A 60,948-nucleotide genomic window follows, 5' to 3' on the forward strand; every position below is an offset into this window, starting at 1 on the left:
ACTGGGAGCAAGGAGTCCTAACCACTGGACCACTAGGGAAGTCCCTCGACAAATATTTCTACTGCTGTTATTGCGAGGGCTCTGATGTCCAGAAACCTAGCTTTCCTCACCCCGCTGGGTCATGAGCAAGAGGCTGGGGCAGAACCTCTTGGAAGGGGAGTCAGGAAGGGGAGGACCGGACCACTGCCAGCAGCCGCCGTGCCCAGGGACGGAGCAGGCACTCGCTCCGAAGCGTCATTTCTGAATGAGACTGTATGTGCGCCTAGATCATGCTGATACACAAACACCCACTAGTAGTAGCACTAGGGTAAGAGTTTGAAGGGGCTTCCCTGGTGGCTCACAGGTAGAGTCCACTTACAAAGCAGGAGTCGCAGGAGACGCTGATTCAGTCCCTGGGTCAGGAAGATCCACCAGAGGAGGGCATGGCAACCCACTCCAGTATTCTTGCCTGGGAGGGCTACAGCTCCACAGGGTCACAAAGAGTCAGACACAAATGAAGCGACTTAGCATGCAAGAGTCTGAAAGCTTTGCCGCAAACTTGCTGCGCACGCCTTAGCAAGCAGCCTGCCTTCTCTGTGCCCTCAGTCTCCTCATCTGAAGAAGAGGATTGGGCCATTAAACAATCTCTTGTAACATTCTGATTCGGTGGTTCTGCTACATTGAAAAACACACAGCTGCCCGCCCTCCCCCTATACATCACAACATGGGTAACCGCTGGGCAGCCAGCACACGCCCCTCCCCACCTCACACACACACACACACACACACACACACACACACACACACACACACAGGTCCAGAGGCCACATGGAGGCACTCTGGAATCAGCCCAGCCCAGCGGCAGACATTGGGCTCTTCTCAAGGCCCCTCCCGCCCCTTCCCTCCACAGGGCCAGGTGAGCTGGGGCACACCCCTTCCCGGGCAGCACAGTCAGGTGTCTGCTGCCCCCTCCTGGCCAAAGAAGGGATGGCTGCCTGGCCTGCGGAGCCAGACCGAGGGCCTGCAGGGGTGGGAGGTGGAGGTCCAGCCGGCACCCTTGTCCTTAGAGTCACCTCCCCTTCAGTTTCTTCCCTTCCAGGATCCAGATGAAAGCTTGAGAAAAAATGAGGCCAAGAAAACCCATTGGCTAACTCGGACCCCTGGGCGAGGAACAGAGATGGTAAACAGAAATACCAGACACACTAATATTTATTATATTAGCAGGCAGATAGATGACACTTCATATGAGCCTGGCAGGGTCTTAAGCGCTTTACACATATTACCCCATCTAGCATGACCTCCCACTTCATAGGTGGGGAACAAGGCAAAGTCACCTCATTACACTGCCAACGGGCTCACGTAGAGGCTGACCCACCCCTCAGAGGAAGGAGCTGAGAAGGACCAAGCAGAGGGAGAGACTCGTGGATGCAGCTACAGAAACGTGGGAGAGGAGGGGCTGGGGAGGGGAAAGGAAAGAGCAGCAGGATGGCCGGGAGAGGGAGGGGTGGAAGGCGGGCTCCCCTTTGACCCCAGGGCCCCAAAGATGCTATCAGGCCAGACCCGCCGGAAAATCCTTCCTGGATCCCTCCACATTCCAGCCTCTGCCGGGCTGGTTTTACAGCCTCTCGGTGCTGCTGGACACTGTTTATGGCAGCCCCATTCTCCAGCCCTTGTCTCCAGGCCCCAAAGGCATCTGGCCAGGCTGAGGGAGGCTTGTGAGGGCAGGGGTCCCCCGCCCAGCCTCCCAACCCCTCCTTTGAACCCTGCTGGGCGCCGGAAGGAGGGGGCTGGGTGGGCGCCACAAGGGCCCCTTCCAGGCCCCTTCCAGTCTCCTTACTGCATGTCTGCGGGGAGGAAGCAGTCTCCTGGGCCTGGGCCACCCCACGAGGACCGAGTCCCAGCTCTGCCAATTCCTTGGACACATGATTTCCCATGATTTAACCTTCCCCAGCCTCAGTTCACCATTATGTAAGATGAAAATAATAGTACCTCACAGTTATTTTGAGAACTTGACATATTATAAAGAAAGCATCTGCTCCAAATGGTAGCCGATATTATTAGCTATTACAGAACTCGTAAATGAGGCTAAGAACTAGAGAGTCCCACTCCATTCAGTGGTCCTAGAAAGTTTCCACTAATTCTATTTTCAAGCCAGTCCCTCTGCTACTAGCTCCCACCTCTCAGCAGGTTGGGCCCCATCCCAGGCCCTTCAGCCTCCACACCCTCTGCCTGGGCTTGGGTGTGTTGCCCTCTGCTGGCAGTGGGCAGAACTGCAGTCTCCTCCCCCACCTGGGGGCCTAGAAACCAGGGGCTTTGGGAGGAAAGAGCCACCAGGAAGGTGGAGAGGTTGTTCCGGGTGCAGCAAGTACTGGACAACCTCTATGGAACCCAGAAAAAGACCAAGGGCAATAGGACCCAGAGAGGGCTCTGAGCAGGAGTCAAGGACTGGAACGTCTGTATTCTAGGGGAAAGTTTGGGGGGATGAAGCTGAATGGAAGAGGAGGGAGGAAGGAAGGCTTTCTAGAAGGGCTTCCCAGTGATGCAGGGAGAGTTGAGGGGAAGGGAGCGAGGGAAAGTGTAAGACAGCTCCTTTCCAGAGACGTGCCCACCAGACAAAGACAGGGAGGGCTAGGGGACCACATACCTCCAGAGACACACGGAAACGGGGGCATTAGGGATGGGACAAGGACGCCCTCTCGCACACTCCAAGGATGGGAAGAGGTTAATTGAGTCTGTCTGCAGGCAAGATAAAGACTCCGGCGGAGCTGGAGCTGGTTCCCTGGAGTGTCTTCCAGATAACTCTCACAACCTGGCTGAAGATGAACAACTCCCAGGGAGATCGGGAGGGGAGAGCCAGGAACCCAGCCTCCTCCACTCTCCCGCCCTCCTGTCCACTCCCCCAGTCCCTTACAGAAGTCGGGCCAGAGGAAGAACTTGCAACCACGGCTAAGGATGCACAGCATTACCCTTCCTGGCCCCCAGGCACTGAACATTTATGGATCCCCCCTCCTCTGGCTCCCTGGCCCCTGCCCACCACCTCAGAAGGGAACTCAACCTCCAGGGACTCTGGATACTAGACCTTTCCTCAAAGTCATCGGCAACGAGTCCTTGAGCAATGTCAAGGCCTGCGGGGCTAAAGTCCCCCTTTTCTGAGTCTCCAGACACACCAGGAGGTCTGCTCTCCCCTCTTTCAATTCCTTTCCCACCGACTACCCCCTCCCTACCTCACCACCAACCCAACTGTCAAGAATTCCAAACAAGAGGCTGGGTTCCAGGCCCCGTGTTTGTGTTTATCTCATGACAGGCTCTGTCTTGTCAGAAGCTGCCCCTGTGCCTGACCCCCTGCCCACCCCCAGAGCTCTGCTGGGAGGATACATTGAGCAGGGGTGCCCACAGGCCAGGGCCTCGGGAGTATGGGTCCCATATCCTCAGAACAGCCTGAGCCCCAGACAGGTGGAGCTGAGCCTGTGAGGGCCCCCTCCCCATTCCTTTCAGAGAAGAGTCTTGAGGAAGGGCCTGCAAAGAGGATGTCAAGAGCAGGAATAAACACAGGGCATGGGAGAGAAACTGGAGCTACAGAACTGAAACTGACCCTAAGCAGGTCATAAACAAAGCAGGACTACAGTAAATAAAGAGTGAAACCCACCATAAACAGAAAGTGAAATGGACTATGACAGAGGGACCTGGGGTCGTTAAAAACATGATCACTGACCCCTTCCCAAGTGAGCCATGAAGGGAAGGGGCCCTGGGAACACCTGGCCCAAGGAGAAGGAGGCCTGGGGAAGGGACAGCATGAGGGACAAGAGCTGACTGCTCATTGATGGGGCACCACCATGGATGTGAGTTGATGTAGCAAGAAAGATGGAAGTGAAACTTACAAAATGACTTCCTGGTGTCAAGGGCAAGTGTCATCTGCCACCACTTTGCCTTTTCTGTTGATCCTCACATCTCCCCTCTCTCCAGCCCCACAGGGCAGTGGGCAGAGTCCCGGGAAATAGCCAAGGGGGAAGATTCAGAAGCTGAGGCCCACTCCAAACCTCAGGAGAGAGAAGCACCTGAGTAGGGTGGGTGGTATGGAAAAGAAGGCACAGAAGGAATCGTCAGATACCCCAGCAAGAAAAAAATATGAAATACTGGAGTCAGCGGGGCTCCAAGTTCAAAGGTAAAGAGCCAGCCCTCTGCACCCTCCCTTCCTTCCTCCCCCATTCTCCTTGCTGTCTCACCTTCCCTTTCTCCTTCTTCTGGTCTCTACCTCCTCTACTGCTCCTCCTCTCCGGTGGCATCCACCCCATTCCAGCGCATCATTCCAAAACTCTGAGTCAATCCCAGCATCACTCTTCTGTATCAGCTGACCCAACAGACAAGGACTGTAGGGACCTCCAGCACATTAAGGACTTGTCTCTGTCTTTCTGCCTCTCCCTCTCCCTACCAGGGCTCCCCGCATTTTCACCCTGTCCACACAAACTCACACGCACTCACACTCACACACCCTCATAAGTGCAAGTTCTCTTCATTTTCCTTTCATCTCTGTGTGCATGTCCTGGGCTGCCATGTCCTGCCTCCACCTGAACTCCGGAAATCAGGAAGAGAAGGATGAAGTTGGTACCTGCCCTTGCCAAAAAAGGAATCCAGATAGATCCCCTTCAACTCCTAATCTGTAAGCATGGGGCCAGGGCGGGGAATGATGGGGCCTATGCTGCTGCTGCTGCTGCCGCTGCTAAGTCGCGCCAGTCGTGTCCGACTCTGTGCAACCCCATAGACGGCAGCCCACCAGGCTCTGCTGTCCCTGGGACTCTCCAGGCAAGAGAACTGGAGTGGGTTGCCATTGCCTTCTCCGATGGGGTCTATAAACCTCCCCAAATCTTCCAAGGACCAGGACAAGGTCCAGACTTCATCAGCCTTTAAAGCCATAACCTGCTCCACTGCTGCCCCCCCCACCCCCACCACACAATTACTATTCACAGTGCACAGCTGGGTGATTAATGACCTGATTAATAATTACTCAGGCTAATAAAATAATTAATTAATTTGGCAAGTCATTATTTATCTGTTCATCCTCAACCTGAAACTCTGCAACTAGGAGTTTGGGAATCTCCCCTCCAGGCTCTTTCAGAAATGTGATCATTAATGCGAGTAAGGAAGGATGGGGGGATGGGACCTCTTCATCCTGAGATCCTCCCAAGGTAGGAGAAGAGACAGCCTGAGGGCTTTCTGAGAATGCAGATGGGAAGGGCTGCAACAAACTGACCAGGCAACCTCAAGCCCTGGAAGGAGCTGACTAGGGAGGTCGGGGCTGTCGGGGAGGGGGAAGGACACTTTTTGGGGGGGAGGAGAGGAGACCATAACAGCGAGTTGGGGGTGGGGAGCCAAACACCCAGGTTTGGGGAATTCTTGGATGTATTCTCTCCAGCACATGATGGATGACACCATTTTCAACAAATGATCTTTATCTCGCCTCTTGTCTCCCAAATTTATGATGTTGCCCCCAAGCCCCAGGCTAGACAAGCAAGGATCGGGTGAGTCCTGGGATGGGGAGGGGGCTGACTTGGGGTGAGGTCCAAGAATCTGTGGGGTGTCTCCAGGACTCTGCAGAGGGGAGAAGTCTCCCTCTATCATCTATTTCTGGGCTCTTGAGAAACAAATCTCTGCACAGGACTTAGAATTGAGTTTCTAGAACCTACAGAGTCTGGACCACCCCCTCCCAGTAGGGATGGGAGCAAAGAATAGGGAGAAAATAGGGACAGCTGATATCCTGGGGACTGGGAAGGGAGGCAGAATCTGGCCCCAGGGAGGGAGATGATTGGCATATCCAGCCAGTCTTTAAATAGGCAGAGCTATCTGCCACATTCCAGGCAGAGGGGCATACACAAAACACGGATTCTCTGATGTCTGGGGCCATTCACTGTAAGTTCAGACCTGTGGTAGGCTGCCAGTATGTGCAAGGACAAATAACCAAACCTTGCCCTAGAGGCACTCAAGTTCCTATGGCGGAAAACAGACTTGTAAATAGATAATTCCCTCTGCCTTAAGTGCCATTTTTAAAAAAAAGTATATAAAATCCACAGGACCACAGAAACATCCTGCCTGGGGGTGTCAGAGAAAAACAAAGAGGGGACATCTGAACTCGGCCTTGAGGGGAAAGTTCCTACTCTCCCCAAGTGTGAATGGAAAGTAATGCAGAGACATGGAAGAGCTTAGAGGTGCTTGGAGAGTTATCAAGGATGGAGGTGGCCTGAGCAGGAGTCTAAACATTTTCTTGCAGGTAGTGAGGAGCTAGGAGAGGTTTAAGTAGGATAGTGACCTGCCCTTTGGAAAGAGAATATAGAAGGCGCAGAAGAGAGAGGATAGCAGAGGGTCCAGTTAGAAGGGTGAATGAAGCATGTCCCCGCTGAGAGATCCCGAAGGTCTGACAAGTCAGGACCAGGTAGTGGTCTAGAAGCTGGGAGCAGGCAGTTTAGATTTCAAGCCTCCATGAGTCTGAGTATAGAGACTCTAAGTCTCAGGCTGCAGCGATTTTCCTCACCACCCACAGCCATCCCACCAGCGAGGGTAGAGAGAAGGGCAGGAAACCTGGGACTGGGACTTTGATCCACCCACAATTTTGAGGGGTGGGGAAGAGCCACAGAGCTGAGAAATAGGGGGATTCTGGGCCAGGCCTGGCTGGAGGGTCAGATGTTTGGGTTCAGCACGGCTTCAGCAGGGGGCGTGGACAGGAGACCAGAGACAAGCAGAAACCCGCCCAATAGGTGGGCACAGGGGAGGGGCCGCGCGGCGGTGTTCCCTGTCGCCAGCAGAGGGCGCGCAGGAGGCAGGCCCGATCTGGAGTTAGCCGTATTGAGTTGGCCTCGCGGGCCCGGGCGCCCTCTGCTGGGGGCCGATCCTGGAAACCCGGACCCGCGGCTGCAATAGGGGAGTCGTCTTCCATCTCTCCCGCTGGGCTACACCCAGAATTCCGCAGGAACCTGGGGTCTCGCCCTGGAATAATAGATCCTAGGTCTGAGACAGCCGGTTCTGGGTTGAACTTCCATAGCTCACAATTTACGTAAAATAATACTTTCTCATCCATTCTTTCCAGCCATCTGGAAAGTGAACAAGACGGGTACATCCCCATTTCACAGATGGGGAAATGGAGGCTTCAAACCGCGGTCACATGGTTAGTAAGTACAAGACTTAAATCCAGGCCTCCACCCCAAGGCTATACTTGATGTTCTTGGTGGTGGTGGTGGTTTAGTTGCTAAGTAGTGTCTGACTCTTGCGAGCCCGTGGACTGGAGCCCTCCAGGCTCCGCTGTCCATAGGATTTTTCAGCGAAGAATACTGGAGTGGGTTGTCATTTCCTTCTCCATTCATGTCCCTACTATGTGCTAGTCAACGTGTGGTCACTGTTCACAGATGAAGGATCACCCAGGGAAACAAACTAGAAGGCCAAGAAGACGACTAGTCCGGCTGGCACGCGCAGGACAAGCCCCCCTTTCCCAGGGGCACAGAGAGGCCACTTAAGGAAGTGCTCTGAGCGCACCAAAGGGCGGGGAGCGGAGGGCCGAGGTGCAGCAAGAGCCAGTGTGCAGACCTTTGTGGAGACCTGTGCCGCAAGCGTGAGGTCCGAGACTCTTAACCTGGGCTCATCCAGAGACAGCTCGCCCCTCCCGGCAGGGGAAGGGCTCCCAGCAAGCCCCAGGCGGGGTCGGGTCGCAGGGCCACCCAGAGTCTCTCCCGGTGGGCGGTCAGAGTGAGCGCACCTGGTCAGACGCCGCCTACCCCTGGGTCCTGCAGCCGCTTCCGTCGGGGAAGGGCGGCCGCCTCCACCTACGCTTCTGCCAACTGTGTCTAACCCTGAAGCTACATTACCTTTCCCACCCCTACCACCCTTGACGGACTTCCGTGGTTTCGGGTAACTCGCCTCCAGCTCTTGAGTACAGGGTATCATTACCCCCGCAGGTCTGACTCCAAATGGGGAAGTCCTTCCTGATGTCTGACCACCATTCTGCCTGCTGCAGCTAAACCTAACAAGTTCTGTCCTCATGGGAGAAAGTGGGTGCTTTAACTTTCCTCCTTTTAGCTAAAGAATCCAAGCCTCCGGCCCCTTTTCCACATCCTATTTCCCCATCCTGACAAGGCCTCTTTTTAGGGATCCTCGTGATCTTCATTTCTTTTGCCTTTCCTGGTCAAAATAATCCAAAGTGTTTTCTGATTGGTTGTCCTCTCCCTTCCAATATCCCCTCTCTGTACCGGACCTCCCCAGCTGTGCTGATGTCCAAGTCCCACTCGCCAGGGTCCACAGAGGGCCTCAGTTTCCCCAGTAGGGCGCTGAGTGCGCTGCCTCTGTGGTGCCCTCCGGGTTTTTTGAGGTTCCCTCCCCCAGCTTCTGAACAGGACACCGCCACGTCCTTTCATTCATCTCAAAAACATTTACTGAGCGCCTACTATGTGTCCGGCCTGAGTTCCTCCCCTCGACTCACTCGTAGCCTTCTGCTGCTTCCTAGGCTTGAAGGAAGGAACAGGAGATCCAAGAGTGCCGAGCTCCAGTCCGGAGCTCGAGTCGAGAGAGCTGAAGGTCGTCTGCAGCCGGGTGAAGCCACGAAGGTAGGGCGGGGCTGGTCGGACGCCAGCGGGTCTGAGTGCTCGGGGACCGCAGAGAGGACACTGCGCCAGGCGCCGGGGCCTCCCAGCGCTCTGACCTGGCGCAAGGATTTCTCATTCTTAGCGCAAGGAAGACCCCTTGTGGCCGTTGTGGGAAGAGCAGGCAAGAAAAGAGGGCAACAGCCGGGAGATGACAGTCCCCAGCCGGACTCCCTTCTGGGTCTTGCCTGGCGGGGGGTGGGGTGGGGGAGGTGAGGGGGTGCTCAGTGGCTAGCCGTGCCTGGAAATCCTTCCTCCCACTTCCACACCCTCAAAACTCAACACTACTTCGGGAGTAGTGTTCTTACCAAATCACAGGGAAAATGTCTGAAACAGTAGCACGTGTGACTGTGGTTAGACATCTGGAAGGACTTTTCTAGAAGCGGTTGGGAGGACTCAACTCATCGCAATGAAAGGATGAAAGGAAACTGGCCTTCCGACCCTCCCCAGGCGGTGAGGAGAGATTCGTTACTGAGGCTGAGGCGAGTGTGGGATTATCGGCCCCTGCGGTGCGGCTGCCTCCGCTCGGAGAAGGAAGCTCTCACCAGACCGGATGCTCAGAGAGCGCTGGAGCTGGGGCCGTCCCTCTGCCCGCATCCTAGGGGTGAGGGTTGAGGAGTGGGGTGCACGGGGTCATCGGGAACAGGAAGGGGACTCCACGTTCGTCACAGTAGGTTGTCAGTCCTGAGAGGGGACCGTCAGGGCAGGGATGATGCACCCACACACACCCTGTCTGAGGCTGCGCCACTCCCCCCCGCATGCCCCTTGGAGGCTGCCGGCGACCGAGCCCTGTCCAGGCAGCATGAATTTGCATACATTTGCATCCCCAGCTGCGCACAGCTGCATCCGGTTTTGGACCATAAATTCGTGGCGGGTGGCTCCTGGCCAGCGGGCCCCGCGCGGCGGGAGCCTTCTCTCCGCGCGCCTCCGCCGGGTCTGTTCACGCCTCGGGCGCTAGCGGTTTCTCACGCCTCCCCGAGCCGCCTGCCCCCGGTTCGCGCCACCTTCCGGGCGTCTGTCTGCCTCGGCTAGCCCCAGGCCAGGCCTAAAAGCCCAGATCCCCGTTCTTCGTCTCTCTGGGTCAAGCGACGTATTCCTCTTGCCCTGACGCTTCAGGCCAGGGATTTCTGGGCAGATTTTCCTGCCAGGACTAATGCCTTCTAGGTAGTAGTCCTGCTTCCGGAAGACCCTTGCCAAAAACAGGTCTAATCATGGTCAGCGTTTGAAATTCTGTGGACTCCCCAGGCCTGCAGAATAAACCGTGTATTGTTCACGCTCACCAAGGAAAGCCCCTCACATTTCGTCAGCATCTCTCTTCTTTATCTTTAGCCTTGTCTCCTGCATCACAGCCAGACCCAGACACATAACAGCGTGTGCTTCAGTAACACAAAACTGCAGGAGGGTATTTAACTCCCCGGGAGCCCTCTCCCTCTGCCTGACCTTTACCTGCTCCTCGGTTCCACCTAGACTGCCCATCCCTTTTGTCTGCTGGCCCAACACGTCCTTAAATTGATGCTAAAACGTTTCCTCCTCTGGGAGAAATTTGTTCCCACCCCAATTTCTCTTAGCCCTGGCAATTTGTAATGACATCTGTTAACTACTCACAGTATAAACGTTTGGTCAGTTGCACCCACCAAATTGTTAAGACAGGGACTGTTTGTTGCTGCGTCCTGGCTCTCCCATCAGGAGATGTTCAGAAATATGAATGAATGAAGTTGCAGTTCCCCTAGGCACCCAGAGTAGAACACACAGATGAGACATTATGCTGGCTCCAAGCATCCTTTACAAGACATTTGTGAGGCCACAGGAGAGTTCCTACCCTGACCCCATTCCCTTTTGGTCCAAGCACCTCTCCACTGGAAAGACTGTGAGGAGTGAGAAACTGGGATTATGAGTAGAGAGTCGGTGCAGTGAAAGAGCACTGGACTCAGAGTCATGAGGCCTAGGGCTGCATCACCTTGGAAAAGTTACTTCCTCCCACTGAGGCTGTTTCCTCAACTGGGAAGAATGGGAAGAATACTGACCACTTAACAGGGACTTCATCATGATTGAATGAAATAGTTCATGAAATGCCTGAGTGCCTGCTCAGTCACTTCAGTCATGTCCAATTCTTTGCAACACTATGGACTGTAGCCCGCCAGGGCCCTCTGTCCTTGGGATTCTCCAGGCAAGAATACTGCCGTGGGTTGCCATGCCCTCCTCCAGGGGATCTTCCCGACCCAGGGATCGAACCTGTGTCTCCTGCGTCTCTTGCACTGCAGGCAGTTTCTTTACCACTGAATCACAGGGGAAGCCCTCATGTATGCTTGCTCCATATCAAAAAGTGTTGGATTTCTTGAGATTCCTAGCAGACAACGTGAGGATCCATCTTGCTCCCGCCCCCTGGGGAAGGGAGCATCTCCACTAACAGTCCAAGCCAAGACACTTAAGGGCCTGAGGTTTCCAGGGCCTCCAATTTCAACAGTCTGCATTCTACAGGAACATATGGGATAGCAAGACATTTACCCAGGGGGGTGGAGGTCACACCTGCCTGTCCGCTGATGGTCCTCACTGCTGTTCCCCTAACGGCTACCAGGGGGCAGCACGAACCCCCAAATCACCTCAGGCTGCCTGACCACTAGTGGCAGGTGCCTCCTGGGCCATTCACAGAACCGAGTCCTGGTCCCTGACTCCCTAGTCTATTTCTACCATCCCCTCCCAGGCAGGTCTTGTGACTCCCCCACCCACACCCCTCGCCCAGCGCCTCCTGCTTTTTCTGCTGGTTTTGTGTTCTCTTGGCCAACCCACAGCAGACTCCCAGGCCTCCTCAATGCCCAGCCTCCCCTCAATCATGACCAGTCTTGCCCTAAGCAGGCATCCCAGGATTGAGGAAGGCACAGTTCAAGCCTCTGGGAACAGAAGACAGTAAAAGTTCTGGGGAGGACAGACCTGGGTTCCAGGCCCGACTCTATCACTAATCAACTGTGACACCTCAGGCAGACCACGAAGGGCTTGGTCTCAGAGTTGTGAGGTGTCAGTGCACTCGTTGCACGGCCAGCTCTACCTTGCTCTATGTGTATCTTGCTCAATGTTGATCCCTCTGCCTCCGCCCAAGGTTCACCCTACCCCTGCTCAGGCCAGAGCCTCCCTCATACCAGCCTTATGTCTGGTCTGGTCTCGACCTCTCTGAGCTGGTGACAAGACCCACCAATCTGCTAACATCCCTGGATACACAGCCCTCCGCCGCCCCATCTCACAGACAGGAGGCTGGATGAAATTGTCCCTGTCAAGACTCTCCTCACCTTTCTTTCATGGAGATGGTGACCAGGAGGTGCCCTTCCCTGCCATGATGCTTCTTCCTTCACTCTCCACCATACCTCATCCTTCTCACCTTTCTTTTGACTCTCTTTTCTTTTTCTCTCCTTTTATGCACCCACCATTTCTATTTTCTCTCTCCTCTGTCTTCTGAGGCTTGGTTTCTTCCCATCCTCTCACCCTCTGGAACCCCTATTCTCTCTCCATCGTAGATGTTTCCCCTGCTTTCCTAGGAGAGCTCTTCAGCATCTCCTTTCAATACCCATCCAACATCTTCTGGTGCTTCAAGCACCAGCCTCACTGATAAGGGTGTTGAGACCCAGACAGTGCCATGCAAAGAAAGCAGGAGGGCGGGAGGGAGGACTGGAGCTGAGGCCAGAGTGTTTGGGCAGGGAAGGTCTTGCCAACCACGTTAGTGTTCTTGGGGAGTTTCACACTTGCTGGTAACAAGGGAGGCCTTCCCTGATGGTTCAGATGGTAAAGAATCTGCCTGCAATGCCGGAGACCTCAGTTCCACTCCTGGGTTGAGAAGATCCGTTGGAGAAGGTAATGAGGGAGACAAATCCAACCTCCCTTGATGTCATGGTTTTTGTTTTTTTTTTAGGCCATGAAGCATGGCTTGTGGGATCTTATTTCCCCAACCAGGGATTGAACCCGGACCACAGCAATGCATCTCATTCTTTAAATTATGTTCACATCCTTGTTCACTGTCCATCTCTCAGAAAGTCTGTAATGACCATCCCCCAGCACCAACTATATCCTAGACTGTGAGCTCAGAAGGAAGAAACAACATGTGACTCCATCCATAAAGCTCTTTGCTTGGAGAAGCCTCCAGGATGCTTGGGAGGGGGCAGAAGAAGGCACGTGGACACAGAGGGGACAGAGAAACAGTTGAGGCCCAGAGTTACAGGTTTGGGACTCATGAGCTTTATCATTCATGGTGGCTGAAATGATGAGAGTGGTTGAGCTATCTCAGGAGGAGGGAACCCAGGGATGAGAACCAGAGCTGAGGGTGGAACACTGGAACCATCACTAGTTCAAAGGTACGAGGCTGAGTTGAAGCAGCCAGAGAGGTAGAAGGGGGCCTTCTAGACCCCAGGTCCTGGTAGAATCCATATGTAGTACATTCATATTAATTTTATGAAATAATTGTTAAGAATATATACTGCTATTTGTGTTTCACCTGGGGTTAAAAAAAAGAACATATAGTGCTATGGTGCTATTTTATGATAAGCAAAAACATGCAAAATGGTGAGTGCTGAGTGCTCAGTCATGTCCTATTTTTAAGACCCCATGGACTGTAGCCCACCAGGCTCCTCTGTCCATGGGATTTCCCAGGCAAGAGTACTGGAGTGGGTTGCCATTTCCTCCTCCAGGGGATCTTCCTGACCCAGGGATTGAACCCACATCTCTTGTGTCTCCTGCATCTGCAGGAAGATTCTTTACCACTGCACCAATAGCACACAATGTGAAAATATGAATTTGTCTTCTATGGGCAAAAATCTGATTATAAATAAAATAAAATAAATATAAATATATGTATTATATTAATATGATAGGATTATGACTTTTCCACTTTTTCCTTTTATCAACTTTTTGTTATGATTATAATAAAAGATAAAATATTTTGTGAAAAATGAAATAATTATTCAACATTTGAGCTGACTCCCCTCAGGAAACTGACAGCCAGCACGGGAAATTAATTTAACCAATATCATACAGCCTATGAATGACAAAACCTGACTTGAATTCTCATCTGATTATTTTTTTCCCAGTTCTCCAGGCTGTTCTGGGCTGGTGCTTTGGCTAATTCTGGCGCAAGGTCAGTTGTGAGCGTCTATTTTTTCCTAATTTCTCTCAAACCACACTTTATCCTGCCACTGTTTGTGCCCTTGACCTTCCCACATGCTTGCTAGCCTTGCAGTAGCAGGCTGCCCCTGAGGCCCTTTCTGGCCTCTCTGCCTTTCCACCTGAATAGACACAGTGCCTGCAATTTTCTGCTTCTGATCTGTATGGCTGTCCTGGTACACAGCTATGAGCAGCTTTCCTTTGCCACCATTAATGACTTTCTCCCCTAGGCCCACAAGGCATCTTCCAGAGCCTGTCCTGAGCGCAGTTCAAAGCACCTCTCAACCATATTCATAAAGGGTTTGGGGATGATCTTCTCCCTGAATTACCTAGGCCATTGCATTCCCTCCATTAGAGTGACTCAACTGGGACTCCATGGAATTTAACATATTCAAATGAGCAAAAACATATATTCAGAATTGTTGTTCTGTCGCTCAGTCGTGTCCGACTCTTTGTGATCCCATGGACTGCAGCACAGCAGGCTTCCCTGTCCATCACCACCTCCTGGACTCATGTCCATTGAGTCAGTGATGCCATCCAACCATCTTATCCTCTGTCATCCACTTCTCCTCCTGCCTTCAATCTTTCCCAGTTTCAGGGTCTTTTCCAATGACTCAGTTCTTCGCATCAGGTGGCCAAAGTATTGGGGCTTCAGCTTCAGCATCAGTCCTTCCAATGAATATTCAGGATTGATTATACTCAAATTAACACACCCCTTCAACTCTCATACACACACAGACCTGCCGATTCCTTGGTGGCAAAAGGGGAGCTGTTTGCCTGATCTATTTTGGGGGGGATAGCAACAACTATTTTGTTCTGAGAAATCACTAATGCACATTAGCAGACCTTGCCTTCAGTCAATGGGACCCCTGTACAGCCATCCCACCGCACCCAACACACTCCTCTCAGACGCTTCCTGGGATGCTGGAAGCAAAACTGGGCATTGAAGGAAGAAATATCAGGACTTCAGGCACTCCACCTCCTACACCAGGGTGGAAAATGAAGTCATTCAGGATGCAGAAGGGCGTTCCAAATTTAAAACAGTCTCTAGATTTTCTGGGCGGTCATCCAGTCCACAGCAAAGATGATTCTAACTCAGGACACATGAGAGTAAACACTACATTGATTCACTGCCCAGAGCTCTTCAGAAGTAAAGTTCCAGCCCGCTGCATCGGGTGAAGGAGAATATATTATGCCTGGACGCAGAGGGTTCAGTCTTGAAGGGCCTTGCAGGCTCCGCGGTGAGCGTTCTCGCTCCTCCTATCTGTGGTAGGGCACGCGCGCATGCGCACATGCCCCCAGCACGTCATGGTTTTCCAAGCCTCCGTTCTCCCATCCTTCCTCCTTTAATTCTGGTCTCCCAGTCTTTCACGGGGACATCCTTGTACCCCCTTTTCTCTCCCGCCCTCCCTCCCCTGTTCCACCTCCTCCAATCCAAGCTTGCAAGTTCTTCCCCAATCCTGCCTAACCCAGCTCCTTAATCCAAACCGGAAACCTCTGATCCAAACCCTCAGATTTGCAATGAGTGAAAAAAGCGTGGGGTGAAATAAAGGGAGAGGATGAGAGATCAGATGACAGTCCCTCACCTCCCTCTACAAGGCAGGCTGGGCTGGCCTTTTGGCGTTAGGGCAGGAATTTGAGAACTGTTTTGACTTGCCCTTGATCCCCTAAACTGATAAATGGGGCAACAGGAGTCCCCCAGGAAGAAAGTTTTTACTCCCATGATGAAAGGCTGCAACAAATTCATACAGAAATAAGTATCCAATTGGTTTAGCTGGACACTAAAGATCAGTGTTTTCCAGACTGGTTACAACACCCGAGACTCTAGTCATCTCAAGGAGGGTTATGAAATTCTCAGAAGTTATTATTTTAAAAATTCTCACAGAAAAATACCACACAATGAATTGACTTTGTAGGGATGGTAAGGTTTTTTCTCCCCTACAAAATCATAAAGAAACCAATAAAAATAGAAATGGTTTTTCAAGGTTAAGAATCCCTGTTTTAGACATCATTGCTGAGAAAATCAGAAGGGCTGAGGGTGGAGAGATGCTCCAATCCCCAGAAAAAGGAAAACAGGTGATACTCTTCCCCATTCCTCCAAAGGAGAAGTGGGGGAAAAAATGTACTTTTCATTTTCTCTCAACCCCTTCGCTCAAGCCCTCTTACTGTCTACTCTTAGTAACATGAAAATAAAAGAACAAGGAGAGAAAAAAGGGGGAAAATTTTTTTTAATGATTTTAAAAGGGAAAAGCAGAAAGTGACAGCAGGTGACGAACAGGAGAAAAAGTCAGGGGGTCAGGTGGTGGAGGAGAGGCAGGAAGGGTGAACACGTGGAGAGATGCGGTGTCCTAGTCCAGGAGTGGACGTGCCTGCATCCTCCCCAACAACACCTTTGAGGAACAGACAGCCCCTGCTCTCACCCAGGATCAAAGTGGCAGTTCCATCCCCTCCAGCTCCCAGCTCTAGATGCAGACTGGAGTGGAGAAGCGAGACAGGGATTAGAGGCAGGGGGGCTGTGACAGATGCCAGAGCCCGGTCAGCTCCAGGTCTCTGGGAGCTGACTCTCCCAGTTCTTGCCGGGAGAGTTGAAATGGAAAGCAGCAGCAGGTTACAGTCGGGGCTGAGAAGTAAGGCGGAAACAGGCTTCGAGAAGAGGTGCTGCATGGTCTTGAAGTAGCAGGAGTGGTCCATCACATTCCTGCACAGCCCAGGCAGGGGGTTCAGCATCCCTGCCCCCCACCTCTCCTGGCAGAGCTCATCTGCCCCGCCCCCACCCTTGCTGCAGATGGAGAAGCAGAATTTCATAAGCTGCAGCAGCTGTGGCCAGTGCCTCCGCTCCTCACCAGCTTCCTTCCCCAGAAGAGAGCAGCAGCAGGAGGAAGGGGTGGAGGGGGAGAGAGGAAAGGGTGCAATAATAACCCCAAACCTTTTCATCTCAGCAGCCCCCATATTTATCAGCAAGCTCAATTCTCAGCAGCTCTTTCTCTCTCCTTGGCTCATAACCAAATGATCGCACAAGGCTTTGCTGAGAGGAGGCATGAGGCCGCGGAGCCGGCATCGCCTCTCCCATTCTGGGGGGTGGGAGGGAGTGGGGGCCACCACATTATACAGAGAAAGAGATGCACCTGTTTCCAGCAGTGGCGTGGGGTAGAAAGAGCTCATAAAGAGTCCCAGGTTGTTGCAAGAAAGATAATAATTTGATGGGGTTGAAATTAAATGTCCAAATTGAGGCTGCTTATGGACTTTGAAGGGGGTGGAGAGAACATGGCGGGTAGAGACCAGAAATGAGAAGAAAAAAAAAAAAGACAAAGAAAGAGAAAAACACACACGATGGAGTAGACAAAAGGGAGAAACCATAAAAAACACCGAGGCACAAATAAAGACAGAAGCTGCAAGAGGAGGGAACTGGCACCTGGAAAGCAAGATGTTACAGCTGGGGGGTTGGGGGAGCAGGAGAACCCTGGGAGGAGGAAACAACCTTGCATTCGGGTGTCTTCCTTCACCAGGTTCACAACTTTATGCAGGCGAGTCTATGTGGGTTCTCCCTCCCACTTTACCCTCCATACTGTGCCCACGTGGTGTGCTCACACACCAGTTGGCCAGGCTTTGCCTTATCTGACCCCCACCCACCACCACAGGTCACACGCCAGGCCTGGATAGCCTCTTGGCCTATCCACAGGCTGTAACGGGCTGCGTTCTGCACACACCAGCGGCTCCCAGCACGGGGGCTCTGGGGGCCCCCTCTCACTTCCTTCCAAAAGCGGGAGGCTGCCTGGGGGGCTGCTTGCTCTTAACAGGGCGATTTCAAGCTATGCACTCAAGTCATCCAGCTAAGCACAGACTCCCACGCGGCGGCCCTCCATCTTCCCCAGGCTGTCGGGGCTGCATTGATTTTGCGAGCTCCGCAGGCCTTCAGTGGAGACAAAGGGGGAGGCGTGCCTGGCCGGCCGGCCGAAACCTCATCCGGCATGCTGAGGGCCAGGGTTCCCGGGAGAAGAGTGATGAGCGGCGGAGAGCTTCGCTGAGTGCGGGGCGGGCAAACCCCGACACACCGGAGGGAAACAAAACCCAGACACGGCTGTTCAGGAGTGGGAGCGAGTGTCAAAACTCCGGAGTCGTGCTTTCTGACGGGCCCAAGGCAGAAATAAAGTGGCGTGATGGTGAGAGAACTAGAAAGAGATGGAAAGGGAAGGGGGCAAGCAGTCCCCAGCTTCAGAGGTAGGAAATAAATAATGTCCAGAAGGGTCTGGCTCTGAAGTGGACCAAATGGCTCTCCTGTCCCATGTTTATGAGGTCATGGACCATTAAACCAGCCAACCTACAGATGTCTTCATAAGACTTTACGAGATTAGACTGGGGAGACCCTATAACTCAGCAGCAAGAAGGGAAAACAGGAGGGAGAATTGCAGATAAGAGATGGTGGAAAAAGAGAGGAGGCGCCTCTCAGTGGGAGGATGTCTGGGTTCTGGCATCCCTCTGTCTTCACTTCTTGCCCCTGAGGTTCTGCCCATGTTCCTGAGATTCAGAACTGCGACAGGCTTACATTACCCAGCAAATGCTTAATTATCTGTTTCCTTTCTAATCCAACTTCCAATTGCCCCTCACCCCCCACCATGCCCCACAATCATTGGGTGCTCAATTCCTTTGGTATTTGTGAAGCAAATCAAAAAGATCATATTTATAAACTCACATGTATTGGGATTTTCAAGCCTGTTTGTCCATGTGGTTTTCCACAAATTCAGGAACTAGGAGCTGACTTTTCTAGGGGTCCCTAAAGGTTAATGTTTATTCTTCCAGTCATTTGGAGCAGACAGGAGCTCTACTCAGAAGGAAGGCATGGAATCTGAAGGGGTTAAGGGAAGGAAGGAACAGGGTATGCTTTCTCTTTCCCACAGGCTCCCGCCACCCTGTGGTTGTTTGCAGAAAGTCAGAGACCAAGAATGCTTAGAAAAAAGCCCTTTTCTCCCAGCTCTTTCAGAAATCCATGTGCTGCTACTGGCTGACGTTTGAGACCAAATTAAGGAAGGAGGGTAAGACCCACATCTTCAAACCACCACTCAGGATCCATACTTGAAAAGCAACCATTTATTAGAACCAATACAAGAGTATGAAAAGAGGGAAAGGGGGTGGGCGGAAGGGGGGAGAGAATGAGGTCTGCATCAGATGTCAGGTGTGGAAACACGTAAATTGCCTACTTTGAAACATTTACATTTAAAAGGCGAACATATATATATATCACTTATCCTAAAAAAAAAAAAATCAAAAGCAGACATGTTTGGCTGAAATATAACCAAGAAACACAACCAAAACTCCCCCACAAATCAAAAAGGTCCATAGAGAATTCAATTTCCCATTTTTCCATTCAGAAATCTGGCTACAAAGTGTGATTTGTTTTGCTGCTCAGGATGGTACTGAGTGCTTAAAGAAACCCAGCTCCTGAAGTCTCTCGGAGCCCATCCTGTGGGAAGGGGTGGGAAAGCCTGTGGGCTGCGGGCAAATCAGCTCCTGACTACTTGGCAGGATGGCAGGTGGTGCTCTCTCCACCCTCCAGGCCTCCCCAGAACCGCCTGGTGCTGCCGGCGCGGTGAACAGAGGAGTTCACAAAACACCAAGAACTGGAATGTGACTGCAGCAAGGGGCCAGGACCTTGTGCTTTTTCGTGGGTTACACATCTAGGGCCAAGGAGAGGGAGAGAAAGAGCCCTGTTGGGAAGAAGAGGAGCCGGCTGAGCCCCTGGACTGAGATGGAGAGTAAGGCTCTTGAGCCCACACCTGGGCAGATAGTGTCCGAAAGTTTTCCCAAACCAGAAGGAAAAAAGGTCAGTCAGGTTCAGACTGTGGACACTGACAGAGATGACAGATGCTGAAAACAGTGAACTGGATGAAGCTCTCAGGAGTATCAATGCCCAATTCTGAGTGTTAATCATGTCTCTAGGAAAAAAAAAAAACCTTCTACTGTGGCTCTTTGTTTGGTGGGGGATGGAGGAAGCAGTTATGTTTACTGAACCAGCTGGTTCCTACGGGGAGGCGGAGGCTGGAGGACAGATGTCTAGAAGAGGTGGTGACCCAGATGTCCTGGGATCAGTTCAGGGAGTGAGAACATAAAGCACGCCCACGGTGTGTACTTCGCTCCTGAGACAGCTCCAGTTATGTTCCAAGCCTTAACTCCCAACCTGCAGAGAAACAAGCAGCAGCAGCCGACTCCTTAATCCAATGCTCTCAGGTCTCAAACAAGCTTCTTTTTGTGGATGCAAGACAGAAATACTGAGTGCCGTGCCCCGTAACATCCTAAGTTAAGTCTGGACTATGAAGACTCATTCATGAAAACACTGTCAACATCTGAACTAGCAGCTTTGATGAGGGGTGGGGGGCAGAGAACTTGCCGAGGTCACTAAGTAGTTCCAGCCTTGGGACAACTCAGTGAGGACAAAACCTAGACTTCGGCTCAAGGCATCCTCCATGGAGGACCCTTAAGTATTCTGTCAACTGTGATTTACAATGCCTCACGACACCCCTGTGAGGTAGGTCAGAATTATTACCCCCATTTGACAGATGGGGAACTGAGGCATTGAAAGGAGTGACTTGCCCAAGGTCAGCCATTGTGAATCAGTGGAGGAGCTTGGCACACAGTCAACATCCACTCAATTCTTGTTCCACACCCTGGAGCATTTTTTTTCTCAGAGTGCACTTGAGAGCAAAAGAAGTCGGTAGGCACATCTCACTCTGCAAACCAGATGAACTCAATCAACCCTCAAGTATTAACTGATGGCCTATTATTTATCCAGCATAACACAAGGAGTCTTGGAGAAGAAACAAACTACTTCTGAAAGTCATGCATTAATGGGTGTTTTGAAAATAAAGTTACACTTCAAACATTAAGGGCATGAATTCTTTTATAAAGAAATACTCAGTTTATCATAAGACATGAAGGACTAAGTCACACTGACTTCTCAAAGTTCTATACTGAGTAACCCAAATCCTGAAATTCAGAATGAAGCAAGACCACGCTCAAGCAGAACGCCAAGAACCACTTCTTCAGTGGCAGTGGGGAGTGCTCTGAGCTCCACGCTGGTGGGGAAAGGCCAGCAACGGCAGTGGCAACTTTCTCTACAGGCTCCCCTGGGAACCTTGGCACCAACCAGCTGCTGCCACTCGTCCTTCCCCCATGACACCCAGGGGTGGCAGCTTTCCACCCTTTCTGCCTCAGCTCAACCTCAGGAGTTGTGGTATCTTCACATCAGTTCAAGATGAAAGAGACAGATGGTGACACTTATTTTTCCATTTAGGGAGAGGGTACGAAGTGGTATGAAGTGATGTCTATTAACTAGTCAGAGACTCTAGTAATATTCCTACCTCCTGCCAGAGGCCTAAATCTTTGACAAAAGGGAAAAGAAAAACATATCCCCACCCCCTTTGGATTTATACTGGATTCTGGTAGAAATCACTGACTGTTATCCTAAAACTAGGGGATAAACTAAACTAAACCCACAGCCAGTCCTGGTTTACAATTAACTTGTAAGCTACTGGAAACTGCAAAACACTGACTTGAACCTTTAAAAGTGCCGTGATATGATGACACTCGACATCTTCTAAAGTCTTTTTGAAGAATCTCCAGGCAGGAAGCACCTCCTTTCCTCCATACCCACTTGCAGTAGCCAAAGCAACAGGATCCTACATACATCAGAAGCTCAAACAGTGAGTTAACACACTACAGTATCACGTTCACCAGAGAGACTCTAGTTCCAGGAAGGACCAACCACTTCAAGACCTAAATAAAAACCTTTTTTCATTGACTGCTGATCACACTCGGTAAGTCCAGGTGATGAGAAAGTTCAAGACTGATTAAAGCAGCAGTGACAGTTCAGGGTCAGTCTGCATTAGAATTCCTCAAAAAGCATGACAAACTGGCCACTGGGGCCTGGGTCAACTGTGAGGGTCACACTCATCAATGCCAGGGGACATCACCAAATTAAAAAAGAGAAAGAGAAAAAGGAGAGGAGAGAGAATGACAAGATAAAACGTTCACTGCATTCAATTTGGCCTAATTTCTTGATAATAGTTTCCTATTAGATTTTCTGATTAATACTGATGGCTCTTACCTAGGATGTGATAATTAGGTTTTGATCTATTGTGACATTAATGATCACAATCAGTTGACTTTGAAATTGTCTTAATTAATGGCTCTTCCCTTGTTGGCTGCCTCCAGTGCAGGGTCTGTCCCCTCCCCTACCACCTTGTTTTAACTCCTTCTCTTACTGACCTCAGAGACAAATAGCAGGAGGATCACTTTATTCCAATGAACCAGGATTTTAAACTATCTTAAAACATTTCTCTGACAGAGGAGCAACATGAGATGTTAGGTGAAATGAGGATCAGAACAGAAGGCTAGAAAACATGCTCTCAACAAAGAGGAAATATTCTATCTGAGAAAACAGTCAGAGTAAAGCACGATGTTAAAGTGGCAACAACAAACTGAAGAAGCTCTAAAAAGACAAGATGAGGTAGTTTAAAATTCAAGAAATTCAGCGCAAGCAAAAAGAAACTAGAATTTTTATGAAGCTATCCAAAGAACCTTCACCTTTAAGTCAACTTTCAATTATCCAATTCTCAATTATGCATGCAGAGAAAAGTATCATTTTTCCTGTGGTCACATGGTCAGAACTAGGACATTGCTTAAGGTCAGACTGTTTCTTAACATGGCTTTCTTAGCATGGCTCGGCCTCACCCTGGACCTCCCCAGACAGATTAAGTCCAAAACTCCAGGTCACATGTATTTCTGGGAGGCTTCCGCATAACTGACCAAAGCATCTGCTTAGAAATCACCATCTTGCAGCGTGAAATAAAACTACAATGTCCAGAACAGAGGCCCAGGTGTCACCAGATGGGCCCAAGCCGCCTTTTCAGCACATCTTTTGTCATTGGAAAGTATGTCCCTGTTTTAAGCTCCAAATCAGCCTCATGTTAATTCCTTCAAAAAGGATGAGAAACTGAAAAGGGTGTGAGCAACTCTTGATCAGCAAGGAATACATTTTACAGAATCTACGATGAAGTAACAACACAAAACTGGCTCTGCAACACAGTTGATGCTTTCCACAAGTAAGGATTAACTATACTATTAAATACTTCAGCAAAGAACCTAGGGACCAAAGCCAGGGGTTGTCAACCCCCACTTAACCTGTTGTTCTCTCTCAGGAGTAGCATTTCTAACTAAACCTGTTATCTTTACTTTCTGGGCTAAAACAAACCCTTGCAGTTCATCTATGGCCAGTTACCTTGGTTCATCCAAGGTCACAGATCTTTTCTACACATGAACCTAACCATCACCCTACTACTCTAGAACCACAAACTACACCAACCAGTGGTCTCTGCCCCCAAATATAAAATAGGTGCCCATTTATAACATTTATTACACTATGCAGCGGTATGAAAATTGAGGTCAGGGACTGCATCTTTTTGAACTTTGCATCCCCAGGGACAAAAAACTGTCCATTGAATGAAGTAAATGCTGATGTACACTAATGTGACGGGAACTGGACAGCTCAATACAAATCCAGTGACTAACTGGGCGGGTGGGGGGCCCAATTCTGAGCATATGCTTTTAGGGGCAAGCCAGGTAACACCCCCGTTTTTGAAAAACGTAACTTTTATGATTAGTGGTAGAGCCAAAATGAATAAATACACTGGGTTCAGACCTTTCCTCTCTCTGCCCTGACAGGTATGCTTGCTTGGTGGTCTAATTACAATAGTACACATCTCAGCACTCTTAACCTTCACTCTAAAAACCTAAACCAAAAGGATGGAGTTATGGGTGCTAAACGAGCTTTTTCTTTGACCTTGTTTGTAAGAAACCATTTCCACATCTCAAATCCAATGACATAACCCTTCCTGAGGTTCTTGTGTCACCGTGATCTTATTTTAGGCCCCAGAATTCAAACCCTAAGGGCAAAGACAATCACTCGCTGGCCCAAACATGGATCCCTCCAACCCCTGTGCACCTTAGGTAAGCTGGGCTAAAAATAGATCCAGCCAAATCACAAGATGAAAATCACAAGCACCTTCCCCCAAGCCCCAGGATTTGGCCTAAAGATAAGGAAATTGAACTGCAGGGAGGCTACAGCACAGGAACAAAGAGTTAAGAATAATTGAAAACTGCCCAAGAACAAGACCAACTTTTCTTCAACAATAAAAAGTAGTACAGATATATGGCTGAGGGACTGCCAAGAACCATCTAAACTTTCGAGTGTTAGAACACCACAGATCCAAATGCTCCCTTGAGCAGAGGGAAACTGGACTGCAGAAGGAAAAATGATATGGCCCTCTCCAGGTTAAAAACGGGTGCTTCCATCAGGGCTGACATTCTCTAACAGCTGATCTTAACGTGAGGGCTTCTGTCCAGCCCGGGGCATAGAGAAGCAGCCATGCTGACTTGGTAGACTCTGCTGCTCACAGCTCTGCCACATTCTGTGGAAGGAGAAATCCTTGAATGCTGATTACAAGAAGAAACTCAGGATTAGGAAGATGTTTTGAAAGAGGACTAACACAGGAAAAACAGACTTTGAGCCCCTGAGACCTAGGTATTTAAGAGTGCTTAGCCCAGGGCTACTAACTGTTCTGAGAGGAGAAAGCCCAATGAAAGCAGGTTTCTGTTCAGGCTGCAATTCTCCAAGAGCCTGGACAGCTACTCGACAAACCAAATGCTGGAGGCACGGGCAGGCGTCTAGTTTCCTTTCTCCTGAAGGGCTGAGATGAGTACTGGCGGCTGGCTCCCTCTATTCCTACAGAACTGGCTGTGGATAGGCAGGGAGAGAACAAGTTGTTTGGGCAGCACACAGTATAAGACCTTGATTTCAATAACTGTGGACAGAAAAAGATGAATGGAGTGAAAACTAAAGTATTAAAGCAGTGATGAATAGAAGACAATACTGGGGGTTTTTTGTTGAAAGAAATCAGATTTTGATGAATGTCTTAAACATTACCCATAACCCTGGCAACCACGTGTCCCGGGTTTCTCAAGACCAATCTCAGTACCAAATAATTCGGCTGTTTTTTTTTGTCCATGGCCTAGATTTGCGCTCTAAAAACGTGGCCACTGTACTGTTTACATGCCCACTCCTCCTGGGAGACACACACTAGCTACATGGATGAGCTGTCATTTTCTCCACCTGCAGATTAAGAGACCCGGATGGTCTCCTCAGCAACTCTGGCCTGCTCTTGTCCTGTTCTAGCACATCCTAATTGATATCCTTAGTTACTCGCATGAAAAACCTTTTTCTGACCATCCTTTCTTTCAGATGCCCATCAGATTAAGTACTAACAGCTGTCAATTATCCAGCGCTTGATCTAGGCCTCTAATTCCTTTAGTTAAGGAAGATGGAGATCAAACTCCTACCCATTTGAGGTGTGGGTTATGAGTTCTCACCCAATCACATTACCATTCAGAAGGATTTTCCTGGATGGCTAAAACCAAAAGCTTCATTGTTCCAGTCTGTCATGTCACTGCAGCAACAGCTGTCTTCTCAACTGTGCAGTATAATCTTTGACATAATTTATACAAGCACACAGAATTCAATCAGCAGCTGAGCAGGGAAGCAATGTTAACAAATGCTATGAATGGGTATATGATTTGCATATTATTTGGCTCATCTGTGAACTGGATCAATCTCTCCATTCCCCTCATTACTCTGAAAAATCTAGAGATGGTTGAATGCTCCTGGCCAGACAGCTATATGTTTTAAAAATCAAAAGCAACCACAAAAACAACCTCAATGGCTGGTGAACTCTAGAGTTAAGGCTATTTCAAGCATTTATTCTTATTTCCTCAGCTTCAGGCTGGGACAAGGATGCTCAAAACCCTGCTATTTCCTTACTTTTAGTCTTGATTCTCTAGCCCCTTTTTACTACAAGAAAAAAAGGGAAAAGAGAAGTAGGGTGTTTCTTGGGGAACAAAGGCTGAAGGCAATAATCAGAAAAATAACCTCTCAACATAATGGCAAAGCAGGAAGAAGCCAAAAAAGAAATACTTTGCTGAGTTGGGGAGAGGTTGTGTCAACATGCTAATGCTGGGGCCTGTCATTCTCAGAGGTTGATAGTCTTCCACAGAAACTAATAAAAAAAAAAAAAATAAGATCCAACTAAGAGTTTTAGGGTGGAAAAAAGGAAGGGCAGTAATACTTTGGGGACTCTTGGTGGCAAATCCAGAAGTCAACAAAGCAAGGAATTTATGATTATAAATGCTATGAATATTTAAAATTGATACTGTGGCCAGTGGCTCCCCTCCAAGAATTCCCCACTGAAAATAATGGCGTGGAGGGGAAAGTGGGGTCCACTGAGAAGTCTGAAGCCTCTTTGGTAACATGACTGCTTTGGGAGGCCACAAAAATTGGCAGGGTTGGAGGGTGCCTAGCACCTTGGCACAAGCACCAGGCAGTCACTCACACCTACGTAAATATATAATCCAAATGGGAGAGATGGAAGGAAGTAACACATACATGCCAAACGTGATAGTAAAGACAACTGTATCCTACCCCATCATCCTCATGTACTAATAGCTACAAATTTCCAGTTAATAATCTTGTCATTTTCTAACAGACTTCACCAACTTGCAGAAGCCGAATCAGGGACTGCTAAGAAATAAGGCCAAAAGTCCTGGGGGTAGAAGGAGTGCCTTGACAAATCTGAATGTAAAATTTCAAGCCCTCCAAAGGATGCCACTCTTCTGGGAGGATGGTGAGGATGAACGACACAGGGCGGCCCAGAAGATCACATCAGGAACCCTGTATTCTCCTGGGTAGAGCTGAATGAGGTTGGGAAAGCCCCAACAGGTAGGCAGTTGCTATTGGCTTTTTAAAAAGACGGGCAACATCTTTTCCATCCCAACATCTCAAAACAAAGGCTAGCTGGTCATCAACATGTTCTAAGAGCCAAAGCAAGAAACCAAAGTTCAACATCATTATAACAAAATCCCCCACCTAAAAAGCAACCAACCCTGAAAAGATCAAGACTCTAAGGTGATTAAAAAGTTAAAATTCATCTTGAGGTCACAGGGGAGCAGAAGGAAGAGAGTAGGGCAAAGGAAAAAATGCTGGGAATTACACACAGTATGTAAATGCCTGGTCTTCACAGAGAGACACTTATCATGAATCAGACCATCAGTTATGTTACAAGAGAACCAATACCAACATTTCTCCTGTGGAGCACAGTGATAAGCACATTTTTTATGGATGTGTTTAGGATAGAAGGGGATGGGTAGAAAGGAGAGGAGGCAGGGAGCTGAATGTATTATGTACAAAGAGAAATGACAGAGACCACCCCCTCCTTTAGCTCTTTGCTGTTTCTTTCTCTTTGTTTTCCGCATCCTCAGGATATGCATGCCACGTCAGTCTCTCTTCATAAAATGCTATCACAATTTGTGGACATTTAACATTAGCTTCTTTTGCAAGAACCAGGTCTGCTTCATCTGTGTCTTTCCTGGAAAGAAAGAATATGAGACTTAGAAGAGAGGAAGAATGACAGTCTGTCCAAACACTGGTTTGTATTACTGAATTATGAATTAGCTGACTTAATTTCCTCTCCATCAAAGGGAAAAGGATCCTAACGGCTCCATGATTTCAAGGAGAAACTTAAGTCAGTGAATCAAATTGTTAGTAAACATCATTTAACTACTACATCAGGAAGAAACAGAAGTCTTCAGCTAGAATAGATGGAACACATAGCGGGTTTAATTAAAAGGCTGAAAATTAAAACTACTATATAAATTCTGCTCTCATAAGTTTTATTTGTGTGTATAAGCATGTGAGTGAACACACAATCAAAGCTACATTCAGTCCTATTGATTACGCATAAATTGCTCAATCCAGTTTCTGGATCATCTGAATCATGAAAGGGTCCTAACCCTGCTCATCTCTTGACTTTTTAAACACTCATCCTTTTGGTCAGAACTGTAGGTTGGAACAATAAGAAAATACAAATTTAAGTCAGCAAAGAATGTAAAACCTAGTCACTAAAATGAAATGCAGTAATTAGCTGCAAATTTCAATTACCCAAGTTACACTTGCTTTACTATCCAGCGTAACAAAAACAACAAAAATCTAGCAAGTTCCTTAACCAGGATTCCAAATCAAGAAAAAAAAAATTTTTTTAATTAAAATTCCACTGAGATGTGGGAAAAGACAACTAACTCCTTTTTTTCCCCCTCCACCTAACTCCTTTTCTAGAAAATGGAGATGCTGAACTCATGGAGGTAAGCATTATGGGTAGGAAGAGGAGGGGGAAAACACACAGCTTAGAGCAGCTACCCAAATTTGGATTATGGTGGAAAAAGCTAGTTAATATGTGAATGTAAATCGTTAAGTTCCACATATGGATAAGTGGGAAAAGCAGTCAATACAGCTCCTGACTTTGGACAGATTATAGTGATTCTTCAAATATAGGCTTCTGGGTAATTTACCAGCAAAATTTCGATCAGATAAAATATTAAACCTCCTGACTATCCAACTTTTAAGGTAATTAGCTTCCTTAGTGGCACTGTAGCAGGAACCCTGCTTAAATCAAACTTAAATCACAAGCCAGAACACTTGGAAACAGAGAGGTAGTGGGGCTACACCATAAATCACTCTGTCTTTAAGAAACCAAGCTGAGGGGAAGTAACTACACTTTCCTCTAAGAGCTATTCCCTCCACCGGATGAAATAACTTGTGCTTTGGCTAGTATTATCCTTAATGCTTTTTGTTAAGATTAGTTTTCTCTTTTAGACATTATTCAGCAGTCTTGGTCTTCAGTGGTGGCAGAAAGCCTCACTCAATTTCTGTCCCATGGCCACAGGCTCATGGTGTAACGGTAAATGATTCAGAACTGTGTAAATAAATGGTTAGGTCATGTTTATATGTTTCCTACCTCAATTCTACCATTTTCTGGTATGTGGGCTAATGTAATTTGGCTTAATACCAAAGTTTTACAATCTTAAATCCACTCTGAACCATAATTCCCATTTAATACTGACAGCGGATATCAGTTAAAAATTTAGATCCCTGACTATCAGAATTCTTAGCTGGGGAATACTCAGTCTTCCACATGAATTCAAGTCACCGTAAAGAAACACAATTGCAGAGGGAGGCCCAATCTCTCTCACCATTTCATTAGGAACATTAAGTCACCACAGGAATCTGTCGCCCCGATGATCTTTTCTGGTTCCAGTCCTCTCTCAAAGCCCCGAGCGATATCATTGCTCTGCTATAAACAGAAGATAAAGAAAGGTTATAGCTTGGAAGTAAGAGTAAAAAACCTCCCTGTTTCTCAGCTCAACAAAGCACAACCTAAGTTAATATTACTGGATACCATTTTTGTCACTCAATTCATGAAGTTCTTAGAACTTCAGAAATACAATACTGGGTCAGCCAGTAACAGAGATGCTAAGAGCTATTTTGCAGGAAGATGCAGCTGTCCTTCTAGTATTCGGTCTAAGGATTGGGAGTGGCGCCTAAAACTGCTTAATATCCCTTAAATATTCTGGAGTCATCATCTAGGAACTCCTCTCATCCCCTAATCTAATATCCTTAAACTTGCTTCTCAGATGATAAACAAGTCCAGGTAAACTAAATCCTTTTTCATTTTATAAACTTCAAGTATACCACTTCTCAATCTTTGTTTTCTGGACTTTCAGTTCACCTAACACTGACCAGTATTTTTAATACTTCTTTTTGCATAGCCATCTGTACTTACAAATGAACAATGATTAAGAAGGGATTCAAAGAACTACTGTAAAATAGCAAATTTCTTTCAGAGATCACATACTATAATCCCCATGCACTGGGGAAGAGGCCCTGATCTGTGCCTGTCCCCTCCTGATGGAGATAGGTCGTTAGCTTTATAGAGTAAACTGGAGAGGGATTTAAAACAAAAAAATTCTGTAGGGGATTATTCAAACTTGGTCAAATTGCAGTCATGCAATCTAGATAAGGAGCACAGGATTTGATTCAGGTGTGACGGCACTGGTGAGAGGAAAATGGTGAAATTTTATACAAACCAGGTAATTTAAACAACCTTACTATGGAAGATAATGCCAGCTTATCTAATGGTAACACAAAAAAGACTTAGAAAGACTACCCAAATGAACTAAATCGCCAATGTCTGATTTTCGTGATAAAATCTCTGATCTGCCATTCACCTTGCTTTCTTCTGAGAGATACAAAGCCTTCAGCATCCAGGTGGTCCCAAAGATACCAGGACCCGTACTGAGCAGGAAATCCCATGCATGAATCAGGGGACATACAGGCTCAAAAGCATAGCCTCTTTTGGGGCGCTTAAAGGGAGGAGGTTCCCAGATGTGCACACAGCTGCTCACAGCTGGAATGCTGGCACAGCAACCAAGTCGTAAATCATAGCTGGCGGCTGAAAACAGTTTGCCACATAGGGAGGGAAGAGAAGAAAAATGTTCAAGCTGCTGAAAAGGAGCCGAGGCGAGGAAAATGCTAAAATCATCACACAGGCAGTAATCTTAAATCAGGCATAATGCCGACTAACAAATTTCTTCTGCAGTGGTCTAAAGAAAGAAACGAAATCCCCTCCTGCACCTTTAAAATATACAATCACCTATCTTCCCAGCTGCCTACATGACAGCCATCAGCACTGCTGAGAATGCTGCCAGGGGCCCCAGGTGAACATTACAATGTAAAGGACATGTGTGTGGGGGGGTAGTTTTCAAGGTCGGCAGCATCAAAACCTGGCCTAGAAGGAAACTGCACTGGCCAGTGTCTCAAAGTCAGATTGCTCCTTTTTTTTTTTGCCCCCTCCCCCAGACCACTCCTTTTTAAAAGTAGTTCTTTTTAAAAGAACAGAAACCTTAGGTTGAGGAAATACACACTATATGTCAAAAATGGCTACAGAAGTCACACTATATGTCAAAAATGGCTACAGAAGTCATGCTGTGTTGTTTCTTGGTCTCCTTACTTAGCTAGAATATGCATCAAATGACAAGAACCAAAATACAAAGGACTAATAAAAAAGTAAAAAGAAAGACAGAGCCAAGTCTTGGCTCCTTAGAGAAGGGAAGGCATTTTCAAATTATTTACTAGTACGCGATATCATAATGATATACACACCTCACCAGAATAGGGCAGTTTTAAAGAATAAGCCTGCAAAAAATAAAATTAATCAGGGAAACAAACAAAATACTAGAGTCCACTTTCACTGACAGCCTCCAATCTTTCACTCTTATTTCAATTCTTTTTGGAAAGCTGTTCTCCCATTTTCTCTCCTCTGGAGACCAGGAATCACCTGTGTAAGTCTCTAGAAAATACTAATGCATAGGTCCAACCCACAGAAATCTGAATTTTATTGGTCTGGAGTGCATCTTGGGCACAGGAGGCTTTTGAAACAACCCCCTGCCCCCCTGCCATGAGTCTAATATGCAGCCAGGGCTGAGAACTAATGCTCTAGCAAGACGGGTATCCAAGGAGAATGAAGATAAATATGGACGCTTACGGCAGGGATGCTAGAAGATTCAGAAGCAGACCTACACTTTTATTGTATTAAACTTTAAGTGTATGATATATCCTTTACCACAAAAGACTTCACAACCTTGAAATTAATGAAAGCAATGGAAGCTGTGGGGGTGGGGGGGTGGAGACACATATGCACAGATGGAAAAGACATAGACGAGGAAAAAAAGACAGTAACAGTGCTTATGGCTAGTTACTTAAGAGCTAAATATCAGAAGGATTAAAATAACTGAATCAAACCAAAATTTCATAAACACATTTTCAAAACTGAACAATAAAGATTCAAAAGGAAGATGAAAATTAATTTATTTGAAGTATGTAAAAATACAACAGGATCAAGAGAGACTATACATGCCACTAAACTGTTCACTTTAAAACGGTTAATTGGGGACTTCCCTGACGGTCCAGTGGTTAAGACTATGCACTTCCAATGCAGGGGGCGTGGGTTTGATTCTGGTGAGGGAATTAAGATCCCACATGTGTTGGTGTGGCCATAAATAAATAATTTAAAAATAAAATAAAATGGTTAATTGTATGTTATGTGATTTCACCTGAATTAAAAAAGAAAGAATACAAAGGGTTAAAGTTAAGTGCTATCTTTGGAATAAAAGAAAAAAGTGGTAGATATTTTAAAGCTTCTTTCTATCCCTAAAAAATTCACAAAAGACTCTCCGTAAGACAACTCAGCCACCTATTCATGAAAAAGGCACAGAGTGGCTGAATGTTTTACAGGGATTTAATTTTGTCACCTTAACACAATTCAGCCGACACATATTACATTCCTTACTCAGCCAGGAGGGGGCGCTGTAGTGGATCAACAAAACTCTCCGAAAGCTCTTTCATTCAACAATTTACCTTACAGGCCATCCTTAGAATAAAAATAACCAAAACAGTGTCCCCCTTTCTTGCCTTGGAGCGAGGAGGAAGCACGGGAAGCAGAAGAGTTGGGGGGTGGGGGAGGAGAGGAGAAATAAAGCTTACCTCTCTCTTTTTTTTGGATTTGATATCATCAGCACTGTTTGAGAAATTGGATTTCCTCTTGTTACTTTCAGACTTCTCCCTGGGTTTGTTATTTTCACCCTCCTTCATCTTCTTATACTTTTTCATAAACTCAGAAATTAGCTCAGGGCAATCCAAGTTTTTCTCAGGTTCCCAAGTATTGTGCTCCCTGGGCAAGAAGAATGGAGAAAAAAGGAAAGAAATGAAGTTTTGGGGTAGGAGGGAATCCAATACCTTACTTTACAGAAGACAAATAGGCAAAAAGGAATAGAATCCCTATGCTTAAAGGAGATAATAAATTTGATTCTAGAAATCTACCCAATATATCCACACACACACACACAAACTTGCACACAATTATAGCAGCATTTTAGTAGTCAAAGACAGAAAACAATTCAAATGCCTACCAACTGATGAATAGATAAACATAATATGGTATATCCATACAATGAAATACTATTCAGCAACAAAAAAGGAACATAATACTAAAATATATGCTACAACATGGAAGAACTTCATGTCTGTGCTAAATTAAAACGAAACAGATGCAAAACACCATACACTGTCTGATTCCATTTATATGAAATGTCTAGGAAAGACATTGAAAAACAGAGAGCTGATCAGTAGTTCCTTGCAGCTAGGACTTGCAATTAAATACAAACACATCCAAGGGAATTTGGGGAGGTTATGGAAATGTTCTAAAACTGGCCTATGCTGATGGTTGCACAACTCTAAAAATTTACCACAAATCACTGAATTGTATACTTAAATAGACGAATTTTATGGTATGTAAACTGTGTCTCAATAAACCTGTTAAACACTCAAATATAAGTTCTGCTTTGTAAGTGGCAAATGTGATTTCATACATCATCTATGAAAATCCTGAAGAGAGGACAATCTAATTCTAAATGCATTCCAGTTTACACTGTCTTAATTATGTTACTTATATTTCCAAGAAATGCCAACAAATTGTTGGAAGACTGAAATAATGAAATAGTTAATTAGAAAAAAAGGCAGTAAGGGTTTAAATCATTGGAATATATGCGAACCATAAAAAAGAAAAGACTCAAAATTGGTATTTGGAGCACATTAACTCAATGCTATGGATTCAAGTCTACTGTCTCTAGGTAATCAAAATGCATTTCTACATTAATAAGCAAAAATAATTTAAGTTAAATAGCTGTGTCTAATTAAACCTGGATCAAGGGGAGTCCTTCTATGAGGAAAACAAAGTTTGCATTCACAAACTTGTTCTCTGTATTCCCAGCATGGATTTTAGAAATGCAAATCACCAATACCAATAGCAGGCTATGGAATCAAAGCAAGAAATGTATCTTCTTTGGGAAAAACCAAACCAGGCATCTTCTCCACTCCTAGCCAGTGGCAGAGGTTCTTTCAGTAAGAACCAGCTACATTAAGATGTATCTATACATATATCACAGACAGTTTCTATAATCCCTTCACTGACTTAGGAAATATTTTTTACATTTATGCACCATTTATTTTAGATACTTTATTAAAAAAAAACAATGAAGTATCTTTAAATAAGAATGGTTTGAACACATGCTATAACAATAAGAATGATGGAAAAATCTGAGGTATTTACTCTAGACTTCAGCTTTCTGCAAAAAGAGCTTAAGAACGAAACAAAGTTTATTTCTAAATCATTTGAGCTAAAACTGGAAAGCCTCTCCCTCATAGCTCTTCTTGCAGCCAAAAAAAAAAAAAAAAAAAAAAAACCCTCATACAATAACCTTCTCCCAAATTCACAGATTATATATAGTCTACAATCCGAAGAGAATGAAGGCACCAAGAGGCATGCCAACCCTGTAGTATAGTAAGCAAGCTAAGATGCGGAGGTAGGAGTAGAGTCTCTGTTGCCACCAAGGAAAGCCAGTCTTCTAAGGGATTATCCCTTTCCCAACCAGGTTGATATTGTTTCTACAGCAATCAATTTTCACCCAAAAGGCAACATGGTAAAACTTACAAAGAATCTGGATTTTAGCACCAAAGAAATGTGATGCTGGATCCTTGTTTTAGCATGTATCAGGTATGTTATCTCTGGTAAACAATTAATTTCCTCATCTGTAAACTCAGAATACCTCTAAAGGCTGTTAGGAGAATTACAGAGAACACATGAGGTAGGATATAACCACTGCCTCGCAAACAGTAGGTCCTTAGTTGTGGACAATGTTGAAGGGGCACAATCTGTCTGTCTTTAATGAAACTCCGGATACTTTTGAAAAACTCAGGACAAATGTTAATCCATCTACCCTAAATATTTTCTTTACCTCTTTTATCTACATAAGGTACCAATAGCTCAACTACACAGTCTTCAAATTCTTCAAAACACCCAACAATTTCCAGTGATGATTCAATGGGCCAAATAAACACCCTTAAAGTCTTCAGGTGTATTTTTGTTTTTTAAAGATTTATTTTTTGCCTGTGATGGATCTTCACTGTTACACTCAAGCCTTCTCTAGTTGCAGCAAGCAGGGGCTACTCTCCGTCGTGGTGTCCAGGTTTCTCATTGTGCTGTTTCTCCTGCTGCAGGGCACAGGCTCTAGAGTGCTGGCTCAGTAACTGAGGCACACAGGGCTTAGCTGCTCTGAAGCAAGTGGGATCTTCCTGGACCAGGGATCAAACCAGTGTCCCCTCCATTGCAAGGCAGATTCTTAACCACTGGACCACCAGGGAAGCCCCCTTCGGGTCTATTTTAATTCCTATCTCATGATCCGCTAGGCCTCTCGAATTCATAGTGCTCATCTCTAGAGGATGCTGTGATACCATGCTTCTTTAGAAATATGGAGGACATATTCTGACTGCTGTGCTACCCACATTTAGTTCTCTATGTGCTACAAATGCTAAGCATCCTGCAGTGCATGAACTGTCCCACCTAAAATACCAACAATGCTCCAGATGAGAAACTTGATTCCCATAATAACCTTAACTATATTCCGAAGGCTCCTGATCATACCTTTGTCCAAAGGTACTGACAAAGCATTCAATCTTTTATTCAAGTCTCACACTTTAAAGTTGTGATGTTCAGTATGGTAGCTACTAGCCACATATGGTAAGTGAACATTTGAAATGTGGCTAGTATGAACTGAGATGTGCTATAAAATGAAAAATATACAACAGATTTTAAATTCTCAGCATGAAAATATAAAATTTCATTAATAATTTTTGTATTAATTTTGAAATAGCATTTTGATGGGAGTGTCTAATAAAAGATATTATTAAAATTCATTCTACTTTTCCTTAATGTAGCCACCATAAAATTTAAAATTACATCTGGCTTGCATTCCATTTCTGTTGAACACTCCTAGGAGCCTAAACCAGTTCCTATCAGCTTACTGGTGTTCAGAGAAATCCATTCTTTGTTGTCAGGCATTCTGGGAAGAGAATTAATGAGAAATTAAGGCAAAATGCCTAATGATTACACAGCTTCATGTAATTCACTTTTCAAGCTACCTCTTCTATGCCTCAGTATGTGCACATGTACTTTAGCACTTAAAGCCAGTTACTGCCTATCTCTGAATACTCAGCACTTCAGCATCATTCTTAGAGCTGACGTAAGAGGGGTTTTAAGGTCTTCAAAATAAATAATAGTAAAAAAGACAGAGGAACAAAGATTACATTAAAGTGTTATTGTAGAAATCAGGTGCTATGTATCTGAGTGTTCACTCAATTTCTTTTGTGTCAGTTATACATATATTTAAAATTTTTAAAAATAAATACTGGGTCTCAGATTTAAGTCTCTTATTAGGATGAGTGTTAAAAAAATAACAAAGATGAGTGTTTCATCCTAGAACACTTTTGAGGGCCAAGGGTCATTATGGAGAGCTATGGGATCAACTACAACTTCTTCAACTTAAATGTATGTATTTTAATTTAGTTACATCCAAAAAAATAACAATAACAGTTTATACTTACACTGACCTTATGTGTCTGACTCTATACATTTCCCCAACATCTCTATGATATATACTATTTCTTATCCCTATTTTATTGAGGAAAGAAGATTAAGGAACTTCACCAAGGTCATCCAGCTAATACTGTAAGTTGTGGGAGCAAGAATCTGGACTCAGGCAATCTGGCCCCTAATCTGTGCTTCTAACCAGTTCATTACACTGCCTCTCAAAAGCAGTCTCATTAGAACATCAGCTCCAAGAAGGGGAGACCGTGCTTAGTTTACTGCTGTGTCTTGTGACTCTTAGAAAGGAGTGCAGGCGAGGAAAGAATAAGACAAAGATGGTCATGGTTCCCAGGGAAATGAACCAAAGCTGTCTACCTGTCTGAGTCCCAAGGCATGAGAGAAAGTACTTACTCAGAAAAGCCTTTCCACTTCAGTAGATATTCCACTTGCCCCTTAACCACACGCCTGTCTAGCACCTTCTCCACAACGTACTCCTCCTCATCTTCTGAAGAAGAACTGTCAGCTGTCCGCTTGGTTTTCTTTCCCATGTCTCACGCTGATTCCCCTGAAGGAGTAAGGCCACCGGGTTCCTGCAAATGGGAGGGACAAAAATGGTCAGAATCCATGTGAGCAGTTAAAACGTTCACTCTTCTTGATGGGATGCAGCGGGTATAACACAAAGCTACCATGTACCTTTCCCTTGGGTCCTGAAACATTCTACAGATGAGTCCTAAGAATTTAACCAAAAATGGGCAGATCCCCACTTTCTTAATTACAACTTTCTCATCAGCTCACAAGATCAAAATTATTATATGGGCACAATTATCTAACTCTAATTTCAGATTCCATAAAACAAATAGTGTGTGGTATTTTACTCCTGGTACCTCTACAACTGTCTACAAGTCATAAACTGGAAGAGAAATATGGAAAACCTTCCATTTAAATAAGATTTTCTATAATAATGGGAAAAAAAGAAAAGCCACCAAAATCTAACTTTCCTCTGCTCTGAGCATCCTGAACAGTCTCTCAGCAGGACAAAAAAGGCCTGCTTGGGCATGTTTCACCACATTTTCAGTGACTCGGTACATTTCCCTTCAACAAATTGAGCTTGTCCCTTCAGAGCATCCATCAGCTCACAAAAGCAAGGCTGACACCTCAAATATATTAAGCCTCATCTTTCATTTGGGGATAAGAGGGAGGCGGGGAGGAGAAAAATATTTTTCAGTCCTAAAAATCAAAACTAGTCATTGGGCTGTTCAGTAATTAAGACTCAACTAATCCAAATATTAAGGAGGTACCTCTCCTCTTAACTGGAGCTGACTTTGGGCCAAAGGAAGAGGAGGAGGAAAAAAAGAGGTCTGCTCCCAGACTCACATCAACATGAAGCCTCAGAACACAGAAGAACCATTCATAGACCCAAGGAAAGCTGAAGTAAGGCAACACAAATGGAAATTGAGTTAAGCTCAGAAATATGCACAACCAGGGGGTACGCAGCAGAGACTCTAGTGTTTTAAATTCCCTCCTTGTTGTCACCACAATCATTTTTAAGAATTCTTCCTTAACCATGTTAAATGGTGCCTAGAGTCTGGATTATAGAGTAGCAGGGATTGTTTTCTTAGCTGAACTCCATTTTATCTTGCTGTAAACCTTAAAGCTTTTTTTTCAGCATTCTAAAAACATTTTCTTTCTGATCAGATGACCACCCCAGGAGTAGGAAAGGTCACTACTAATCTCAGAATTTTGTCTTTGTGTACCATAAAAAGTTGCATTAATTTACTTCAAACTAGCATAATTTAGGGAATTATTCCAAGAATATATAGTTGTAAATCATACCTCCAGAACTTACTAGCAATAGGTCTGCCCACCCAAAAAACTGTATGTTTTTATCAAAATACTTCATTTGGATGAGGGAGTAGGAGTGGGGGGAATGTAAGGTAAGGAGTTTCACAATAATTTTTCCACGAATTCAGACGAAAGTCCTTTAGCTTCAAGGAAAAAAAAAAAATCTGATTTATTTAAAATAAAAGCAGCCTCCAACCTCACCAGAGACAGGAAATGTCATATTCCAGGGAGAATACCCCACCCCACCCCCACTCACCTTGGAATTTCCGGGAGCTGAGCAGTTTAGGTCAGAGCGCCAGGGTTAAAACCAGCCCCGGGTTAGATGCATGCAGTTAAGCATTGTGACTATGGCCTCCCCTGCCTCACGAGGAAAAACAAGGATTTACATATGTGTTCTTCAGTTTCAGGGAGGAAAGAGGGAAATCTCCCTTTATACCTTCATGCAGAAGAGGAGCCCCAAAGGGAGAAGATGAATGGGGGTTCCCTCCTTTACCTACCGGATCGCCCCAGTTCTTTCTTTCCCTCTGGGCTAACAGGAGGGGCCTCCCCTCCCAGGTCTGGGGCTTGGCGGGCTGGCAGCTCCCCCGCCCCCACCCAGCTGCCTAGGCGCCACTGCGCAGCTGTCCCAGTCCGTTGCCATGGCAACTGGCAGCCGTACGAGACTAAGGGGGGTGAGAAGCAAACGGAAAAGTTAAAAGGCTTAACTTTCCTTTTCAGAGAAGGCTGGGTGGAGAAGTTGGAAGGTACCTCCCTTGGCCTCAAGTCTAAGGCATTCAGAGCTCCAGGGAATTGGCTCTTGGGTTTTTAAATCCAGAACTTGTGCTTGTTTCTCTAAGAGCACTGGGAATTTAATCAATAGCATTTTAAGATCTAACAGGATTATCGCTCTACAGGAAGCGGGGGCGGGGAAAGGCTAGATCCTTCTACAACACGATCAGGACAAAGTACCGACCCCTTAATCCAGCCCACCAGGAACACTTTAGGCAAGGCCTTTTCTACCATCTGTCACTGAACAGTTAATTAAAATTGGGAGGGGGGCAGGTGCAGGGAGTAACAAGAAAGGGAGAAGAGAAGTGTTTCAAAGATACTATACAACTTTCCTTCTTGGGGGATTACCAGATTCAAAAACAGAATCTAGGGACTTGAAGCACCACCGAAGAATCTTTCAACTAAAATTATAGATAGAAAACAATTTAATTCTCCAGTAGTTTTAAAAAACAGAAGGGGAAGGAACAGTCCAGTCACAACCATTGTTGTTAATTGAAAACCACTTCTCATTAGTTGTTTTTGTAATATTATAAAACAAATTTTTAAATAATTACCCACTTGGAACATTAATTATACAATATAATAATTCAAACCTCGTGTATTAAAGATTCCTAATACTTGAGAAAAGGAGGACTGAGATAAAGAAGAGAGACTTAAGAGACTTGCAGTCCCATGAATGTTCCTTTCTGCTGGCCTTAAAAGAACATTTTAGAGAGCTCCACAACTCTGCTCTCTTCTTTACAGATATGAGTCTTTTAGAGACAAAGGCTGCTGCCACAAGAGAGTATGAATAAGGGACAATCAAAAGCAAAGAACCCGACTGAGGGGGAGAAAAAATAGAATGGTGACTCTGCCTATCAAACAGAAGAAACTGCAGGGTATGAGAGCACAATGGACAGTTTTCAACTCTGAGAATTCCTTCAACTTGGAATAGACTCATCAGGAAATCTGAGTAAAATCTGCCTTTCTCGACTCTTCCTAACTTTTTAAAACTTTTTGTAGTTAAGCGATATGAAAACAATGCCAAAGGAATTAGATCAGAGTTGTGATTCTGTGATTAACTTGCCATGTGTGATCCTGAATAAATAAATTTTAGGTCTAACCCCAGAATCACTAAAGGGGGTCAAATAAATCCCCACTGCCTACCTCCAAGGGAAAGGGTGAGTTTATGCTGAAACCAAAGGCTGTTAAGTCCCTCAAGAGAAGCTTTTATAAAATATTACAGGGCCTAATACAACAGCAGCAGGAAATACGTGACCTTCCAAATTCCTAAGCCATTAAGCCATATCACATGCAGTAACTCCCGCAGTTTAACATGTTAGAGAGCAAGAAAGGAGGAACCTTGTCTTTGTTAACCTGGTGCTGGTAAACTAATAAACTTTCAGAGAAAAGGCAGGCAACCTTTTCTCTCAAGGGCAAAATTCTTACTCCTTAAAACTCAGGGAAACATTGGAGATTGCAGAATGAAAAAACAGCAGTTCTGTGAAGGGATAAGGGAGAGGAAAGAATGACAGCAATACTAAGATTTTAGTGAAACCTTTCAGGAAAACAAGGGAATCCAATGAGGAAAGGAACAAAAACATTCCGGCGTCCATCTTTCTCCTTAAAATATCAGGGAATAAAGAACCAGATCAATTCCCTCTTTCCCACTCTTAACAACTGGCTAAAAGGCACATGGCTAAGATCCCTTTCTCTTTGGGAAATGGGTTTTGCAACAGCTGACAAATCAAATTGGGCCTGATGCCAGGAGTCAGAGTCCAACCATAATATTCTGTAAAGAATGGCATGCAATTGTCTTGTAAATCTCCTGGACAGTCACAGATCAGAAGCTGGCAAGGATGACGACATAGTTCTGATGGAATGTGTCTTATCTTAACCTTGAAGTTACAGATCTGCTCAGGAGCAGCAGTAAGAAATGAGAAATGCACTCAGACATCGGAGGGGACATAATTCTCTTTTAGACAGTGCGACCCAGTGTATTAGGGTCAAATGAAACACAAAGCCAGACGGACAATTTAAGGGCTAGAGCCTGGACCAGATAAAGCATCTAGACTGGTGGTTCACGCTGAGCTTGGGAGGAGGGAGTGTTCCAGTGTGAGAAATGAGACATGGCTGGCAGGATGATGGAGAGATTAAGGTAGAATCCCGATACCATGACGGAGGAAGAGAGGCTGAGCCTCTTGAGCACAACCTTATTATCCTTATGGAAATCTCCATGGGAAGGGGTGAGCTTCTCAAGTCCCATCTTTCAGACATAACAGATCTCGGCCTTTTCTTGAACACACGCAGGAACTCTCTGGTAAAGAAAGGCATCAACAACTACAGATAGAATCCAGCAATTTAACTGCCCATCAGATCACGAGAAAGAGCAGGCCCCACTAACCCTTCATATCAATGATACAAGGCAAATTCACCTTACAGGCAGGCCCCTGTGTGCTGGGGGAAAAACACCTAAACCAGGGAATCTGGTGAGAATTCAGCCTTGGACAAACATCAAAGACCTTTGCCGTCAGGCACAGTCAGAACGCACATTCCAAGTCGATGATAGGAAACTTCTTTAACAGATGAAATCTTCCAGAAGAAAAAAAAAGAGAAAACAGGAAGAGGTGAGGAGGTGAAGCAGAGAGGGACCAAAAATCCCACACATTGTAAGGGTAAAAGAAGATTTTTAAAAAAAGGTAAAAACTGCCAGTCCCCAGAAATTTAGAGAGGGCATCACAGAAAGCTGGGGCAACCCAGAAGAACAATAAATGTCATGATTAACTGGTTGCATTAACAGATCAATACTGGAAACAGAACCACTCAGGTAAGACTGCTGGTTTCTGTACTCTGCCCAATCCCTCCATTCACTACTTATCAAAGTCAGTTGTCCTGCTGGCTTTTGCATTTTCATGACCACTTACAAGCAAAAGCATACACACACACACACACGTGTGTACACATATATGTATACACACACACACAGTGTGTATATATATATAAACTAGGACTTCCCTGGTGGTGCAGTGGGTAAGAATCCGCCTGCTAATGTAGGGGGACACAGGTTGGATCCCTGGTCCAGAAGATTCCACATGCCGCAGAGCAACTACGCCCATGCACCACAACTACTTTAAAGCCCATACGCAGCAGTGAAGACCCAGGGCAGCCAAAATACACATACATACATATATATAATAATTCTAAGTCTTTCTCTAAGCTTTCTTTGTATTGTTTAAAAAGTAACAAAAGCAACTGCTAAGCTGCCTCACTGAACTACCTGCTGAACTATCTGGCAGTGGTAGTCAAATCAAGTGTCAAAATGCATTAATCAATGAGCTCTTTTATAGAATTTTAATATAAGTTTTATAAGCAAACTAAGAATGCAAATCTTCTATAAAAAAAAGTCATTCTATAGAGCAGCAAAGGTCCCTCTCACATGTGTTAATTAAATACGCCACTGACAGGCGACTTCCGTTGGTCCAGGCTTGAGAAACTCCCAAGTCTCCCCTAAGACCCTTGGGGAAAGCTGTTGGCTTATGTGAAGATTAAACTGTCAGCTACAGCGTTGTCTTCAAGGCGTCCTCTTTATAGCCTATTGTAGCAAATAAAACAGATGAAAAGAAACCAAATTTACAGAACCATTTTAATCTGGTCTGTATTCTTTGCTCTTTATAGATCTAGAAGTACCAATGGTTTTAGGTTTGTCACACATACAGCATAAAACTAAAATACCCTCTATAAAGATGTTTTCTTCCACTAGATTTATGATTTCCAAAGTATTAGCCATGTGGCATCTTAACAAAAACACAGCATAGAGATGCACATTACAGCTGTCCTGGCTGTCTCAGGTTTTGTTAAATGGGCTGATAACTATCACTCCACCTCCACCAAAAGCCTATGAGCATCCAATTCAAGAGGAGTTAAAAGCTTTTTAAATGTCTATTTAAGAGACTGGATTAGGAAAGAGTTGAGGAGGAAGATTAACTGTGGTCGTTAACACCCCTATCATTAACAAGCCACATATAGGCAACACAAACTTTATTAATAGAGAGGAGTGTGGAGAGAGGAAATGCTTCTCCCTTGGCTCGCAGAGCTCCAGTTCTCCATCCTTTAAAAATCAGGCCAAGGCACTGCTTCCACCAGTCACAGAATTATTCTGGGGCAAAGTATCCTATTTGCTGATTATCTAACCCTCCCGAGCCAGGAAGCAAGGGAGTAGAATCTTTTCTTCCTTTAGATTAAAACATACACATTATAAATGGAGATAAAAGCTACCTTATAAATTTCATTGTATTGTCCTCTAAGCTCTGACCCCATTAAAAAATATAAATGAATGTGTACTACAGATGTTCTCAGAACAACTCAGTTTTACGTTTGGTTCATTGGTACATTTAGCATTAACACAAATTCTTACCAGATCACAATCCCACAAAATAACCTTACATGGGATTTGTTTTTTCCTATATTCAAATCTACTGTGTTTCATCTCTCAAGTGTCTACTTTCTCTAAATTTAGTTAGGGAACACCTAAAGCCATCATGGGCAAGAAGTTAGCTATTCAATTGTTTCTTGATTCAAGAGAAAGTAGAATTTGGTGCCACTAAGGGGAAATGTCTTCCAGATGGTGCCTCTGAACACCTCTATCCTTGGAATGTACTGAATTTCTCAAAGTACCACAGTCTCTGGTGTTAATCTCACACCAACTCCTCTCTATTAATTAAATATGATGAAGCATGAACTAGTAGAGCTTGTCACCTTTCACGAGGAACCTGGCAATTTCTCCATAAATTTTAAGAAAAATGGATAAGAGTACCATTTGAATAGATGACTGCAAATCTCAGATTTTTACATATCACTTTAGCAAATCATGTTCACAAAATATGGAGGGGTTAAAAGAGAACTGAAGTGCCCATCCCCAATTAAAATTACAGTCATAAAGCATTTCTCAAATAGTCATAAACTTAAGATTCACACTTATCTAGCTTGTACAGATTTTGGTTATCAGCAGCTTAAGGGTTACAATGGCTTCTTCAGGTCATTTCAACATATCCTCTATTTGAAAGAAGAGCTTCTACTATGCCTAACAATTTACATTCTACCATAGTCTTAGTTTACCAAAGACATTCAAGAGTCATAAAAATTAATTTGCATAACCATAAAGTAAAATCGCTAATGTAACTATTGAGATGGTATTAGACTTTAAATCAGTAGGCTAAAATCTGATTAACACATCCTGACAAAAAAAGTTTCTATATAATTGGAATAAGAAAGATATCTGACTGTAAACCTTCCAGGAGTAAAAGAGCATTCCTTCAACATATGGCATAGTTTTGTGCTCTGCCATTACCTTGGTGTATTAGCAACATGAATTATATTGAAGTCATAGCCTACAATTTAGATAAATAAAATCAACCCAGTATTGAATTTTTTCCCATCCCCATACAACGGTATCCTTGGCAGCTCCTTGGCCATCTATTAAGATCCTGACCAATTTCTCTCTGTGGCAATTTAAAAGCTGTAAAAAAATACATAATGGGTGATGACAGGAGAAACAAACCCACACCAGAAATTATTGAACCTTGTACATCTTTGCAAGTGTCTCTATTGACATATAAGTGTGAGTTACTACGCTACAATATCATAAAAGTGTGCTCTACACTTTAGATATATTGATAGTTAAATGCAAAAAAAGGCCACCATCAGATAAATGGCTTAAGGGATGGCCAATCTCAGACCACCCAGCTCTTCCACTGAGCATTCTGACACATTGCTTAAGCCAAATAAGATGTTTTTGTCCAGCTTCCAAACATCATCCCGACTCAGAGCCTATGCCAAAAGGATAATACAGTAATACTGACCCTTGCTCTAAAATTGTCTGGTTGGTTATATATTTATTGAGAGCCAAGTAAGTGTCAAATAGTGCATGAGCACTGAGTTTTAAGCCCATCTTCAACTTAAGAACTAAGTTGAAGTATCACCAAGTCTCTCCTTGGTTCAGTCAGCAATGGCTAGCACCATCCCAAAGGTTGTTGTAAAAAAAAAAGCTATTAAAAGGGCAACTAGTTAACAGTCAGTATCAGAACTAGGAATAAGATGTGGGTCCTATCCCAACTAGATCACTGAAAAGTTGAACTAGACAGATCACTTAACCTAAGGTTTAGCATTTTGCCCTGCTTATCTCACAGGTCTGCTGTGGGGGAATAAAAAAATTAGAAAAAACCTTTAAATATATAAAGCAGAGAAGTTAAATGTCTGATAGTAGATGAAGTTAAAAATACACTTCTATCTTCTGGAAGGGTCTGCATAGGATTGATGTTATTTCTTCCATAGAAGCGGGTAAAATTCACCTGTGAAGCCATTTGGACCAAGAGTTTTTCTTTGTGGGAAGGCTTTTAACTACAAATTCCATTTCCTTAATACACACAGGGATAGTGAGGTACTTAATTTCTTCTGAAGTGAGCTTTGGTAGTCTGTCTTTCAAGGAAGCCATTCATTTTATCCTAGACATTAAAGGCACTGGCATAACTTCATAATTCTCCCTTGTAAAACTCTGTCAGTGTCTATAGGATTAGTAGTGATATCCCTTCTCTTATTCCTGATGTTAGTAATTTGTCTTTTTTCCACTGATCAAACTTGCTCACTACATTATCTTCTCCAAAAAAAACAACTTTCAGTTTCATTGATTTTTCTCTGCTGGTCTTGTTTTATACTTCATCAACTATTCACTGCTTTTACTTTCACTATTTCCTTTCTTCTGCTTACTGTGGGCTTGATTTTTTAAAATTGAATGAATTTGTCATGTAATACTGTAAGTTTAAGGTATAGAGCATGTATATCTTTGATACATTTATATATTGTAATATGGTGGACAGTGTAGTGATGTTTATCACATTATATAATTACAGTACAATATTATCCATATTCATGATACCATGCATTAGGTCTTTTTTTATTTTTTATTTTTAAAAATAATTTTATTTTTGGCTGCACTGGGTCTTCATTGCTGTGTGAGGGCTTTCTCGAGTTGTGGCGAGCGGGGGCTACTCTTCGTTGCGGTGCACGAGCTTCTTTTTGCAGAGCACAGGCTTTAGGTACACTTGCTTCAGCAGTTGCAGCTTGCAGGCTCTAGAGCATGGGCTCAGTGGTTGTGGTACATCAGGTGGAACCTTCCCAGACCAGAGATCAAATTCATGTCCCCTGCATTGGTAGGCGGATTCTCATCCACTATGTCACCAGGGAAGTCCTGCATTAGGTCTTTAGAGTTTATTTACTACTTATACAACTTTGTACCCTTAAACATCATCACTCTTATCCCTTTTTCTAGGTTAAGACAGAAAGACTCTAGATCTTTCCACCTTTTTGGAAAAACCTTTTATTTGTATTGAGGTATAGCAGAGTAACAATGCTGCAAGTTTCAGGTGAACAGCTAAGGGACTCAGCCCTACATCTGCACCTGTCCCTTCTCCCCTTAAACCCCCTCCCCTCCAGGCTGGCATGTTACATCCATCAGCGCTTCCTGTGCTATATGGTAGGACCTTGTTTATCCATTTTAAACATAGCAGTGTGTCCATGTCGATCTCAAACTTTGTGTTTTCAATTAAAGCATTTAATACTATAAATTTTCCTCTAAGCACTGCCTTGGCTATATCCCACACATTTTGTTATGTCATCATTTCTTTTTATTCAGTACAAAATATTTTCCAATTTTTTGTGTGATCTTCTCTTTGATCCATAGGTTGCTCAGAAGTGTATTGTTTAGTTTCAATTATTTGGGGTGTTTTCCAGATGTCTTTCAGTTACTGATTTCTAACTCCATTACAGCCAGAAAACATACTTTGTATAATCAAATCCTTTTGAGATTTATGACAGATGGCCTGACTTGTTAAATGTTGCTGTGCACTTGAAAAAAATGTGTATTCTGCTTCCGTTGGGTGGAATATCCCATGAATGTCTATGGTATCAGGCTCATTGACAGTGCTGTTCCAGTCTTTACTGCTTTGCTGTCTACCTGTTCTATTAATGGGCTTCTCAGGTAGCACAGTGGTAAAAGAATCTGCCTGCCAATGCAGGAGACTCTTGTTTGATCCCTGGGTTGGGAAGATCCCCTGGAGTAAGAAATGGCAGCCCATTCCAGCATTCTTGCCTGGGAAATGCCATGGGCAGAGGAGCCTAGCAGGCTATATAGTCCATGGGGTTGCAGAGTCGGACATGACTGACCCCACAGCACACATTATTTCAGTTCTTTTTTAGACTAAAAGGAGGTGTTGAAGTTGCCAATACAATTGTGAGTGTGTATTATTTAGTTCTATTGTTTTCTTTCTTGTATTTTGATGCTTATTATTAGTTGTGTAAATTTTAGAATTATTGTATCCTCTTGATGAAGTGATCGCTTATCACCTACATTAGTGTTAACTCTTTGCCCTACTTACCTCACGTCTGTTATGGAAAAAGAACAAGAAAACACTTTGGAAAGTACACAGGAAACAAAAGGTAAAATGTTTGATAACAGAAGTAGTTAAAAATAACTTTAATGAATTTTCCGAGCTATCTGTAAGTTTTATCTATCCTTGTCTCCAACTACACGTATAAATGAGGCTTGCCTATGTTTATCAGATTACTAGATATAATTTATTGTTGTGAAATACTGAACAAATTAGCAGTATATTACCCTCCACAACTCCCTGTGAGGTAAGTGAGTCTTACTGATTTAGGGATGGGAAACAAGGCACATGGAGTTCAAGGATTTGCCTCAGAAACCAAAGATAGATTTCCCAGCCTGTTGGGTTGACCTCTTTGTAAAGGGCATTTTATTCCGACATAATTATGCCCGCTGGCTCAGATATGAACTTGTTTTATTCTAAGAATTGTAGATTACAATCAGAGAAACACTTGAATTCAATTTGGTTCCTCCACTCCATGGAAGAAATAAATAACGAGTGTGTTATAAAACTTGATCTTGAAGCAGTCCTTTCAATGACACCATCTCAATCCCATGCTTTCTCTGGTGTGCTTCCTAGCAATGAAACATGATGGAACAGGTACTCAGTAAGTCTGAAGAGTAAGACTGCACATCGGAGCTTCCCTGAAGGTCCAATGGTTAAGAGCTTCCACTGCAGGGAACTAAGATCCAGCATTCCGCACAGCCAAAAGAAAAAAAGACTGCAAGTGAAAAATTTAAAATCTAGGTCCATGACCTAGTTTCAGGTAGAAAAATCTGTCAGGTTTTTTTTCCTTAAAATTCTGCTTACTCCCCTCTCTTAAAAGAAATTTATCTTAACTGAGGTAAAATTGACTTTAAGTCTTTAAGTTTGATGAACTAGTCTTACTGGATAGGAAATCCAGACTACACAGTCCTCAGCTTCATTGGAATGACTGAAAAGTGGTTCAGCTAGTCCATCACACTCATTTTAGAAAATCACACACAAGTTCAGGTTTGTTATCACTGTGTTAATACCCTGAGAAATTGACAACCAGTCAACAACTCAGTTTTCTGTCCCTCAAGTTCTAGGGAAAACCAGTTGGACTACACTGGCCCAAAATATAAGAACGAGTTCTTGATTTGCATTTAAAATTGACTTCAAAAATAAACTCCCAGGACAATCTAGGAGTCACTTCATAAAAAATGTTAGGTCTAGAGAACTATTAGTTATCACCTAGCCAATTCCTTCCATAAGAAACTAAGGACCAAATGGCTCACTTTGACTTCCCCTACTCCTCACCACTTGCTCCTCATTTTAAAAAATAACCTTTTCTTTTTTGAATTAGGTAATATTTATTTGGATAGGGATTAAAGAACCAGGGTATAGCAGTCTGAATGGTACCCCCCCCCCCCCAAAGATATCCATGACCTAATCCCGCAAAGTTGTGACTAGTACTTTATATGGCAAAAGATGTGCTTTAAAGATGTGAAAGGAGAAATTTATCCCAGATTATTAGGTGAGCCTTAAATGCAATCACACATATCTTTTTAAGAGGCAGGAGTTCTGAGAGAGACATATAGAGAAAGCAATGTGAAGACAGAGCAGGGAGTGAGAAGGCAAGGAAAACAGACAACCACCAGAAGCTAGAAAGGCAAGGAAGGGATTCTCCCCTAGGGCCTCCAGAATGGGCGCAACACCTTGATTGCAGACTTCTGGCCTTCAGAATTGTGAAAGAATAAACTCTTGTTGTTTGAAGCCACCAGGTTTGTGGTAATTGCAGCCACAAGAAACTAAGACACAGGGGAAATAAAATTTTAAAAATAATAAGCCAAACATTTATAAAACTAATTACTGATGCAAAAAAAAAAAAAAGTGCTTTAAATGACCCAAAGAATGCCTAAATCCTCTAATCTTTCATTTTAAAGGTAAGCTGAGGCAATCAGAGGATGCAATTTACCTAAAAGGATGGCAGATCTGAGAAGACAAATTCAGAAAGGTCTAATATTTACATAGCTGCTAACAAGAACAGAGTAGGTTTTCTCCCAAACATGCTAGCTGGTAGAGCTCCCGGGCAGACTAAACATAGGCAACAGTTGTCACTGTGGGTGTTCTGCCAACACAAGTGTAAAGTTGTCATCAGAAATGAATATGTGGCTTCGAGTGGCTTACAGAAATCCAACAAATCTGTGTCCTGGACTCTGCACAAGCCAAGTCTTCTCACGATGACCTGGACTCCTTCCCATTAGTACAATGATCAGTTAAAGCCATCCTCTACAAGGAGGGAAGGGAAATCAATTTATGTCAGAGAAAAAGGACAATTGCCCAGAGTCCAGGGTCATCAATAACAATGTGTAAATATCAGCCATACTGAGTCAGTTATAAATGATATCTAGCACTATAATTTATTACTTTTAAAGTCAACATCCAGAGCATTTAGGCCCAATTTCATATTAGGTGAATGGAAACAAAAACAGACCAAGTAAAAGGACAAGAAAAAAATGCTTTACCAGGAGATGTGATATGAGCTATTTCAATAAGATATAAAAATTATGCTATGTGGTTAAATAAATGGTAAAAGCAAAAAATACTAGTCTTCCTCAGAAACCTCTGTACCCTGGATAGCTTTCTCTGTTTTCCAGAAATATTGTCAAAGGCTCTCAAAATCACCAGAACTTTCCTAGATATATAAAAATCCAATCAATTCAAAGGTAATCTGTCTTTGTCTTTCCCCAGTTATCATCCTGCTCACCTAGTACCTGAGAGAAGCTGTCCACCTACCGGATTTCAGACAGACTAATGAAGATGTGTTATTTTTCCTTTTAGACAACAATCATTTTATGTTTGGATGCAACAGGATATGCCTCTAAGTTCTAAGCACAAGTGTCTGAAATTTTTGTAACATACACTCAGCATTTTGTACTGCTAAGAGTGTGTAAGTTAACAATCAAAACAAGTTCTCCAAAAGCAAGAAATAAAAGTCTAAACTTACAATTTTCAATATGACAGTCTCAGATTTCAATTAAAAACTACTCTCCAAAATTCCCCCACCAGAGAGAAATGCTTATCAGACCTATTAACTATGAAAGTGTAAGAGAACTTACAATAAAAAAGCAACTTTTACTCACACATCACAGTAAACCAAAAAGTCTAGGTGCAAGTCCTGAAAATTTTCAAATAAAGATATACTATTAAATAACATCAAATAAAGGATCACTGATTAATTTGTTTATAGACCAAAGTAGGTAGGGCTGGAGATGAAAGGTTACTCAGAGAGTAACCTAAGGAGGCATGTTTTGGTTTACCTGTTCTTCAAGTCAGTATTTCTTTTCCCCCAAAGTATAGGTCTCTAAACAGCTGAAAAATCAGTTCAGCAGAAATCAACCTGTGTTTTTAAAAAAATGAAATAGAGTACTATAAATGAGAAAATGTCAGAATGCTTTGCATATCTATTTGTATAGTGAAACTTTAAAGGAAAGAGGATTAAGTCAGATGAGAATGTAAGAAGCATCTGAAGCAAAGTCTACCTCTCCAAAAACTTATTTGCCATTATTTGAGGAACCCAAACACAAGATGCAATCAGTATTTAAATGGAAAGAAATGGTAAAAACGTTAATGTAGCTTTCCTTTTATCTAATCAAACAGTGATCACTCTACATCTGAAGAGATAATCATAAGGACTTAGTGATCCATTTACCAAAGAACACTTCCTAAACACTTCACCCATCTTCTCTCTAAATTCCAACTGGTAAAATAAAAGATTTTGACAAAATAATTGATTCTACCATCTGTCATTTCAGATCAATGGTTTTCAAGTGGAAACTCTGCACCCTTCCCTCAAAGGACATTTGGTGACATTTTGATTGACACAAGAAGAGGTGTGGGGGAGGTGAAATGCATTTATCAGGCTCAAAATGTCAATATTGCTGAGACTGAGAAACTCTATAGTAGATCAAGACTGTATTCCTTTCAAACTTAAATAAATCAGGAACAGATGGGGCTTCCCTGGTGGCTCATATGGTAGCCTGCCTGCAGTGCAGGAGACCAGAGTTCGATCCCTGGTTCGGGAAAATCCCCTGGAGAAAGGAATAGCTACCCACTCTAGTATTCTTGCCTGGACAATTCCATGAGGAATTGGCAGGAGCCAGGCAGGAGCCTGGCAGGCTACAGTCTATGGAGTCGAAAGAGTCAGACAGGACTGAACAACCAAAGCTTTCACTTTTTTTTTCACCCTTAATCTGTATCACTTTAGTTCTTATAAATGTTATAAACAAAGCAGCTGCATTATTAGAATACCTACAAACAGCCTACAAGCAAGTACAAAGTAGGTTTTCCTTTTGCAAGTGCCAAACAGAAAAATCTTTCCTCTGTTCACAATAAGCTCAGTTAAAACCATCTTCCTTTTGTATGTCAGAAAGGTCTCTACTCATAACAGTACTTCATGTGTATCTCAATTTATTACAATATTTAAAGGTTTTCTCTTTGACAATAAATCAGTAAATAATAGAGCAGTATAGACTCTGATACAGTCAATATGTAATTAAAATGTTTTGCTAAAATATACTGGACAGAGTAGAATGGCCATTACCAACACGATATGGACTGCTTATAAAATACTTTGAAGGAAATATAATCAAAAGGCAAAAAAAAAAAAACCCAGGTGATGAATGAGTCCTATCTCCAACATCCTAAGTATCAACTTCCTTAAGCAACTTGTTTTTTTATCTAAATCCAGATATCCTCAAAGAACAGCAGAAAGGGCTTAGGAGATCTGTAATTAAAAGAGAGAGAAACAGATACAGAGAAAAGATCCTCAGAGAAGAACTTAAAAGATTTTGAGGACATGGGCAATGCTTGTAAAACACTTAGCATGATGCCTAGCAAGTACTCTCAGAAAGTCACCTTTTCAAAATTTGTATTTTAAAATCGAGGGTCACCTTAGTTCTTAACGGAAAAATAGCACTTTTTTCAGGTGTAAGGAGGTGGTGAGAAGTACTTGCTTGTAACTAAAAAACACAAAAACAATTGGCTTTAAAATTTAACTTTAATCACAAATTATTATCCCTGCAAACATTTAAACATTGGAGATTCAACCTGACTCCATCCCACTGTAACCCTGGAGGTAACACCCTTTGTTATTAGGCTTGCCAAAACTTTTTCTATGGATTTACAAATCTCTTTGTCCGTGGAAATATGCATTATTACTATTATGTTGACTTTTTCTGGGTACCTTTCCGCAACAGTACAAAGCGATTTAGCCTATACTTTCTAATATTTCAAGTCAGTCTTCGTAAAGGAGTTTTCAAAGTAAAAAAACATTCCTTGTCCCCACCCCCCCCCAACCTAAAAATGTGGGATTGTAGGATGTACCGATGCGGGAAAACAAAAGCCAAAATTCAGGCATTCAGGAGCAAACTTACATCTTCCCTACCAGGTAAGTGTGTGGCCTGGAAGGCCAAAGACTTCGTTCAAATCATTGTGGATAAAATACCCACCCCCACGCGCCATCGCAGGCAGTGACTCCTCATCCTCGCATCCCCAAATCTAAGACCTCCCTCTGCTGGAGCGCTGATTGGACTGTCAGCCCGAGCGCTTTCAATAGGCTGTGTGCCTACTGGCTCCAGATTTGGTCTATCCATTTAAGCGCTCGACTCCCGCATCCCCCATTGGAGTCAAACCGCTGCCTCTCGGAGGAGCCCAACCTACCGCGCGCTTCGTGCTCATTGGCTCAGTGAGCCGCTGCTCAGGAGGAGCAAGCCCTCCTCCTACATACCGATGGCCCAAGGACCGGTCAGTCGGCAGCTAAAGGCAGACCCAATTGGCCTATACACTCGCCAGTCAAACTCTTCGGCTGCAAAGCTCCACAGAACCTACGGGGATAAAACATCCCGCCCCTGTTCTTCCATTGGTTGGGTGGACCCACCGCTCCCCCTTCACGATCCCCCACCCCGCGGTCCATTCATTACACACAATAACGGGACCAATTGGAGTCGGTTCAAGACCTCGTATGCGTAGGCAAGACTGTCCGCCACTTACCCGGGATCAAGACCGATCACTCACGCTAACGCCTCCCCTGTTCTTCTGTGGTGAGGCCACAAGCCACCGCCGCTGCCGCCTTCTGCGCAACGCCAACCGCCCGCCAAAACGGATCCTTCCCTGCGCCTGCGCGACCAATCCTGAGACCGGACCCTTTCCCCGCCCATTACGCCTGCGCAAAAGGGGGCCCAACTCCCGCCACTACGCAGGCGCTTTAGGTTCGCCGCCGTCTCCTGCCCGCCATTTCACGTGTTCCTAGCGCCAGGCGGAACTTCTTACGCGCCTGCGTAAACTCGCCATTTTCCTACACATGCGCTCAGCAGGCAGTCGTTGCCAAAAAAAGAAAATATTGTAACTTGCTAACTACTTTTCTGATGCATAGTATTAATCACAGCTTGCCAGGTAAACTGAATATAAAATTAAGGCCGTAGAGGATTAAAAAGTTTTTTTAAATAACCTAAGTACATTCAAACATGTATGATTGAATTACTAGCCAATCACACTAGTTAAGAATAATATTACTCGAGAGCCAATAGACCCCGAGGGGTGGAGACTACGTAGAACGCCCAAATGGATGACGTTACACAGTAATGCAGCACCAGAGACCAATGGTAGGGGAAAGATGTTTCAAATATCCAATCAGAGCTATTCGGGGGCGGAGTCTACCAATGCCGAAAGCGCGGAGGCGGGATAAAAAAGGGAGGCCGAAGGTAGGCTGGCGGATACGTTTGTGAGGTTACTCCTTTCTGCCCGTGGACGCCACCGAGAAAGCATCGTTGAAGACTTCCCCGCCTCCACTGCCGTCATGTCTAAATCAGAGGTGGGTAAGAAGCTGTCTACAGTTGAATATCCTTTCCTCTTCCTTTCCTGAGTTTAACAGGGTGCAGCTTGTTTGGCTGCTTGCCCCAGCCCTGTCGACGGTTCTTCGATCGCTGCCCAGGCCTACCCCTCCCTGAGTTGAGGTCGCCATTTTGTCCTCGTCGCCATGAGGCTGCTGTCTGGCGACCCTTAGCATTCACGCCTGCTCGGTGCCCCTTGCAAAACTCTTAACGAACATTTAGTCTGTTTTTTACCTTGTCCCAGTGGGCTACTTTTTTAAAAGAGCAGCTACAGACGGATGTGGGCCATGTAGTTCTCTTTCCTAGTCCTTTTGTTGGCGCGTGCGTCGGAGGGAAAGCAAGGGACGCATGCGCTCAGAGCCTCCGAGCCCTCCCAGCCCCCAACCTACTGCCTCCCCCCGGGTGGGGAGAAGCACGTGGTTTGCTGCGCCCAGAAGGAACAATAAGTGCTTCCTACGTTGCTATCTGTTTTCTTTCTTGCAACTGAAAAGTGGTTTATGTTATAGCCCTCCTTACTTCTCCTCCATTCCTAGTCTCCCAAAGAGCCCGAACAGCTGCGGAAACTCTTCATCGGAGGATTGAGCTTTGAAACAACTGATGAGAGTCTGAGGAGCCATTTTGAGCAATGGGGAACGCTCACAGACTGTGTGGTAAGACTTAAAAGAGATAAAGGGTTGTAGAACTAGTTGGTTTCCTTGACTTAAGTTGCTGCGGCTATTGTTTGAATCCTAATAGGATGGTGTGGCTTTAACTGATTAAAAAAGCACCCAACTGATTTATTGTAGACGGTTAGTGGGAAATGGAAGGACTTGAGATAAAAGATTGGTAATAAAGTTTCTTGTTGCCTTAGTCAAGGTAGAATAGTCAACCATTCGGGGATCTTAACACGTATTAAACATTTTAAGGTAATGAGGGATCCAAACACCAAGCGCTCCAGAGGCTTCGGGTTTGTCACATACGCCACGGTGGAGGAGGTGGATGCGGCCATGAATGCAAGGCCACACAAGGTGGACGGAAGAGTTGTGGAACCAAAGAGGGCCGTGTCAAGAGAAGTAAGTACCTTTTTCCTCCTTGCATTAGTCATTTGAAGGATTTCCACTAGGGGGACTTGTGGGGGTATAATAGACTTAATATTCTTAAGTAGGTTGCAATAACAAAAGTTAATTTTTCTTACCTTAGGATTCTCAAAGACCTGGTGCCCACTTAACTGTGAAAAAGATTTTTGTTGGTGGCATTAAAGAAGACACTGAAGAACATCACCTGAGAGATTATTTTGAACAGTATGGAAAAATTGAAGTAATTGAAATCATGACTGATCGAGGCAGTGGCAAAAAGAGAGGCTTTGCTTTTGTAACCTTTGATGACCATGACTCTGTAGACAAAATTGTCAGTAAGTATCAAGTGGCTGACATTTGTTAAGGGTTCCGAAATCCATGCTGTATACTGAATTCTGAGATGATCTGTTTATTTTCAAAATCGTTTAGTTCAGAAATACCACACTGTGAATGGCCACAACTGTGAAGTGAGAAAAGCCCTGTCTAAGCAAGAGATGGCTAGTGCTTCATCCAGCCAGAGAGGTGAGTTTGCTACTGAACTAAACCGTAAACATAATTTTGATAATTCTAGTCTGTACAGACCAACACTTCATCTTGATTCTTCAGGTCGAAGTGGTTCTGGAAACTTTGGTGGTGGTCGTGGAGGTGGTTTTGGTGGGAATGACAACTTTGGTCGTGGAGGAAACTTCAGTGGTCGAGGTATGTTCAGCTATAGCTTTCTAATAAAAGAGTTAATGGTAAAATTATAATGACCCCCTGGTGACTTGTTGAAAGTTACATTTTAATCAAAATGTAGTTCTGGGTTCTCTCTAACCAGTAACTGTTAAATAGAGAAATAGTTCTAATTGAATGCTTCCTTAAATTTATACTTAATAGAAGCTAACTTGTATGTAATCCACATCCTTTAGACCTGGTTTTTAAATTCCACTTTCTTCTAGGTGGCTTTGGTGGCAGCCGTGGTGGTGGCGGATATGGTGGCAGTGGGGATGGATATAATGGATTTGGTAATGACGGTAAGTTTTGTTAAAGAACCACAGGTAAAAAAATTTTGGCAACTTTAGAATAGGCTAGTAGAGACTAAAACCCTAGTGCATGATAAGCTCAACTATGACCTAATAGCATGTTGTGAGCAGGCCTTTAGCCGTGCTTGCACAGAATTTGACTGCTGAATACTTTTGTCTTATTGAGAAGACTTGTATTCTTGTAGGTGGTTATGGAGGAGGCGGCCCTGGTTACTCTGGAGGAAGCAGAGGCTATGGAAGTGGTGGACAGGGTTATGGAAACCAGGGCAGTGGCTATGGCGGGAGTGGCAGCTATGACAGCTATAACAACGGTGGAGGCGGAGGCGGCTTTGGCGGTGGTAGTGGTAGGTATCCAGTGATCCTTGGCGCAATAGCTAGATTAGCCTTTTAGAGTTTATCCCTAGGAGGATTTGATGGTCTTAAATAAGCATTGTGTGTTGTGCTGCATGGTACTTTTTTTAATGGGCTTGCAATGCTACCTCCTAGCTTTAAGCTGGGGCCGCCTCACTCCCAAATAGATGCTTAAGTGGATAGTGGTGTCTTCAATTGGAATTAGATTAGTTTCTAGCAGGATTTAGTGTAACTCTTGGGATCTTAGGTGCTTAGTTGATGTATCCAGCATGTGTTTGCTGTGCCCCTGCCTGGGTAAAGGCCTTAAAGGCAAGAGAATGTATACCTTTTATTATGCCATGGTGAGTTGGGTGAATTTTTTAGTTATTGGATTATTCAACTGAAGGCCTTGCCCGTGAAATACAAAGATAATTGAAATTGGAGAGCAGGGCAGATCAAGCAGCTTTTTTACTCTGAACACTAGGATTTCTCATTTTCCCTGAGTAACATATAAAGGTCCTCTTTTCCATTCTTAGGAAGCAATTTTGGAGGTGGCGGAAGCTACAATGATTTTGGCAATTACAACAATCAATCTTCAAATTTTGGACCCATGAAAGGAGGAAACTTTGGAGGCAGAAGTTCTGGCCCCTATGGTGGTGGAGGCCAATACTTTGCCAAACCACGAAACCAAGGTATGGTATATATGTGGTATTGGAGGGCTGAACTAATACTGTTTAGGAAAGCATTAGATCTTTTGGCAGTGCAGATGTAGAAACCAAAAAATGACTGACTTAAAATAGTTTGAGTTGGGAAAATCACGTGAGCCCCAACTGTTGTTACTGTTCATACTTATAAAACTTAGGAGAATATCAATTTTGTTCTTAGGTGGCTATGGTGGTTCCAGCAGCAGCAGTAGCTATGGCAGTGGCAGAAGGTTTTAATTACTGCCAGGTAAGTGAACACCTTTTTTTGTTGTTGTTCTCACTTAATTGTAATTTATGATGAACCCAGTAACCCTAATATAGCTGAGCAGTGCAACATAGTTAACATTATAATTACAGTAAAATTGTGGATATTAAGTTAATATTCAGATCAGCAAAATTTGTGGGAAACAACTTGCTATTGGATTGTAGCCTTGAGTCTTAATATGTTTAGATTAACAACTTTATTCCATATTGTTCAACAGGAAACAAAGCTTAGCAGGAGAGGAGAGCCAGAGAAGTGACAGGGAAGCTACAGGTTACAACAGATTTGTGAACTCAGCCAAGCACAGTGGTGGCAGGGCCTAGCTGCTACAAAGAAGACATGTTTTAGACAATACTCATGTGTATGGGCAAAAAACTCGAGGACTGTACTTGTGACTAATTGTATAACAGGTTATTTTAGTTTCTGTTCTGTGGAAAGTGTAAAGCATTCCAACAAAGGGTTTTAATGTAGATTTTTTTTTTTTGCACCCATGCTGTTGATTGCTAAATGTAATAGTCTGATCATGACGCTGAATAAATGTCTTTTTTTTTTTTTAATGTGCTGTGTAAAGTTAGTCTACTCTGAAGCCATTTTGGTAAACTACCCCAACAGTGTGAAGTTAGAATTCCTTCAGGGTGATGCCAGGTTCCATTTGAAATTTATTTACAACTTGCTTGGTGGAGAAGCTGTTGTCTTCAGAACCTTGGTGTAGTTGAACTGACAGTTACTGTGTTGTGACCTGGAGTTCACCATTTAAAGGGTCACCCATGCAAAGTCATGGAGGTTTTTTTTTTTTTTGTTATTAATGATTGTTGGCACATCCTATGCAATATATCTAAATTGAATTATGGTACCAGATAAAAGTTATAGATGGGAATGAAGCTTGTGTATCATCCATTATCATGTGTAATCAATAAAAGATTTAATACCCTCTTGAATGGAATGACAACTGTATGGATTTGGGACTGGCAGAGTTTTGGACCTTCCCTACCCACTACCCCTGATGTTGAATGCTTCTATCAATTCAAGTTCAAAACTCTGCCAGAGAATAGAAACCAGCTGCTGGCTAATGCCATCTCGTAAATCCACAAATTAGAAGTTTGGGGGAAGACCTTTTTTAAACTGACTAGTGCCATTAAGAATTTTATTCAACACACACAAAAAAACAGGCTTACATTAAAGGAAAACTGCAGTTTCTGTCCTGGTTGGGTGGGTCTTTATAGAGGTTTATGGATTGACCACTTACTATATGGAGATTTAAAAATTCATGTGGTGAGAAACCGTATTGTCTACTTAAATACGTGCTAACTGCAGTTTTCCTTTAAATATGGCACAAGATCACACAACCATCCTAAAATGTTGCTTGTATAGAAAATGACTTTTAAACCTTTATAACATTATTATCCAATCATTGTTATTTGTACATAGCTTCCTTTGAGCCTTCGCTTTGGTGCCCTCAATTTCAGTGCCATTGTACCTAGTAGTATAGATATTTGTTTACCACTAGGACTGTGTACTCCATCCCATGGGTGTGTTATCTGGAATTTTGGGGAGGGTTGGGGTGGGGTTGGGTGGGAGGTGGAGGTGGGTGGGAAAGCATGGGTAATAGTTCCATGGGCTTGATATTGGCTGAGTTTGCAATGGCAGGTGGAACCTTAACTATTGAGGGAGTTTGCAGATACCTCAGGATTCGTGACAATGCCTTTAAAGATCCAGGAGAGATGTTCAGCTACTAGGAACTGCTAGCAAGTATAGCGCGAATGGCTCCGAGCCCAGACACTCTACAGCTGAGAGTAGACACTTGTGGTATGTGGAGTACAGATAAGCCAGGGGCAGGCCACGGCACTCCATGAAAGCTAGGAGAGTGAAGTTTCAGTGACCATCGCAAGGAAGGAGGCAGACAAGAGTAAGGCACACCTGACTCTTAGGACTAGCAGTCAGAACCAGGAGAAAAGTTTTTATTGCTATGCTGATAGGTAAGAACAGATTTTACTTACATCCATATAGCTCTCTAAAATCCAGCCTTCTCATTTTCCTTAATATATTGAGCCAAAACTAGTCCAGTTAAGCTGAACTTGGTTTTTCTGGAACTGAGTTGCTTTAAATTGACACCCTACTCTTGGTGGCTCCCAAATGAAGGAAGTGAGCACTTTTAATTACTTCTACTGTGATATATATTTACCCTTTAATTTCTATATTTCTTACCTTCCTTTGACCTATTTTCTTAAAACAATGGCTCAAAGTAATATTAGAATCTTCCCCCCAAATGCTTGTGGGAGGTTGGGTGGGCCGTTAGTGGGAGGTGGGGGGTTAGCCTGAGATGGAACTTGTCTCTGAAAAAAAGCTAGTTCTAAAGGCTGTTTACTTTTCTAGGGAGGACTCTGCTACCACAGGCATATCAACTCTTAAAAAAATCCGGAAACTTCAGTCCAAGCTCATGGATAAAAAGGTAAGCTTTTATAAAGTAACAATGCTTAGTATTTCCAAAGAAAAAGGACAAGCTGTCCCTCATAGACTAGAGAGGTCTCATAGCTTGGTCTGTTATCTACCTAATAGACTAGCCAGCAAACACTATTAAAACAATTGGATTCTCAGTGAAGAGAATGGGTATAATCGTAGGTTTTCATCTGCTCATGTACTTTTCTTTTTCCTTTTTGCAGAAACATCCTTAATGAGGACCTATCCGAGCCTCTTGGTGCTTGATTGTCACTGCTATGCAGTTACTTACTACCTGCTGTGCAGCGTGAATCATTCAATTTTATGAATGAACTTTAAAAAAATAAACTGCATTTAACTTGGTTTTGTGTCTTGTTTTATCTCCATGATATTTATGGTAAATAACTTGGTGCTGCTTGTTCTTTACCAGATGAAGATTGAGAATGGGAAATAGAACTAATGATAGCCAGGTGTCTGGTACACCAGAATTGTACCCTCGTTTCTTATTAGTGTTTCTTAGAGTCAACTGTAATTGTTTAAAGAAAACTGCACTATGATTGCTTCAAGCAAAGCTACATGATAATTCAGATTAAGTTGGGATGAGTTATCTGTTAAGTTCTTGAGTATAGTGGACCTTTCCTAGGAATGAACAAGCTTTTATTGGTCAATTATTTTCAGCTGCAAAAAGAGCCAGCAGATGGTGAAGTACCTCCTTTACTTCACCTTCGCAAAATAAGCCTGAAAATGTTTGAAAGCAGTAGTTTAACTCTTTCAGCAAGTGCTTATATTTTTCTCTAGCCTGTTTCCATCCTTGGTAAAAGAAAGCTTGTGAATCCATCAGTCTGTTATTAACCAGAATTAAGAGTAAATTCCTCATTTTTTTATATGAAGTAACTGAGGAAGGTAATTGCCTCATTCAAATTTTTGTGACCCACCCTTCCGTCTTTCACCTGAAGTACTGATAAGTACATGTAATCTTTCCCACTACAGTGTACCTCCATGAGAGGTGTCTCCTGTTGACCGTATCTCCAATGCCTAGAACGATGCCTTGAGCTTATGTGTTAAATAATTCGTTGAATAAATGTCTAGATTAGTCTCTGAATTACC

The 60,948-nt window shown here is 44.2% G+C and overlaps 2 protein-coding genes across 8 annotated transcripts; one reads left to right on the top strand and one right to left on the bottom strand.

Moving 5' to 3' along the window:
- Window positions 1-18,806: 18,806 nt before the first annotated feature.
- On the bottom strand, window positions 18,807-53,350 carry CBX5 (chromobox 5). 5 transcript variants are annotated; one of them, XM_043446204.1, is made up of 6 exons: window positions 53,194-53,315; window positions 52,931-53,027; window positions 36,563-36,741; window positions 32,215-32,401; window positions 28,866-28,966; window positions 18,807-27,205 (listed from the first exon to the last, which is right to left on the bottom strand). In XM_043446204.1, exons 3-6 carry the CDS (start codon window positions 36,697-36,699, stop codon window positions 27,055-27,057), a joined length of 576 nt encoding a protein of 191 aa, XP_043302139.1. In that variant the 5' UTR covers window positions 36,700-36,741; window positions 52,931-53,027; window positions 53,194-53,315; the 3' UTR covers window positions 18,807-27,054. The 5 variants fall into 5 exon arrangements, with proteins under 5 accessions (XP_043302139.1, XP_043302140.1, XP_043302136.1 ...); XM_043446205.1 differs by lacking the exon at window positions 52,931-53,027 and having other exon boundaries at window positions 28,866-28,963; window positions 53,194-53,350; XM_043446201.1 differs by lacking the exon at window positions 52,931-53,027 and having other exon boundaries at window positions 53,194-53,349.
- A 516-nt stretch (window positions 53,351-53,866) lies between these two features.
- On the top strand, window positions 53,867-60,204 carry HNRNPA1 (heterogeneous nuclear ribonucleoprotein A1). 3 transcript variants are annotated; one of them, XR_006265342.1, is made up of 12 exons: window positions 53,867-54,013; window positions 54,566-54,682; window positions 54,938-55,084; window positions 55,212-55,422; window positions 55,517-55,609; window positions 55,694-55,786; window positions 56,026-56,100; window positions 56,295-56,453; window positions 56,976-57,131; window positions 57,325-57,390; window positions 59,779-59,854; window positions 60,066-60,204. XR_006265342.1 is itself a non-coding variant. In XM_043446198.1 (11 exons), exons 1-10 carry the CDS (start codon window positions 53,999-54,001, stop codon window positions 57,378-57,380), a joined length of 1,122 nt encoding a protein of 373 aa, XP_043302133.1. In that variant the 5' UTR covers window positions 53,867-53,998; the 3' UTR covers window positions 57,381-57,390; window positions 57,626-58,343. The 3 variants fall into 3 exon arrangements, 2 of the variants coding, with proteins under 2 accessions (XP_043302133.1, XP_043302135.1); XM_043446198.1 differs by lacking the exons at window positions 59,779-59,854; window positions 60,066-60,204 and adding an exon at window positions 57,626-58,343; XM_043446200.1 differs by lacking the exons at window positions 56,295-56,453; window positions 59,779-59,854; window positions 60,066-60,204 and adding an exon at window positions 57,626-58,343.
- The last annotated feature ends 744 nt before the right edge of the window (window positions 60,205-60,948 follow it).

Source organism: Cervus canadensis, chromosome 25, assembly GCF_019320065.1.
Source record: "Cervus canadensis isolate Bull #8, Minnesota chromosome 25, ASM1932006v1, whole genome shotgun sequence".
NCBI lineage: Eukaryota > Metazoa > Chordata > Mammalia > Artiodactyla > Cervidae > Cervus > Cervus canadensis.

Bases quoted from the DNA above. Each gene is read 5' to 3' on its own strand.
- CBX5 (XM_043446201.1), bottom strand. From the start codon at position 36,699: ATGGGAAAGAAAACCAAGCGGACAGCTGACAGTTCTTCTTCAGAAGAT. The intron at 28,967-32,214 runs GTAAGCTTTATT...TTCTGTTTATAG, and splicing joins AATCCAAAAAAAAGAGAGAG to CAGAGCAATGATATCGCTCG. The intron at 27,206-28,865 runs GTGAGAGAGATT...CTTTCTTTCCAG, and splicing joins TTAATGTTCCTAATGAAATG to GAAAGACACAGATGAAGCAG.
- HNRNPA1 (XM_043446198.1), top strand. The intron at 54,683-54,937 runs GTAAGACTTAAA...AAACATTTTAAG, and splicing joins GAACGCTCACAGACTGTGTG to GTAATGAGGGATCCAAACAC. The intron at 57,132-57,324 runs GTATGGTATATA...TTTTGTTCTTAG, and splicing joins TGCCAAACCACGAAACCAAG to GTGGCTATGGTGGTTCCAGC.